This window comes from Salvelinus namaycush, chromosome 8 (assembly GCF_016432855.1).
Source record: "Salvelinus namaycush isolate Seneca chromosome 8, SaNama_1.0, whole genome shotgun sequence".
In the NCBI taxonomy this organism is placed as follows: domain Eukaryota; kingdom Metazoa; phylum Chordata; class Actinopteri; order Salmoniformes; family Salmonidae; genus Salvelinus; species Salvelinus namaycush.
Genome location: NC_052314.1, coordinates 24,682,159 through 24,744,927, shown reverse-complemented (window position 1 = coordinate 24,744,927; position 62,769 = coordinate 24,682,159). Strand labels below are relative to the sequence as shown.

At 41.7% G+C, this 62,769-nt stretch overlaps 2 protein-coding genes across 3 annotated transcripts; one reads left to right on the top strand and one right to left on the bottom strand.

The window, feature by feature from the left end:
* The first annotated feature begins 6,228 nt into the window (after nucleotides 1-6,228).
* LOC120052074 (zinc finger matrin-type protein 3-like) lies at nucleotides 6,229-11,191 on the top strand. Its single transcript, XM_038998933.1, has 5 exons — nucleotides 6,229-6,594; nucleotides 8,731-8,876; nucleotides 9,188-9,334; nucleotides 9,667-9,767; nucleotides 10,983-11,191. Exons 1-5 carry the CDS (start codon nucleotides 6,229-6,231, stop codon nucleotides 11,189-11,191), a joined length of 969 nt encoding a protein of 322 aa, XP_038854861.1.
* Nucleotides 11,192-21,600: 10,409 nt separating this feature from the next.
* On the bottom strand, nucleotides 21,601-41,825 carry LOC120052533 (calcium-activated potassium channel subunit beta-2-like). 2 transcript variants are annotated; one of them, XM_038999504.1, is made up of 5 exons: nucleotides 41,660-41,825; nucleotides 34,566-34,685; nucleotides 33,707-33,877; nucleotides 32,461-32,656; nucleotides 21,601-24,325 (listed from the first exon to the last, which is right to left on the bottom strand). In XM_038999504.1, exons 1-5 carry the CDS (start codon nucleotides 41,725-41,727, stop codon nucleotides 24,041-24,043), a joined length of 840 nt encoding a protein of 279 aa, XP_038855432.1. In that variant the 5' UTR covers nucleotides 41,728-41,825; the 3' UTR covers nucleotides 21,601-24,040. The 2 variants fall into 2 exon arrangements, with proteins under 2 accessions (XP_038855432.1, XP_038855434.1); XM_038999506.1 differs by lacking the exon at nucleotides 41,660-41,825 and adding an exon at nucleotides 41,454-41,653.
* Between the last annotated feature and the right edge of the window lie 20,944 nt (nucleotides 41,826-62,769).

The following is a 62,769-nucleotide window of genomic DNA, read 5'->3' as shown; positions in this document are numbered from 1 at the left end:
GCAGGGGGGGCCTCCTCCTCCGATACCCCTCGGCGCGGCCCCTCCCAACTCCATCGGGATGGAAGCCGGGGTGCTGGGTGGTGGAACGCACAGGACCCTCTCCAAACGCCCGCGGGCAGCCAGCAGATTGTCCAGTCGGATGGACATGTCAATTAGCTCATCAAGGGAAAGAGCGGTGTCCCGACACGCTAGCTCCCTGCGGACGTCCTCCCGGAGACTACACCGGTAGTGGTCAATAAGGGCCCTGTCGTTCCACCCTGATCCCGTGGCCAAGGTCCGGAACTCCAGCGCGTAATCCTGGGCGCTCCTCTTCTCCTGCCTGGGATGGAATAGTCTTTCACCCGCCGCTTAGCCCTCTGGGGGGTGGTCAAACACGGCACGAAAACGGCGGGTGTCCCCACGAAAACACTGGGTGTACAAACAAATGCCCCATACACGGGGGACGAAAAAACAGTCCAAATACACTCTACGAACGAAATAAACAATACGTTCGTCTACTCCCGATACCAAGGTACAACTGAAAAAAAAAATCCTGTAGGCATGTGCATGTTGGTCCAAAATAGCCTATAATTCCAGCATCCTCAAAATGACTTGACATTAACCATGTTTCCATCCAACCTTTTTATGCGAGTAAAGTACGTCAGATAAAAAATGTCACGACATCACGGGAAAGCATGCAGTTTAATAGGCTACAGATGAAATAAGATGAACTTCACAGGGTGGTGAAAGTGCATGGTGATGAGCTTGATGCTCCTTTCAATAAATATTGATGGTCTTATTCTGGTGACATGATGATCGATGTTTGGCTGCAGTTTGACAAATAAAAATGATCTTGCGCTTTTGTCCATAATACTCTCATTAGGTGTCCATAATACTCTCATTAGGTATCCAAAATACCCCAAATTCCCCCACTGTATCTGCAAACTGTTGGCTAGAGCGCATGTGCCACATACCTAATCAACTTTTTTTGTGTCAAACCATCTGTAGGCCTGGAGTTGAAAATACGATGAAAATCGATTCATTTGTATTTTTTATTTGGTATGGGAATTTAGCCGCACACGTTGTTTTCATGTGCACTACATATTTATGCGTAGACTTTTATCTGCAACAAGTCAATTTGATGGAAACACAACTCTGATGGGAAAATGCACATATTGTTTTTTTTGGCAGATTCTAGACTATTCACATGAAAATCTGTCGCCAATTGGATGGAAATCTATCTATAGACAGCCTAAAGACTGGCAAATTGCTAGTCTAGTGTCACTTTGATGATGCCTGCACATCATGGTTCACCAGCAGCCCCAAAACAAGCTTGTAAGTACTGTACTTAAACTCTGCCCTCATACTCATCTGGAGGTCGAGCATTTTAAAAAAAATCTATAATGTGTCTGTATCTACAGTATGTAAATATATCATGTAAAAAATAGGGACCACAATGGAAATAAATCCCTGATTTATTGTGCAATCCCGGTCACTTAAAAATGTACTGTGTGTGTATATTTGTATTTTTTTTAAATTGACATATAAAATAAATGAATCCAAACTGTGCAGCTGGCCATTTGATGAATGGAAAGAGACATCTGTTACAAAACACCAAACAGTTGAATGACATTCAGAGATTGTCAAACCAAGCCTTCGAAATGGGTAAACCTACAAAGATTGGCTGGTATGCATTATCTGTGTGTCGAGATTGACATAGTTTATTGTGGTGTTGAAAACGCAAACGATGATACTGAAGTGCCCGAAGTAGGTATGCTTTGTTTATTGGTTGCGCGGTGCATTGGCACAGAAACATGTTGGTGGAAAAATTAATTAGTTGCATATATTTTATATAATAAGAAATATGGTATCAAAATGTAGAAAATCTGAATTCCCAGCTGATCATTGTCTGCAGCCGGCTGTGAGCATAGTGTAAAGAAACAGGCAGGGAGAGTACGCATGTCGGTGGTGGTCCGCGAAACCTCAACCAAAGATTTTTATAACTGAAAGATAGACCATAGCCTGTCGTTTTCAATGGGAACAAATAAATCATAGTGGGCAGAACAAGCAAGGAGGTGGGCAGAGCTAAGTGTAACGGATGTGAAATGGCTAGCTAGTTAGCGGGTACGCGCTAGTAGCGTTTCAATCAGTTACGTCACTTGCTCTGAAACCTATTAGTAGTGTTGCCCCTTGCTCTGCAAGGGCCGTGGCCTTTGTGGAGCGATGGGTAACGATGCTTCGTGGGCGACCGTTGTTGATGTGTGCAGAGGGTCCCTGGTTCGCGCCCGTGTCGGGGCGAGGGGACGGTTTAAAGTTATACTGTTACACAAGCACGAGCTAGCGAGATCCTATTTTCCTGTTCTAGAACACATCTGCATATTTCCGTTAGGGAACGCCTGCACTGTGAAGTGCGCGTGTGCAATAACTCAATTCACCTTTGCACTTCTAAACAACAGGATTTGTAAAAACTTTGGCAAAAGGCAAAGTCTACAAAACTTAGTCAACTCTGTTCAAAACAGATTCTAGCTTTGGGAACCGCAAACCGTATTGAGATCAAATGTTTTATCAATGAGAAAATTAGCAGAATGCCTGCCGAAATCCATCTGCTTTCATCTTTTCCAACTGTTGGCCACTGGGCTTCTTCACTACTAAATTTTGTAGTGAGTCGAAATGCCAAGCGGATGCTTCACATTTATACATCCTGTCAAGTATCTGTCTATTTTTTCTATATGTGCATCAACCATCCAGCCCATAGCCCTGCGCCGTGGCATCGAACATGCCACAAAAACATGTTTAAGTAGCTAAATCAATATCCACGTTTATAAACACAGGGTCGCTACTGTTATTGATATTTGTGGTCGTAAACATTATTTAGAGTTAAGTCTATGAGGAGGGGTGCACATTTATTTTACAGTACAAGGAGGGTTATGTGAAAATATTTTTCACGTTGAGGGATGCATTTTTCATGACACCTCGAACTGTCGAGCTAGTCGAGTTCATAATTTCCCTGGATTATTCAAGATCATATCCCCTACCACCCTAATACTGCGTATAAAGAGTTATCACTGGATTTTCAAGACCAAGTCCTATACTACCCTAATACTGAGTATAAAGAGTTATCAGTATGGTATTTTATTTACACCAAAATGTCATTCAAATCCTCCAGTTCTGATCAACTGTGTTCGGTGTGATATCATATCGGTAAATGTAGTGTGTTGACGCTGGGGTGACCATGATTTCCGAGTGTCGGATAGCTTGAATGCAGTAAATGGACTGTACCAACAAGAGCACAACACGCTCATAAAGCATATTTTTCAAAGACTCACCTTTACCAAATGTTTTAAATATGTGGTTACCATGTTTGGGGTTTATTATGATAGGCTTTACTAAAATGTAGCCCAATGTAAAAAGAATAGTGTATAACTGAAAACACACCCCTCCTCTTCCCCGGTGAAAGTAGCTTGCTGGGTTCTCACGTCTGAACTGGTTCGAAGTTGGCCAGGATGCAATGATGGCGTTACATGTCAAGAATAGAGATGCTGCTTATTATCAAAGTGCCGATTATTACAGAAATTCGGTGCCTTTAAACTATCGGAATAACAGACATTATTTCGCCCGGTTACCAGGTAGGAAAAGGGTCGCATTCATTGCTGTCAGTAGCCGTGACACTGCGAATGGATGGATGCATGCAGCCTCAGCTACAATGTAACCAGTGCAATTTGCTGATTGAAGAGGGTGTAAACATGTTGGTATTATACTGTATGTTGAACTAGCCTAGTGTACAGCTATAAAACATTTTTTTGTCGAGGTTGAGCCTTCCCATTAATTTGAAGAGATTAGACCAACAGTCATGTTGAAATTAAATATGTAATCAGAGGTATAATAGGTTGCTGATCAATTCAACCCAAAATATATATGTCAACCTAAATGAGTTGATTTGCTGTATCCACAGCACCCTCTCTGTTCCTCATTCTCCTTCAGTGCAGGTGTGATGCGGTGGATTGGTGTTTCATGTAAAATCAGCTAAAGTAATAGTGGTCAGACCGGTGGGTGTAGAATGACATGATGGTCCCCTTCTTTAGGGGGAGGACCATGTTTTTGACAGTCTCGGTTCCCAATTCTTGAAATCTGTCTACTCTTGTCATGGCACAAGCTCATTGCCACACCATGGTGTAGTGTACATTATTCACATGATGATAATGGTGTTGATAAGGATTATTATGAATAACAGCTTGGGTCTGGACTTGAGTTTACCTTGTTATCCAGAAATATTCTCTTAAGTGATTAAACCTGTTATATAGCATATTTTGCAACATCATCTTTCCAGACCTAATTGTATTCAATAGGTCTACTCAGTCTGCTGTAATCAAATGAAATGGCATTGTCCACTAAAATAGGTTGAGAGAGCTGAGTCTTGCAGGTCACATCCCTGGAGATGTTATAAATGCTTGATAAGCAACTTCATTTTGTACTTTACCCTGATTTCATATAGCTTTATTGGTAAACATTAGTATTGACAGATTTGATCATTTAGTCTTGTTTTATGACAGCCTCCAAGCTGCCCCCTAATCTTAGCCTATAGTCTTCTTATCAACTATCCCTCACTTGAACTGGCAATAATGAGCCCTTTCAGACTGCTAACTCAATAGCCTAACTGCTGTGTTGCCATCTCTAACTAGGCTAACTAATGGGTACATTTAAGCTGCAATTAATCTGTTTTATCTGCATGACTGAGTGTTAACAAAATACCATAGGTCTCAGGGTCTTTCAACACATCTCCATGCTAAAACCATGTCTATCTTGAGACTTTGCAAGGCATTGCACATTTAGCAAATCAAATCAAAGCAAATGTTATTGGTCACATACACTTGGTTAGCAGACGTTAATGCGAGTGTAGCGAAATGCTTGTCAGAATAAGAGGACTGTAATTCTCTAATTAAAATATGAAGTTCTTATGAGTTATCTTCAACCTTTCTCCATTCAAAGACTAGTCATGCACTTGATTCCACTGCATGAGGCATACACTTTTCACTCCATCATTGATGTGGCAGAGGTGACAGTATAAAAGGCATGAAATAACTATAAGTATGTGACAAACACCTCTCACTGTGAAGGGCTATTCAACTTTTGAAGGTTCTTTGTTATTTTCTTCTTCTGCACAGATACCAAATGATAGAATTAGAACCCTCTCCTTTAAAACCACAAAATACTTTTCTTATTAAGCTACTTCACTCTAACTCAGAGACCCAAGGCCATCCCTCATGATACATGGCCAATGACTCTATACTCATTAATATTTGCATTTTACTTGAGATCCCAATGTTAAGTCTCAGGAGGAGTGTTTTATACCCAAGATTCTAAAATATTACTTTTACTTTGACCTTGGGCTATGACAATGTAGGTTCCTGACTATTTTGGGGATTAGGCTATATTCTCCAATGAGCATGTGATTCAGGTTTGTCTCCTTGTTACTCTGCATGGGGAAAGAAAAGCAGTTTACAGTATACTGCACTACAACGCTAAGCAGATTAGCAGTTTTGTTTCTACTTCATTGCAAAACCCAGAAAACATGTATATAAAGTGAGCTATTTTCTTGGATAATTTTTTTCACACATATTTGAGAATTTTCAGGTGTTTGGATGACATTATGTCATTTATCAGAATAACATTGATGTACACAGTGGGCCTAGTATTGCTGGGAAAATAATTTAGTTTGTTATCGGAAAGTTCCGTTTCAAGCATGCCATTCACTTGGTGTCACTGCATGGCTGCTGGAATCAAAAACATCCCACACTGTTATTGGGTCTCCAATCTGAGTTGATGCAGCAGAAACATCAGACATGAGCACAGCCACTGACCCATCCCCCACATCAACCCTCATGCAGAAAAAATGTGGCCACACATGATTGCCTGAAATGTATCCAGTCAAGCAGGCAATAGTCTGTTTGAATCAGCACCAGATCAAGAGATGATTGAGGAACTTATTTTCGCAAGGAGCAGAGCCCATGCTTGACTGCAGGGGAAGCGTAATTTTCACAATGACCACTGGACTGTGAAACCCACCATTGTTCTATTTGTTATTGTCAGTTTCACTAGGGAGAAATGAACACAGTTGATGACTGTAGTTCTTGCTTCCTCCCAATGTTATACAGCCATTACATGGCTATAATAAGTGTAGAATCCAGTCTAATACATACTTTGCCATCATTGCATTGGCCCTCAGGACCAGAGTCTATGCTGACGCCTTCAATGAGCCTTTTTGGCCAGCAACAGCCGTTGTTCCAGCCAATGCCTTCTACACATACCCTTGGACCCCCTCCACAGACCCTCAGGCCCTCTACACCAGTGGTAGTGGCCCCGGACCCCCTCCTTTTCCCCCTCTACAGCCCTCTGTCTGCCAAACCACCCGCTCACCTCCAGCTGATGCAGGGCCTCCCTTGCCCCGTCCCACCTCCAACTGCCCAGATGGCCCTCAGCACCAAGCCCCAGGAGGAAGAGGCTCAGATCGGGGCCACAGACCAGGACGCTACCTTGGATGAGCTGTGTAAGCCTCTGTACTGCAAACTGTGCAACGTCACCCTCAACTCTGCCCAGCAGGCACAGGCCCACTACCAGGTGAGCTGATTTACTGTACATGTAGCTTGTACCCTAATCTCGTCCACCAGCAGGCTCTCTCTCTTTCTATATGTGGTAGCAATTGAGCCTGGGGACAAGCTTACTTGTAGGCCTACCCCAACACATATATTTTGATGGCAGAAAATGTTTCTCATGCATGTCAACTACATTGAGTGTACAAAGCATTAGGAACACCTGCTCTTTCCATGACATTGACTGACCAGGTGAATCCAGGTGAAAGTTATGATCCCTTATTGATGTCACTTAAATCCACTTCAATCAGTGTAGATGATACAATTGAGACATGGATTGTCTATGTCTGCCTTTCAGAGGGTGAATGGGCAAGATAAAATATTTAAGTGCCTTTTAACGGGGTATGATAGAAGGTGCCAAGCGCACCGGTTTGAGTGGGTCAAGAACTGCAAAGCTGCTGGGTTTTTCACACTCAACAGTTTCCCGTGTGTATCAAGAATGGTCCACCACCCACAAGACATCCAGCCAACTTTACACAACTGTGAAAGCATTGGAGTCAACATGGGCCAGCATCCCTGTGGAACGCTTTCAACAACTTGTAGAATCCATGCCCTGACAAATTGAGTCTGTTCTGAGGGCAAAGGGGGGTGCAACTCAATATTAGGAAGGTGTTCCTATTGTTTTGTACACTTAGTGTATTGCTCTTGGTGAGTCTCTGATCCACCTCTACGCAGACGACACCATTCTGTATACTTCTGGCCCTTCTTTGGACACTGTGTTAACAAACCTCCAGACGAGCTTCAATGCCATACAACTCTCCTTCCGTGGCCTCCAACTGCTCTTAAATACAAGTAAAACTAAATGCATGCTCTTCAACCGATCACTGCCTGCACCTGCCCGCCCGTCCAGCATCACTACTCTGGACGGTTCTGACTTAGAATATGTGGACAACTACAAATACCTAGGTGTCTGGTTAGACTGTAAACTCTCCTTCCAGACTCACATCAAACATCTCCAATCCAAAGTTAAATCTAGAATTGGCTTCCTATTTCGCAACAAAGCATCCTTCACTCATGCTGCCAAACATACCCTCATAAAACTGACCATCCTACCGATCCTCGACTTCGGCGATGTCATTTACAAAATAGCCTCCAATACCCTACTCAATAAATTGGATGCAGTCTATCACAGTGCCATCCGTTTTGTCACCAAAGCCCCATATACTACCCACCACTGCGACCTGTACGCTCTCATTGGCTGGCCCTCGCTTCATACTCGTCGCCAAACCCACTGGCTCCAGGTCATCTACAAGACCCTGCTAGGTAAAGTCCCCCCTTATCTCAGCTCGCTGGTCACCATAGCAGCACCCATCTGTAGCACGCGCTCCAACAGGTATATCTCTCTGGTCACCCTCAAAGCCAATTCCTCCTTTGGCCGCCTCTCCTTCCAGTTCTCTGCTGCCAATGACTGGAACGCACTACAAAAATCTCTGAAACTGGAAACACTTATCTCCCTCACTAGCTTTAAGCACCAGCTGTCAGAGCAACTCACAGATTACTGCACCTGTACATAGCCCATCTATAATTTAGCCCAAACAACTACCTCTTCCCCTACTGTATTTATTTATTTATTTTGCTCCTTTGCACCCCATTATTTCTATTTCTACTTTGCACATTCTTCCACTGCAAATCTACCATTCCAGTGTTTTACTTGATAATTGTATTTACTTCGCCACCATGGCCTTTTTTTGCCTTTACCTCCCTTATCTCACCTCATTTGCTCACTTTGTATATAGACTTATTTTTCTACTGTATTATTGACTGTATGTTTGTTTTACTCCATGTGTAACTCTGTGTTGTTGTATGTGTCGAACTGCTTTGCTTTATCTTGGCCAGGTTGCAATTGTAAATGAGAACTTGTTCTCAACTTGCCTACCTGGTTAAATAAAGGTGAAATAAAAAAAAATAAAAAATAAATGTTTGTTTATTGGAAATGTCAGTCATCACTGTTATCCCCTCATAAATGTAAGTAGAACATGAAATGCTTAACCCTTGCGCTCACTGATGATGCAATGATTTGCTATATGACACTATGACAATGACAGTGCGATGAGTGGACTGAACTGTGGCTGTGGGATTGAATCATACATTGTCTCTTCTCCAGGGTAAAAACCACAGTAAGAAGCTGAGAAATTTTTATGCAGGCAGCCAGCAGCTGCCTGCCATCAGGATTCCGGAGGTAATAGAACCAGTTTCCCAGCAACCCCTCACGACTCCACCAACTGAGAGTGCAACTCCAAAACAGGTAACGCTTGGCGTTGGCACAAGGAATGTGTTATTGTTCAGCAAAGTATAATACTGTATGAGCAAGTACAAGGCCTGTGAATTTTCAGCACATGCACTGTTTGGATCTCTGTTGTTGATCTAGAAAACTGCAATCAAATAGAATCTCCTCATTAGAAACATCCATGATGGTTTGTAGACAACTGTCAGCACTGAAGTTTTTAACTCTTTTGATATGTAGCGTTGGAACTGGCAAGAGTGTCATTTTGGCTGAAAGAGCCCTTTGTATAAACTCACTCATTGTTTTTTGTTCAGCCGGTGTCATTTATCGGTGCCAGCAGGGTGATCTTAGCCACGGAGAACGACTACTGCAAGCTGTGTGACGCCTCGTTCAGCTCACCTGCCGTGGCTCAGGCACACTACCAGGGCAAGAACCATGCCAAGAGACTGCGGCTGGCTGAGGCCCAGCAGAGCAGTAGCATCATGTGAGTGGGTGTTTCTACTGCCTCCCCACCTACCACCAGGAAGACAAACAACAGATGCAATGTGCACATGGCTATTAAACCAACCATACTTCACACATAAATCCTGCTCCTTCAGCCATGCCCTGTTATATGAAATGCAATCCAGATTATGTTTCAATGCTTCCATTTAAAGAAAAATGCAATAGCATTTGAAAGATGCATTCCATTATGTTGTCCATCATAGTGGCTATTATTGTTAGATTGTTAGCTATTTAAGGATTGTTAGGTTTATAAACTGCACATGAGTTACTTTAAAGACTTGCTCTCAGTAACGTGATCTATCAATTTTTCAGAGAGTCGACTGAGTGTGTCCAGAGGCGTCCGAAGAAAGAGGGGAGCGAGTACAAGTTGATCAAGAACCGCAGGACCTCACAGGTGCCCCCTGCCATGCCAGGTACAGCACACTGAACCAAAGACATACCAGTAATAAAGTATGACCAAACAGCAAATAACTTTTAACAATATGTAAGGAAAAATGTGTTGTTGTTCCACAATTTTGATGTACAGATCAGATGTAAGTAAAGTAAGTAAGCCTTGTCAGAGGTGGCCCATAACGACCAGATGAATTCAGGGAAATTCATAGTCTTCAAAAGGTACAGTATATGTTTGAGGGTAGATGTGGTTGCCGATTTCCTTTTCATTGATACCAGTGAAGCCTTTGACAGCTGGTGAATGAGACTGATATGCATGTGAATATGTATGAAATGTAAATATCACATGTCCAGGCAGCCAGCAGGTGGAGGCTATTGTTTTTTGCTCCATGGTCGTAGCAGCAGTGAATACCCCTCTCTCATCACCACCTTTGCCAGGGAAATGTCGTAGGAAAGTTGAGGGGGTGGCCGAGGCTGAGGCTGGTTAGTCACTGTGAACTCACTAAGCACAGGCCCAGCGCTTTGGATATGTGAACCAGTACAGCAACCGACGGCCGCTCTGCTGATCCACAGACACAGCCTGCTCAGGTGGCAGGTGTCCATCAGACAGAGCCCTCACAGTCCACTGTTCATCCCCGTACCACTCTCCGAAGAGTTGTGATATGCATATTAATACACAATTGTACATGTGTGAAATAGGACAAATATAAACGCCCACCAATTGTTTTTAATTATTATTATTATCCACCCCCAACCCCCCACCCCCCCACTCCACATACCCTGCACCATGGCCTTCTCCCCCTGGATCATAGGACACAACTGCACCCACTCCCTTCCCTTCCCTCAGGGCTCAGAGACTTTGCTGATTTCATTCCAGAAATAGAACTGTGTAACAGTCTCTCGCAGAGAAATGTGCTTTGTCTGTCAGAGTTACTCTGCAAGGGCCCGTGATGGTTGCCTCCAGCCATACACACAGATACAGCAGAGCATCTATTTTCTGACCAACATACAGTACATCTCCCTTCTTCTAATGAGGGACACATGTGTATTTCTTCTTGTAACATTCATATGGCCATGGCAGTGGAAAGCTCATCCTATGGACAGCCAGCCTTCTATCCCCATGCAGTGCCTGGCATCTATCTGCCACTCCCATCTTTTCACACTGTTTTCACTGGTGAGCAGCAGCTCAACACTCACTCTCCATCATTATGGTGTGTATGTCTTGATGTGTGACCCAGCCCCCTACTACAACCCACGGCCCAGGCAGAGGATCCCCAGAGACCTGGCCATGTGTGTGACGCCCAGCGGCCAGTTCTACTGCTCCATGTGCAATTCTGGGGCCAGCGAGGAGGCCGACTTCCGCCTTCACCTGGAGAGCAAGCAGCACAAGAGCAAGGTGTCGGAGCAGCGCTACCGCAGCGAGATGGAGAATCTGGGCTACACTTAGGAGGGCAGCGCCGCAGCACGGGAAGGAGAGGGGAATGGGGGGGATTCACACTGAATTTTGCCAATAGTATAGAAGGATTGGGGTATTGGGGAAGTTTATCTCACAATCGGTTTCCTTTCCCCAGTTTAAACCTTGTTATTACTTGAGTTTGAGTAGCTGAACATTGCTATGGGTAGTAGAGGAAAGCAAAGTTCTATTACAGGCTTCTACCAGACCAGGTGAATGTACTGTGATTGCGATGACAATTATTAAGCGATAGGTATTTTTTCAATTGTAAAAATCTGACTGACTGTTCTCTTTCCTCATGTGTGTTTACATGGGTTTGGTATGACTCCAAGCATCTTGGACATGCCAGTCAACTCAACCTCTGGTCCTGGTCCCTTATTATTTTGGGATGCTATAAAAGCCAGCTGCTGTAAGCCCTTGACTTCCCTATGGGAGGTGTGCTTTTCGAAGAGCAGAGTAACTCAGGAGAATATAGAGCAGGCCAGAGCAGGACTAGCTTTAATTGGGGGGATTTAGGGTTATTTCCACATGACCTCTACTCTGTTTAATTTAGAGAAAAGGGAATTTAGACTGTTCAAAGCCCAATTTGTTCAGAGGAGGAACACAACGCTTGAGTTCTTATTCCCATATATCTACCCCTTAATTCAATGCATGTGTACAAGTAAATCTAGGCATTCATTGTCTGGTTCTTTTTTTTTCAGTCACAGAAAAATGATCGCTCGTTAACAGTGTATTCTCTCTGGCTCTCAGATGATGTGTTTTTCTGTGTCATAAATGCTCTTGTAACCTATTTTAAAATGGCCTTTTTTGTAGTTCTAGTCAGACCATGGTTTATTTGTTTTAATTTAACATTGCCTTTTGATTTATAAGATTTACTGTGTATTGTTTTCTCTTTATGAGTGTTTGTTTTTTATAGACAATTAGCCAGAGAAAATATCTACTGTTATCTAATGTAGGGGGGAGCTTCATGTGCAACATCACTTTATTTGTATACACTTGATTATACTTTAATATTTCACTGTATAAATTATGTTTGTGCAATGTACATGTGTGCATGATATTATCAGAATATACATATATTTAAGTACTCATAATATGCTACTAGTGGGAGTGGAGGAACTAGGCCAGTTCGCGAGAGATAGAGAAGGGACCATTATATTGGGCACAAGGTAGTGTATGGGAAGGAGTGGGTGGAGTTTCATACTGATTGATTGATTGAATTTGTTAGATAATTAAAAGTAGCAGGCTTCTCCAGCCGGAGACAACATTACACGATTACAGGATTTGCTTTAATTATTGTTATTTGTTAAAGTTCTATTGATGTGTCTCGATCTGATTTGTATCAAATGTTTACAGAGAGTGGTCTAAAGGGAAGTCGATCACATTTAATGTTGGATCCATTCACATGTTGCCCGTTCCTTAAACCTAATTTGTCTTGTATTGCGATGGCCTACTGGAACTCTCCCAGCAATCTTATCATCTCAGCTTTTTCAAGCTGTTTTAATACATATTCAGTGCCTCTCAACATTAATTTTGTGATGGACTGCACCCAGGGCTATGATTTTCTTGGGAGTTGAAACCACTCATTAAATGGGATACATTGATTATGTTACACATTAAGTGATCTATATTGTTCAGATTAACCATCCAGAGCAAATAAGCTATTTCTATCTGAAACTAGCACAGCAGTGGAATTAACCACTTTCATAATGATATGTAACATACCCCTTAAAAGGGGAGTGTCTATCTCACAGAGTATACAGTGTGGGTCTGAGTGCAATTCGTTAGTCCAATGTTAGTAGTCATCTCATTCAATGCCCTATTTCTGTTTAAGTAAGTGGAGTTGTGTTTGACTGCTGCTACACATCCATCCATGCTAGTTTTATGGCTGTGGCTGTGCAGTCTCTGAGCCATTCCTTGCTGGGAGTAGTGTAGTGCTGTAGCAGCACATCTGTTTGGCGCTCTATCAGGGAGTGTGACCTGGCATGGGAACAGGCCATACCCCAGGGAGATCCACACAGGCACAACAAACACTATCCAATGGACCTATCTGTGTACTCAGGCCATTGTTGATTTCCTACTCTCCTCTCCTCCAACAAGATATCATTGTCCGCTATGCGTGGCTGAGTTTGTGTCTGAGTTTGGCTCTCTATCTGTTGTTCAGAAATATAATTTCTCAAAGACAGATGGATTTATAAATGTCGAATGAAGTGAACTATATCTAGGGATAAGGGATGAAAATAAGGGATAGCTGCAGTGCCTTTCTAATGTCACACAATCACATTTGATCTCATGGCTGCCTTCGGCACAAACATGATTCTCAAGAACAATCAACTCCATTTCCATTGGTGGCAGAAATATTGCCTCTGGTGCAATATTGCAAATGTGGGATCCAAAGATCCCAATTAAATTGAATTGACTTCCCTTTAGAGAAAATAATTCTATAATGTCTTGAATGTACGTATATTTGAAGAATAACAGAATGACAACAGTTGTTTTTGAAACAATTGGAACACCTATTTTGGTCACGGTACAATATTGACTAACTATTTAATAAAAAAATGTTATACATGTTATTTGTCTGGATGTATTGAGTTGAGAAACTGGGTTGGGGATTGGGAGTTGCATGGGGCGAGTGGTAGTGTGTGTGTGAGTGAGAGAGAATGTGTGTATAGACACATTGTATGACAGGGTCAGCTGACAAACTTGTGTTTCCCGTTAATATGGTGGTCTACAGATTATGCCCCGAGACATAAATACTGCTCTAATACTTAGCGTTGATCAAAATAAAGCATCTCTCTAGTGAAATGTTAATCTTGATTAGTATACAGTATGTATGGCAAAATATGACCCTAAAATATCTTTGTTTTTTATCCCCCTTTACTGCTCAGATAAACTATGGCAAATGTTATGTTTTCTGAATGGATGACTGAAAGGAGTTTAGGATTATTTTATAGGAGACATTGCTTTCTAAATGTTGTGTAGTTCTAAAATATGATGAATCAGTTGTTTTGGGATCGTAATGGTAATCGATTTTTTACCTTGTAACTACTTTGCTCTATTCTGATTGGTTTGTCAATTGTTGGAGGATAACAGGAAGTAATTATGTTATATGTTATGTTATATGCATGGTAGCAAGTTAGGAGAATTTACACAGCAGTTTAGGATAATTAACATAGCAGGTTATGAGACTGAGGTTAAAGTTAGGAAAAGGGCAAGGCTTAACAAAAATGCTATCCTAAACTGCTACGAAAATCACTTTGTATTGAAGTGGTGTGAAAAGAGTGTGACCCAGCTGCTGTAACCTGCTGTAACCCTTCATATATACACTCCCCTACTTATTTGAACAATGATGCTAAAACGTAGAAATTAATGGTAAATAATGCATTGCGTCATTTTGTAGTCACTTTTATTGTAATTAATAATACAAAATGTTTCTGAACACATCTACCTTAATGTTGATGCTACCATGATTACGGATAATCCTGAATGAATCGTGTCTAATGATGAGTGCTTAATTTACAAACTTACAAAAATCATGCCCCATTTTTCGGGGGGTATGATGTTTATGCCTCTGTAACTTTCTCATTCATCCTTATTTATGATTCAGTCATGATTATCCGTAATCATGGTAGCATCCACATTAAGGTAGAAGTGTTCAGAAATAAAAATGTGCTGTTTTATAGCTAATCTCATGCTATTTTACACATTCTGCCATGAGGCTGAGAGATAACTTTGCTTTTTTAGAGATCAGGGATTCTTGAAAGTGGGGACAAACCATGTAAAGGAACAACCCCCCACCGCCCTAAAAATAAAAAATATTAATCTAACTGGATTTATGTCAACTTTGTTGACACACCATAAAAGCAATTAAATGTTTACAATTATTGTCCAACAAGTGTTTAAAGGCCTTGATTGTTTAATTCTAACATTATATTATTCAAATATTTAATACAACTCTCCAAACTGTTTTTTGTTTTGTTTAAAAGCATTAATGCTCCAGGGCAAATTTTGTTAGCATTTTGGCATGTTTTTTCTAGATTTAGAACTTAAAACATTTATAAAGCAAACATTAGCCTAGCACAGCAAATACTTCAATTGTTTAAGCATATGTTTTTAGAACAGTGATAAAAAAAAAGAATATTGAACAAAAATGATCTATTTTAATTGGGTTAGCCATCAGTGACGGAGTTGACAAGCCACTGGTGGAGTTGACAACAGATTCTCAAAACAGGCATTTTTTTTGTAAAATATGGAAAATAATTAATTTGAAAATCCCCAATTAAATCATAACCATACCATCAGATCTTTCAGCACTCTGACGGAGTTGACGTTATACAAAAATCTGACTGAGTTTATGTTTTAGGTAGATGCCAATATAAAGCACATTGCGTTGCATTCCATGTCTGAAATGTGCTGTATAAATAAAGCTTGATTTGATTTGACAAAAAAATACATTTTCTGCTTCATTCTAGTGGAATACACAGTAGCAATTTTGTTTTTCCTCAGTTGCTTTATGACTCTTAAACCTAACTAAATGTATCTTAATCTATCAGACAGGTGGAGTTGACAGTTTTGGTTGTGACCATTGTGATTCCAATATTGTTTGTTTAAATTTACAGACTATGAGTGGTCTTGTTGCACTACATGTAACGAGGACATGAATAAGTGGTCCTTATGGTATAGCTGACCCTTCTCATTCCTGATTAATTTAGGATTTTAGACAAATCTGACGGAGTTGACCAAATCTCCGGACAAATCTTTTAGGAAACACAGTTTTCAGAGAAATATTCTTTACAGTCACAGAGGGTTATTGCAAGAAACTATACTGAACAAAAATGTAAACGCAACTTGTAAAGTGTTGGTCCCATGTTTCATGAGCTGAAATAAAAGATCCCAGAAATGTTCCATGCGCACAAAAAAAGCGTATTTCTCTCAAATTTTGTACATAAATTTGTTTACATCCCTGTTAGTGAGTATATCTCCTTTGCCAATATAATTCATCCACCTGAGAGGCGTGGCATATCAAGAAGCTGATTAAACAGCATGATCATTACACAGGTGCACCATGTGCTGGGGACAAAAAAAGGCCACTCTAAAATGTGCAGTTTTGTCACACAACACAATGCCACAGATGTCTCAAGTTTTGAGGGAGTGTTCAATTGTCATGCTGACTGCAGGAATGTCCACCAGAGCTGTTGCCAGAGAATTGAATGTATTTTCTCTACCAAAAGCCACCTCCAACATCGTTTTATAGAATTTGGCAGTACGTCCAACCGGCCTCACAACCACAGACCATGTGTAACCACGCCAGACCAGGACCTCCACATCCGGCTTCTTCACCTGCGGGATCGTCTGAGACCAGCCAACCGGACAGCTGATGAAACTGTGGGTTTGCACAACCGAACAATTTCTGCACTAAATGTCAGAAACCGTCTCAGGGAAGCTCAGCTGCGTGCTCTTAGTCATCACCAAGGTTTGAAATGACTGCAGTTATTTATTTATATTTTTTAACCCCTTTTTCTCCCCAATTTTGTGGTATCCAATTGGTAGTAGTTACAGTTTTGTCTCATCATTGCATCTCCTGTACAGACTCGGGAGAGGCGAAGGTTGAGAGCCGTGAGTCCTCCGAAACACTACCCAACCAAGCCACACTGCTTCTTGACAGAATGCCCACTTAACCCGGAAGCCAGCCACACCAATGTGTCGGAGGAAACACCGTACACCTGGCGACTGTGTCAGCGTGCACTGCGCCTGGCCTGCTATAGGAGTCGGTAGTGCGCGATGGGACAAGGACATCCCTGCCAGCCGAACCCTCCCCTAATCCAGACGATGCTGGGCCAATTGTGCGCAGCCCCATAGGTCTCCTGGTCGCGGCCGGCTGCGACAGAGCTTGGACTCAAAGCCAGAATCGCCTTAGACTACTGCACCACTCGGGAGGCCCCCGACATGACTGCAGTTTGGCGTCATAACCGACTTCAGTGGGCAAATGCTCATCTTCGATGGCCACACTGCAGTCCCAGGAAATCAGGTTGGTATGTGTATAATTCCACCATATGCTGGTGTATTTGTATAGGCTAATAGCATACTCATAATAGGAAACCACTGATGAATGACTCCTGAAAGGCAACAGTAACTGACAGGATCTAAATTTAATTTTACCTTTATTTAACCTTTATTTAACTAGGCAAGTCAGTTAAGAACAAATTATTTTTCACAATGGCAACCTACCCCGCACGACGCTGGGCCAATTGTGCGCCGCCCTATGGGACTACCAATCACGGCCTGATGTGATGCAGCCTGGATTCAAACCAGGGACTGCAGTGACACCTCTTGCACTGAGATGCAGTAACTAAATGGATAACCTTAGTTTCAGATACCTGGAGTTCACAGGCAGCATCCTAGTACTGTAAGATTCTCTCTTGTTCTCGCTTGTTGAAAAATGGCAGATTTGTTTCTGAACATTGCTTTTGAAGTCTCCTGAGAGTTGAAATGTTTCTGAAAGGGAGACTAAAAAGCCTTGATAGATGTTAGGGTATTTTCCTACTGAAGCCAATAGTGACCTCAGGAACCTGACAGAGACACAAAATGGACCACAGATGTTTTATACCTGTCTGGGGAAAATATTTATGATTTTACCCAAACTTAAAGGTGCCAATTGAGGAGAGCAACCCTTTTGTGATATTGTCAGTGCAACATAAAAAGGAAATACATCAATTGAATGTATTTTTCGGACATTAGGACTACTGTCCTAAATGTATGGGCAGGAGTCACAACCAAACCACCTACAGTATTATTTGATATATATATATATCTATATATATATCAAGGGATCTAGCTCTCGGAACTGTTATGGCTCAGAAGTAAAGCTGACTCCTGGTCAGCAGAGGGTGCCAAAGGGTCACATTTAGTCTACACTGGTCACTTGACAACACAAGAGTAATCACAGTCACAGACCTGCAAACAGCTAATGGTGATAGGTGTGACCTCTGGACTAGTTGTCCTCCATAATGAAATCGGAGCGGCGACTGTGTCTCTGTCTCTGTTTGTACGTTTGCACGTACGTATGTTAGATGTCACACGTGATATCTCAGACAGCATTAGCTCGATTTTGACAAAACTTAGGTGAAGGATGCATCTTGCCATAGAGATCCGGCATTTACAAAATTACACTGATTGGCCCAAGGGGGGCGCTATAGTAATCAACTGTACGTAAGTTAGCCACACGCGATATCTTAACCACTGGCCCGATTTTGACAAAACTTGGGTGAATGATGAGTCTTGCCATAGAGATCTGTCATTTACAAAATTACACTGATTGGTCCAAGGGGGGCGCTGCATCTTTCATGGGGAACTACATACATCTTTACTGTTGCCTTTTTTGATCATGGTTAGTGATACACCTAGCAGTCATACGAGACATCACTTACTTACCAAGCTGTCACCAAGCTCTCTCTCTTGCAAGACTGATTGGATAGGTTGTGTGGAGGGCTGTGTCCTTTTTCTTTCGCTTTTCTCTTTCTTATTTCTATTTTCATGTGGAAGGTTAAACATTGTTATTGTCCCCCACAATGAAATCGGAGGGGTGCTATGGATCTGTCCATAGAGATCCTGCATTTAGCTGTGGACTCCGCAGGTAGCCTAGCAGAAAAGAGCATAGGGCCAGTAACCAAAAGGTCGCTGGTTTGAATCCATGAGCCGACTAGGTGAAAAATATGTTGATGTGCCCTTGAGCAAGGCACTTAACTCTAATTGCTCCTGTAAGTTGCTCTGGATATAAGAGTGTCTGTTAAATGACTAAAATGTAGAATGACTCTCTGTTGGTCACCAAGGGAAAGGGGCAAATTGGGTTCTGTAAAAAATATACCCTCATTAAGAGCTGGAACCAGCAGGTACTAAGTGCTCTGTATCCAAGTGACATGTGGGGGGTATTGTATCTGAGCTTGGAGAGTGCCATATTTGAGAGATGAGGAGACTTGTTTTCATAATAATTCTGTTCTCTCGTGTGAAGTACCATAAGAAATGCTATCCACCCATGTCAAATTCCCCCCTGGCCTCTTAGGGAATAGCACTCTGGATTTTAAACAGGTCCCTCTAGATAAGGAAAAAAGCTATGTTCCCATGGTAATACAGAGGAAGTGTACATTTTTAAGCAAGTCTCGCACTGGCTTAAGTTCTTCTGCTGCTGGGGAGGAAGGAGAGGAAGCACTGAGTTTCCTCAAGCCTCCTAGAGCTATGCTGTTTACATTGGTTAAGGTGAGCAGGCTGGTTCAATTGACACAATGACCACTGCTCAGTTTTTGTTCTCCATAGTTGTGAAATACCCTCCCTTGACCCCATGTCCCTTCGGCGTCCTCCTTCCACCACTGTTTTCAGATACAGTATGATAGTAAAGTATTCATTACTCATTCATTGTTTGAATACCAAAATTTTGCCAAAAAGGCAATTTGGGACTACTTATTGGAGACTTTTATGTTACTCCATATTCATAGTGAGATATAAGACATGTTAAATATAGTGCCAAATATATCAATAGCATCCTCTGACTCTCACTCTCTTCTGAGCTACTATGTAATTGACAGAGCTATGTTGAGTACAATTTAATGGAAATATCTTTATTTTGTAAAGTAGATATCTTCCTGTCATTTACTTTTTGATCAATAGTATAAAATGTGGTCTATGTGACTGCATTGGTTTGAATAGTGTCTCATTTCACACTATAATCCCCACAGCAGTCTGGGTGTCAGCAGCACTGGCTACCTTGTGACTAATAGTGTCCCGTCTCTAATGGAATGGGGAAAGAATGAAATTACATGGCCATTGTACCATTCTCTCACTCGCACAAGAAGTGGGAACGTATCACCATCTGCATCAGCCAGGGCATTTATCCCCTGTCAATGACAAACACCCACACTTTCTCAAACCACCAAGCACTCGGACTGCACTTCCCTTTTTAAATCATTCCTATTAAAATCACTACATTGGAAATTGTACACTGGAAATTGTTCAATGAAAGGAAGATTTCCGAGGACCTATTTGTGAGGGATTTCTGTCGCCAGAGCTGGGTCCACCACCTGTGGAAAGCACGTACAGGCCCAGTGACTGATTACTCTCCAACTACAGATTCATCACAGCCAGTCAGGATACTTTAAATAAGGTGCCCTTTGAAGACACTATTCAGGTACCATTCCCAGCAAATCCATCTCTCCGGGATGGTAAAATCAACTGGTCTGTCTGGAAATACTGTTGAGCTGAGGAGAGAGTAAATTAAGAGTTTATTTCCAAAATGCTACAGTACAGTGCTTGACTTGGGCAGGAGCTTAACAGAGCTGAGTACCAGCACCTCAAATGTTCTACTGCTTGTGGTCCTCTTATAGAATATTAGCTCAAAAGTATTGCGGAGCTTCAAAATGAGTACAGGAACCTATTTCAGTCCAAGTCAAGTACTGCTACAGTATATTCACACATTTTTTGCATTTGTGTTTTTTAAAATCATAAATGGTTGCTTATGGGTACCTTCATGTGTTTGTAAAATGTTATTGTTATCAGATTTTTATGAATAGATTTTAGATGTGCATGAAATTGTGTTTTTTGCAAAACGCTATATATCCATTGTTTAGCTGGAATGGAATGCTCGTATCTTGTATATTTGACTGTGATACAGTATGTGGTTGTCTAACCTAGCTATCTTAAGATGAATGCACTTACTATAAGTCACGCTGTATAAGAGCATCTGCTAAATTACAAATGTAATAGTTTTACATACAAATCTCATATTATTGTATAGAATTATTTCGTATTTTTTAAATATATTGATGTCACAAATGTGTACAGTTCTTTATTAAAAATGTAATTATTTGTTACATTTCACTGTGTAAATCCTAGCAGTACTACTTATTTCTCTGAGTGAGGCGGATATATAGCATTTTGCAAAGAAAACATGATTATTTGTCTCTCTAAAATGAAACCATCAAGTGATATATTTTAAACAACTACATGTCTGTCATTGAACAACCCCAAACTATGACTAGATAGTAAAAAAACACCTCAATCTCTTTTACAATTTCTTTAAACAACAAAAGCTAATGGAAATGGATATATAGCATTTTGGAATGAAACTCTTCAAATCCCAAGGACCGTGCTGTACAGTAGACTGTAGGGTTAATGGAGGACAGACATGAGTTGTTCACCCACACACTCTATCAATCATAAAGTAAGGCAGTATACCAATACATTTGACTTGGTTTCACAGTTAACAGACTACTCTTATACTAAGGCTCAGTTTTTTGGTGGATTTCTTGAACCTTTTAACTACTTTGACCAACCCAATGATCACTAAAAATGAACCAGGGATGTTCTGTAATTGCGGAGTTTGTCTTTAAATGTATGAATGCAAGACAAAATTGCATTTACAATTGGTTTGTATCAATTGATAAGTAAGCAACAGTCAATAATGTAACAATTATAGTCAGGGATAAACTGCTGATGACCACATATGATGACAGTGACAGCAAAATAATATTAACAAACAGTAATAATAGTGATCATGGAACCAATAATGAAATATTGTCAATATTTACCCCGTTTGGTCTGAATGTGTGCAATCATCATTCTGTAAATATTTGTGGTAAAACGTGCCATGACTCATTTCCATCATGGATTTGTGCTTCTTCTCAAATAAATGTGTGCTCCAGGGCCTGGTTGCATAAAATATCTTATGTGTTTCCCTTAAGGCTTTCCCTTATTAAGTAATCATTTCCACTTACCTAAGGGAATTCTATAAGGGCGTTGCATAGAGCACCTCAATCATTGCCCTTAGGTAAAGGCATACTGAAGGGGGTTTACTGTAGTTTGAAGGCATGTACGGCAGTAATCGTCTCTGGTTACCATGGAGATGACCTGATTCATTGTCTGAACGTGATCTCTTGTCAAATATCAAATTTATTTTGGGAGATCGCAAAATAGAACTTCTACATTCAACAGAGGAGAAACACATTGATTCAGAAGATAAAACACGTTTCTTGCTGTTACCTTTTTCTCAACTTGTTTCTATTACTTTCTAGCACCTCAAGTTAACGCACTTAGTATGTAGCTAGCGGGCTAGCCAGATAGCTTTATAGCCATGGATTGTGCACCTTCCATTGTTTAGCTATGTAGCTATACACCTAACTTGCTGGTTGATATTTTCCTTTTGCAACCAGGGCAACTGACTTAAAGGTAAGGAATTTACTTAAGATGTTTTATATAAAACATCTTAAGAGTTTCCTTTAAGGGTTTACCTTAAGGAATACTTTTCCCTTGCCTAAGGGAATTGTTTAAGGGCGTTGCATAGCGCCCCTCAAATATTGTATTAGTTAAGGGCATACTTAAAGGGGTTCTATGGTAGTTTGAAGGCATGTATGGCAGAAAGAGTATCTTGTTACCATGGAGACAGCCTGATTCACGGAATAAATGCCTGGTCAAAGAGATGCTTTGATTTTGTGAGAAAGCAAAATATAACCTCTACAATCAAGACAGGATAACCAAATTGCTTCAGAAGATAATAAACCGAGTTTCTTGTAGATACTTTTTTCTCAACTTGTTTTTATTGCTTTATAGTACGTCAAGCCACAGTAGTTTACAGAGTAGCTATAGCTAACTAGCCAGCTATCTTTGTATCCATGGATTGTGCACCTTCCATTGTTTAGCTAAGTAGCTAGCTGGTTGATGTTTTCCTTTTGTCACCAGAGCAAATGAAAGCAACATTCACCTCCACAAATGCTGTTTACATTGATATCCATAGTGAATGAAACACTTAAAGGACCTCACTGGAACCCTTAACTTTTTCACTAAATTTAAGGGGGAAATTCACCTTAAAATGTTTTGCGCTACTGATTTAAGTTAAGGAAACTTTAAAGGAAAAGATGAGGGGGAAATTAACCTAAGGTGTTTTATGCAGCCATGCCCAGGCACTGAAAATGCAGTTTGCCTCAGTATATCTACCCATTTCAGAGAAGGTCCTGTAGAATTCCTGTCTGAAATGCTGAGCAATCTATCACAGTCTTAGGGCCAGAAATGAAGGCATTTTGTATTGAACAGTTGCCCTGGGAAGTTGCATTGTACTTCAATCTAAGCATCCTAGTGACTAAGACCTATTGTGATATGTAATTACTGCTACACCATATTGCAAGGAAGTGTTTATCCCAAACTATTAGCTTGGAATGGAGTCTTTACAGACCCAGGGTTAGAGCATAGATAGTCAACACCTCGTTTATGGGTGTCGCCCCCAGCCGCCTGTAGTTGTGTAACCCTCCACCCAATACCAGTAACACAAGGAGCCAAGTTTAGATCAGTATTTTGGACAATGCTTCGACATAGTTGTCTCGGTCAAACTCTCTTGGCGTCACTGCCTTGTCGTCACAGTGTGAATGGATCATCAATGCTGACTAGGGGTTCAAGGGCAGATTAGGTCCAGTGTTGGCCACTTCTTTCAAGCCATCACTTTGTATGATTGTGCCACTTATGGAGGTGCAGAAAAGAGATCCCAGGAAGAATCAGTGTGCCCCAAAGTCATTTGACTTTCACCTGCCATGACATAGCTGCCGGGAGCCCATATCAGTCCTATTGATTTCCTCAGAAGACCCAGAGGAATCATGTGGGGAATATAAGCCCCCAGATCCCCTGTTTCTCAGCTCTCATACACAAGTCTTTAGCGCAAATGGAATATAAAGAGCTTCCTTAAGGTTCCTAGGCTGCGTATGAAAACCAGGGCCTTGTGCTGCTACTGTAGCCTATCCCTTGGCCCCTGTAGCCTGGCCCCTGTCCCCTGGCCTTGTAGCCTGGCCCCTGTCCCTGGCCTTTCTCTCACCTTTTGATCCTGCCCACCTGTTCACACATGATGGACAGGTACTGGGTGAGCTTCACCATGATGATGATGATGGTTCCACCAATGAGGGTGCAGGTTGGCCAAAAGAGTGAGTGGAACACTGCCAATCGTCCATAGATGCGTGTCAGTAGAGCACTGTCTTGCTGTTCACCTGGGTCCATGTAACACAGCACCTGCTGCTGTGTTTTCAGACGCTCCAAGATTTTCATGACTACAGTGTGGATCGCATTGAAGTCCTTCTGGCATTTGGGCACATAGAAGCACTAAGAGAACAAAGACAGATTTATTATGAATACAGTGGGTTAACTGCGTGTCTTGGATGAGTTGAATTGAAATATAATCTCTAGAATTTGTTGACAGCTGCAAGTTTTTCACCTCTCACCTCAAGTAATGTATTGAGGTGGAGTCTGGAGTTAATTAGAACTCGAGGTCCTTCCGTTTCCAGTGTTTTTATGTGGGTGCATTGTGATAAACTATTTATTTATTTTTAGCGAATTAGGGTGGATTAAACCATATTGTTTTCTCATTGTTGCAAGGCAATTCCACGATAACAGAGTGATGCTGAGAATCAGATCACAATTAATAAAATGTTGTTTTATTTTATTTTTCACTTTAAAATGTATGTCAAACAAAAACCAATGATTGCAAAGTTAAACAAACAATACCTATGCACAAGGACAACTTTTAACAATTTTCACAGACAATTTTACAAAAACAAATGAACATGATGAGTTAGGCACACCACATCATTTCAATGTGGAAATGTGGGTAATATTTGGTTGAGACGTTGATCAATGAGATTTCAACCTTTATTCACCCACTCAAAAAGACAGCCAGAAGTTTGTTGAATTCCCAATGTGTTGTCACTGCTTTCAACCACCTAAACGCATAACCAAGTTCCAATAGAAAAACATTGATTTTGGTTTAGTTGTCATCTAAATGTGTTTTCAGCGCGCTTCCAACAATTTTAAAGCACAACAAAGTTCAAATGGTAATACATTGTCAGATATTTTGTGTTTATACAACAAGTTCATGTATTATCACTGTGCACGGTCACGCCCTGATCTGTTTCACCTGTCCTTGTGCTTGTCTCCACCCCCCCTTCAGGTGTCGCCCAACTTCCCCACTGAGTATTTATACCTGTGTTTTCTGTCTGTCTGTGCAAGTTCGTCATGTTTGTTCAAGTTTTTATTTTATTTTCCCCCCCACTTTTATTTAACCAGGTAGGCTAGTTATAGCAATTAAATAGCAATTAAACACTGGAGTGATAGATGTGCAGAAGATGAATGTGCAAGTAGAGATACTGGGGTGCAAAGCAGAATAAAAAATAAAATAAAAAAGTATGGGGATGAGGTAGTTGGATGGGCTATTTACAGATGGGCTATGTACAGGTGCAGTGATCTGTGATCTGCTCTGACAGCTGGTGCTTAAAGTTAGTGAGGGAGATATGAGTCTCCAGCTTCAGTGATTTTTGCAATTCGTACCAGTCATTGGCAGCAGAGAACTGGAAGAAAAGGCGACCAAAGGAGGAATTGGCTTTGGGGGTGACCAGTGAAATATACCTGCTGGAGCGCGTGCTACGGGTGGGTGCTGCTATGGTGACCAGTGAGCTGAGATAAGGCTGGGCTTTACCTAGAAAAATACTTATAGATGACATGGAGCCAGTGGGTTTGGCAACGAATATGAAGCGAGGGCCAGCCAACGAGAGCATACAGGTCGCAGTGGTGGGTAGTATATGGGGCAATGGTGACAAAACAGATGGCACTGTGATAGACTGCATCCAATTTGCTGAGTAGAGTGTTGGAGGCTATTTTGTAAATGACATCGCCGAAGTCGAGGATCGGTAGAATAGTCAGTTTTACGAGGGTATGTTTGGCAGCATGAGTGAAGGATGCTTTGTTGCGAAATCGGAAGCCGATTCTAGATTTAATTTTGGATTGGAGATGCTTATTGTGAGTCTGGAAGGAGAGTTTACAGTCTGACCAGACACCTAGGTATTTGTAGTTGTCCACATATTCTAAGTCAGAACCGTCCAGTGTAGTCTTGCTGTACGGGCGGGCAGGTGCGGGCAGCGATCGGTGGAAGAGCATGCATTTAGTTTTACTTGCATGTAAGAGCAGTTGGAGGCCATGGAAGGAGAGTTGTATGGCATTGAAGCTCGTCTGGAGGTTAGTTAACACAGTGTCCAAAGAAGGGCCAGAAGTATACAGAATGGTGTTGTCTGCGTAGAGGTGGATCAGAGAATCACCAGCAGCAAGAGCGACATCATTGATGTATACAGAATTGAACAATGTGGCACCCCATAGAGACTGCCAGAGGTCCGGACAACAGGCCCTCCGATTTGACACAGTGAACTCCGTGTGAGAAGTAGTTGGTGAACCAGGCAAGGCAGTCATTTGAGAAACCAAGGCTGTTGAGTCGGCCGATAAGAATGTGGTGATTGACAGAGTCGAAAGCCTTGGCCAGGTCGATGAATACAGCTGCACAGTAGTGTCTTTTATCGATGGCGGTTATGATATTGTTTAGGACCTTGAGCGTGGCTGAGGTGCACCCATGACCAGCTCGGAAACCAGATTGCATAGCAGAGAAGGTACAGTGGGATTCGAAATGGTCTGTGATCTATTTGTTAACTTGGCTTTCGAAGACCTTATAAAGGCAGGTTAGGATAGATATACAGTTGAAGTCGGAAGTTTACATACACCTTAGCCAAATACATTTAAACTCAGTTTTCACAATTCCTGACATTTAATTATAGTAAAAATTCCCTGTCTTAGGTCAGTTAGGATCACCACTTTATTTTAAGAAAGTGAAATGTCAGAAGAATAGTAGAGAGAATGATTTACTTCAGCTTTTATTTCTTTAACCAACATTCCCAGTAGGTCAGAAGTTTACATACATTCAATTAGTATTTGGTAGCATTGCCTTTAAATTGTTTAACTTGGTTCAAACGTTTTGTTTAGCCTTCCACAAGCTTCCCACAATAAGTTGGGTGAATTTTGGCCCATTCCTCCTTACAGAGCTTGTGTAACGGAGTCAGGTTTGTAGGCCTCCTTGCTTGCACACGCTTTTTCAGTTCTTTCCACAAATTTTCAATAGGATTGAGGTCAGGGCTTTGTGATGGCCACTCCAATACCTTGATTTTGTTGTCCTGAAGCCATTTTGCCACAACTTTGGAAGTATGCTTGGGGTCATTGTCCATTTGGAAGACCCATTTGCGACCAAGCTTTAACTTCCTGACTGATGTCTTGAGATGTTGCTTCAATATATCCACATAATTTCCCTCTTCATGATGCCGTCTATTTTGTGAAGTGCACCAGTCCGCAAAGCACCCCCACAACATGATGCTGCCACCCCCGTGCTTCACGGTTGGAATGGTGTTCTTCGACTTGCAAGCCTCCCCCTTTTTCCTCCAAACATAACGATGGTCATTATGACCAAACAGTTACATTTTTGTTTCCTCAGACCAGAGGACATCTCTCCAAAAAGTATGATCTTTGTCCCCATGTGCAGTTGCAAACCGTAGTCTGGCTTTTTAATGGAGGTTTTGAAGCAGTGGCTTCTTCCTTGCTGAGCAATCTTTCAGATTATGTCGATATAGGACTCATTTTACTGTGGATATAGATACTTTTGTACTTGTTTCCTCCAGCATCTTCACAAGGTCCTTTGCTGTTGTTCTGGGATTGATTTGCACTTTTCGCACCAAAGTATGTTCATCTGTAGGAGACAGAATGTGTCTCCTTCCTGAGCGGTATGATGGCTGCATGGTCCCATGGTGTTTATACTTGCATACTATTGTTTGTACAGATGAACGTGGTACCTTCAGGCGTTTGGAAATTGCTCCCAAGGATGAACCAGACTTGTGGAGGTCCACAATCTTTTTTCTGAGGTCTTGGCTGATTTCTTTTGACTTTTCCATGATGTTAAGCAAGAGGCACTGAGTTTGAAGGTAGGCCTTGAAATACATCCACAGGTACACCTCCAATTGACACAAATTATGTCAATTAGCCTTTCAGAAGCTTCTAAAGCCATGACATCATTTTCTGGAACTTTCCAAGCTGTTTAAAGGCACAGTCAACTTAGTGTATGTAAACTTCTGACCCACTGAAATTGTGATACAGTGAAATAATCTGTCTGTGAATAATTTTGGGAAAAATGACTTGTGTCATGCACAAAGTAGATGCCCTAACCGACTTGCCAAAACTATAGTTTGTTAACAAGAAATTTGTGGAGTGGTTGAAAAACTAGTTTTAATGACTCCAACCTAAGTGTATGTAAACTTCCGACTTCGTCTGTAGCAGTTTGGGTCTAGAGTGTCTCCCCCTTTGAAGAGGGGGATGACCACGGCAGCTTTCCAATATTTGGGGATCTCAGACTATATGAAAGAGTGGTTGAACATGCTAGTAATAGGGGTTGCAACAATTTCAGCTGATAATTTTTGAAAGATAGGTTGTCCAGATTGTCTAGCCCGGCTGATTTGTAGGGGTCCAGATTTTGCAGTTCTTTCAGAACATCAGCTATTTGGATTTGGGTGAAGGAGAAATGGGGGAGGCTTGGTGAAGTTGCTGTGGGCTGTTGACCGGGGTAGGGGTAGCCAGGTGGAAAGCATGGCCAGCCGTAGAAAAATGCTTACTGATATGATCAATTATCGTGGATTTATCGGTAGTGACAGTGTTTCCTAGCATCAGTGCAGTGGCAGCTGGGAGGAGGTGCTCTTATTCTCCATGGCCTTTATAGTGTCCCATAACTTTTTTGAGTTTGTGCTACAGGATGCAAATTTCTGTTTGAAAAAGCTAGCCTTTGCTTTCCTAACTGCCTGTGTATATTGGTTCCTAACTTCCCTGAAAAGTTGCATATCGTGGGGTCTATTTGATGCTAATGCAGTACGCCACAGGATGTTTTTGTGCTGGTCAAGGGCAGTCAGGTCTGGAGAGAACCAAGGGCTATATCTGTTCCTGGTTCTGCATTTTTTGAATGGGGCATGCTTATTTAAGATGGTGAGGTAAGCACTTTCATAGAATAACAATAACCAGGAATCTTCTACTGACGGAATGAGGTCAATATCCCTCCAGGATACCCGGGCCAGGTCGATTAGAAAGGCCTGCTCGCTGAAGTGTTTTAGGCAGCGTTTGACAGTGATGAGGGGTGGTCGTTTGACCGCAGACCCATTACGAACGCAGGCAATGAGGCAGTGATCACTGAGATCCTGGTTGAAGACAGCAGAGGTATATTTGGAGGGCAGGTTGGTTAGGATGATATCTATGAGGGTGCCCGTGTTTACGGATTTGGGGTTGTACCTGGTAGGTTCATTGATAATTTGTGTGAGATGAAGGGCATCAAACTTAGATTGTCAACCAGCGTTTTATCTCAGCGCCTGCTTTTCCCCAGTCTCTCTTTTTCCTCGTCCTCCTGGTTTTGACCCTTGCCTGTCCTTACTCCGAGCCTGCCTGCCGTCCTGTGCCTTTGCCCCTACTCTGGATTACCGACCTCTGGATGACCTGACCCTGGGCCTGCCTGCCGTCCTGTACCTTGGCCCCACTACTCTGGATTATCGACCCCTGCCAGCCTTGACCTGTCGTTTGCCTGCTCCTGTTGTTGCAATAAACATTGTTACTTCAACACAGTCTGCACTTGGGTCTTACCTGAAACCTGATAGTGCTCCATCTAATAGCACAACCAAATAACCTGGATAGCAGTTGAGATTACATTAAAACAGGGGTGTCAAACTAATTCTATATAGTGCCCAGTGTCTGCAATTATGAAGATCTCCACAGACCTGTGACCTTTGCATGCTATCTTGAACAAACATTTATATGATTACTTAATAAGAAGACATTTATAGTTACAGTAGGCTAACCTCAAAATGTAGCCATGGATGTGTTACTCATTTTAAGGTTGAATAAATATTGTTACATTAGTTTGTAAGACAAAGTATATTGCTTCAGTTTAAGGTTATTACAAAATAAATAATGAATTGTATTTGGTTGACAACTCAACCAAATATCAACATTTGGAGGATATCTAATGCCTGGATAGTTTCAACTGAGCCACTGGCTTAATCCTATTCTGTAACTTTTATTTTTGGTTTAGTTGGAGACAGTGTCACCAGCAAGCACCACTACACCATCACACCTCCTCCATGCTCCAAAAATCTAAAATCTGTACTCATCAGACCAAAGGACAGATTTCCTACCGGTCTAATGTACATTGCTCGTTTTTCTTTGCCCAAGCCAGTCTCTTTTTCTTATTGGTGTCCTTTAGTAGTGGTTTCTTTGCAGCAATTCGACCATGAAGGCCTGATTGACAGTCTCCTCTGAACAGTTGATGTTGAGATGTGTCTGTTACTTGAAGCATTTATTTGGGCTGCAATCTGAGGTGCAGTTAACTCTAATGAACTTATCCTCTGCAGCAGAGGTAACTCTGGGTCTTCCCTTCTTGTGGCGGTCCTCATGAGAGCCAGTTTCATCATAGCGCTTGGTGGTTTTTGTGACTACATTTGAAGAATTTTTCAAAGTTCTTCAAATGTTCTGGATTGACTGATCTTCATGTCTTAAAGTAATGGTGGACTGTCTTGTCTCTTTGCTTATTCAAGCTGTTCTTGCCATAATATGGACTTTGTATTTTACCAAATAGGGCTATCTTCTGTATACCATCCCTACCTTGTCACAACACAACTGATTGGCTCAAACGCATCTACAATGTAGAAAATAGTAAAGATCAAGAAAACCGCTTGAATGAGTAGGTGTGTCCAAACTTTTGACTGGTACTGTGTGTCTCATCTTTCCTTAGAGTGGTCATAATACCTTGTAGGCCAAACCGTTCAGACGCTACAGACGATTTTGTGTGAATTTCGGGATGTATCATGGTCTGACAAACACTGCTCTAGCTCTGTCACCTTTTACTGCAGATGTGGAAGTACGATATAAGCGAATGTGGTTGATTGAGACGCATCCAATGCAAAACCAGATATCTCTATTTTAAACTGACGGATGAATATGGGGATTTTTTTATTATGCTAATTAGATTTCCACGGGGGCGCGGACATCGACCTTAGGGGGTTATAACTTTGATTTTTGTTTGAGATGGAGACGTGAATCCAACATATTAATGATTTACCTGAAGATTACATTTGAAATCAACCAAAATTCAGAAACCCTAGGCCGATATGTGTTGTCTATTTTTAGTTGAACCCTAGGTTGAATTGAAACAATAGTTGATGATGACTTTGCAAATGCTACACAGTGTATTCGGAAGTATTCAGACCGATTGCAAAAATGTCTAAAAAACAGTTTTTGCTTTGTCATTATGGGGTATTGTGCATAGATTGATGAGGGAAAAAAACGATTTCATCCATTTTAGAAAAAGGCTGTAACGTAACAAAATGTGACAAAAGTCAAGGTGTCTGAATACTTTCCAAATGCACTGTATAGGCCTAAATAGTATCATTGATGATATACATGACTTATAAAGTATGGTAACATTTTATTTGCTTTGGTAAGCCTACCCTTTGGAATGACTTCGATAGCATCACAGTGAATATATTTATTTATTAAGAGATCTTTCAACAATCATTCTCATGGTAGCACATCGGTATTAGTCAGTGACAAATATCAAAGCTAAGCAGGACTGGGCATAGTTAATACCCAGGATGGGATACCAAATGAATAGCTGTAGATAGATCACTTCACCAGTAAGAGGTGCTCCCCAACTATAATTGTTTTTCTGATAGTGGATATAAAGTTTCAAAGGTACAAATTCAACATATTTTATGCCAGGTTTGAAAATTGATCACAGTGATGACATAATCCTGTGCTTTAAATTTCAGCCTCAAAACAAGATTTGCTAACTTAAAAAAAAATCTAATGTATTTTCCATGTAAATCCACGTCACAATACGCTGACAAATTACGTTGAAACAACATTTATTCAACCAATTTGTGCCTAGTGGGGATGCAAAGTTTGGTAACAGAATGACGGTTTGTGCTGTTGGTGCCGCCATTCTGTTACCAAACTTCGCATCTGCACTGCTCTTCAAGTAAATGTGTTTTTTACAATTTTCTGTGGAAATGATTAAAAGTAGTCCTTGTGCATAGAGTTGTATGGTTTGTTTAACTTTGCAATCATTGTTTTTTGTTAGACATTTTAAAGTAAAAAATCTGAGTCTCAGCATCACTCTGTTAGCGTGAAACTGCCCTACATTAAATTAATTACATGGTAAATGCATATTTCATAGTTGTGCTTATATACTGTTTTGTATTGAATCATTTGATTGCACATTGCTACCACATAATTTGTTAGTAAAGATCAGTAAAACCAGGTGTATATTACTGTAGCTGAAGCAAGATAATGAAATATAGGGTTACTGTTGGACATGTTACATTTAGGCATGTCCTCTGTCTCACCTCTGGGTTGGTGTCCTGTGCCTCCTCATTGTGGGAGAGTCGGACAACCTTTCCGGATGTGTTGAGACTGACAAACACCTGTAGGCATGGGTACTTGGAGCTTTTCCAGCACTCAGAGCCGCAGCTGTAGGTACAGTTAATCTCCGCCACGATGGTGGAGTTGAGCACAGTGCAGCTGGATTCCTCCGTCCACACACTACATGGCATGGGGGTGGGGAGGGTAGGGTAGGGAGCAAAATTAAAGAGTTACTGACCTGTGTATAGCTCTACCCCGGTGCCCTCTAACATATTGCTGTCTGGATGCCACACAAGTAAGTTCAACATCAACAACAACTGTATCCAACAACACAACACCCATGATTAACAATGAATTAAATGAAAAGGAGAAGTTGTAGGAATTTTCAGGATACTGCATGATATGAAGCAGACTGAATCAGTTGAGTAGTAGAAATGGGAGAAAAGATCGACAACACTAGCAAATAGCAGATTATAGTGACTATCTCCAGCTGAATTCCAAAGTCTGTCCACTTTACCGGTGTATCTTAACCTCTTGAATAGCTCAGCATGCTTTATAGTCTACATACTGATATTTGGAAATTAATCTTAGATCTAGGAAAAAGTAATATTCTGAATAACTTGCTTTTCACTTTCTCTTTAAGGATAAATGTTGCACTACTTTTTCACTGAATCCAAATAGAAAAGGAACGACTTGAGGTGGAAAAAAAAAAAAATTTGCAGCACACTCTGTGGCTTGGAATGACGTTGGTGCCTTGCAGTGTAATTGGTGCTGTATTGTGATAGGCTATTGTGTACGGAAGTTTGTCCCCTGTGTCCCCTGCTTTCATGCTGTAACAGTTACAGTGAGCTCATAGCGCAAATGCTACTCATAAGCCTCAGCTGGCATCTTAAATGCCTCTGACTGCAATTTATGTCCACAACTAAAGTATAGAGGGACCACACCATTTGGAATGCACAGTTTTAGCTACCGAGTGGTAGCTCCCGGGAGGGGCTAATATAGGGGGATTGTATAGTTTGCCATGCACTTTAAAGACAGCTTGGCTAACTGGTGTGTTTCAGTGACAGTTCAGACAGCATTTGAGCCATTATCCTAGACTAGCCAAAGTAATATACACATGGTGACATGATGAAGATCTAACAGCAGGTTTTTCTTTGACATGCATGTGGCTACATGAAGAAAACAAACTTCAGGACATTGTGATTGACTTGGTGAGTGAGAGCAAATTACCTGTCTGAGTAGGAGCGCACCATGGTAATGCCCAGCACAAAGTACATCATCACAGAGAAGAGGATCATGCTGAGTCCCAGGAGAATAGCTCTGTCCTCCCCAGCCTTCAGCGCTGTCACTGTCTTCCTCTTGTCTAGCACGTCATACTCCCGGACCTTCTGATAAATAGTCCTGATTCATACATTACCAACACACACACAACAGGGTTGCATCATGAGGTCATCTGGCTTGACCAAATGGCATTAGTCAAATCAATACATAATTAATAGCCTTTTAAGGGTCAATATGAATTTAATTCTCTTCTCTTGGGCATGGACATGCAAAGCTTGAAATAAATTATTTTTTACATTTTGCACACTGATCATGTGATTTACTTTCCATCACGAATAATGCGAAAACGTCATATCTAATATTACTGTTGACTGGTAGACCAGTAGATAATGAGATATTCGTTTTTATTTTCAGGGGTGGAGTTTTTCCAAATACAAACTGACAGATTTATTCACAATTATTGTAGCTTAAAGCTGGTTGCACAAATGTGATTCTCATTGATGTAAAAAAGCTGAAAAGCTTTTACAAACCAACAAAAAATAATCAGACATTGTAGAATTAAGCACATCCCAATCTTAGTAAAGCTTGTTACAGATGTAAGTATAATGACATTAACTAGATTTCTGATTTTTTTTTAAATATATAAAACTCAGTGTCAGATTTACCAAGCATTTGTTACGGTGACAAATTCATGTCTTAAGTTTGTCTGTTGTTCCCTTTCAAAAACACAATTACAAACTTTTCAGAAGTGCATCATAGATCTGCCCCATGATTCTTGGTGCTGTGTAAAGTATAAAGGGTACCATACCTTCTCTCACTTCCTGATCCCTGAGCTCCTTTGCTTCCTGCCCATAGGAACATCCTCTCTGAGGACTCTCTGTGCCCACCACCACTCACAGAGGGCGTCACACAGGGCTGCTGAGACCACCTGCCAGGGACAGACACAAACACTCAGTGACCCATGTGCCCCTCAGTCTCCACACACCTATCCTGGAAGTGCCACCCCCTCAGAGCCTGGTCAGGATAATCCACAGCCAGGTGAGAAGAGTTTTCTCACTGAATGACTTCATCAACCCTATTCATCTTCTGCAGAAAGAAAAAGCAACGTATTCCACAGAGTTTAGAGCCACTCGCCATCCACTAGGATAGTCACCAAGGTGAATCATCTTTTGAATGTTTGAAGAGCTGGAGTTCACAGAGGCAAAGAGGGAGCAGCAGCAGCACGCATCCACCTGAGGCACACGAACAGCACTCATGGCACACACGCTTTCCTGTGTGCTTCAAGCCCACTCGTCTGGCACTTAATTTCCTGCCTGTTCATTTGTTATTGACTATTCATAGTCTGAGCAACGGCGACGGGCTGGTGGAATGATGAGGTTTCCAGGCGCAGAGGACTTGCGAAAGCATTGATCCCTTCCGACTATTCAGCAGTAAGAGGTGAGAGGCATTCAAAGCCTCCCTCCTCCCCTGAACCTCCTCCCCAACCTCTCTCTGTTGATTGGTCTTAATGGAGAGCCTCCTAGCAATGTAGTTGCATTGGAGTTTTCAGGGAAAATGAATAACTGCTCGGAGTAGTAAGGAAAGTAGTGGGATTGCCCAAACCCTTTTTGTTCATATTAGGAGATTTAAACACAAACATCCACTCTCATTATGTAGATAAGGTTCACAGAGAAGGTTTTGATTGTGTGTGTGTGTCTTTGCTCATCAATAGATTATTGTGTTTCTATCTCCTGCCTTAGTAAAGACTCTGAGATTAATAAATAGGCTATGATGTTGTGCTCCTATCGCACAGGAATAGTCTACCCATACTGTGAAATATTTTGAATACTTACTTTCGAGCATGCTTGGCTATTGAATGAGTGATGATACATTTGCTGGTTGCTCTCAATAAAATATATATATATATATATATTTTTTTACATTTTATCCCATTTTCTCCCCAATTTTCGTGGTATCCAATCGCTAGTAATTACTATCTTGTCTCATCGCTACAACTCCCGTACGGGCTCGGGAGAGACGAAGGTCGAAAGCCATGCGTCCTCCAAAGCACAACCCAACCAAGCCGCACTGCTTCTTAACACAGCGCGCCTCCAACCCGGAAGCCAGCCACACCAATGTGTCGGAGGAAACACCGTGTACCTGGCCCCCTTGGTTAGCGCGCACTGCGCCCGGCCCGCCACAGGAGTCGCTGGAGCGCGATGAGACAAGGATATCCCTACCGGCCAAACCCTCCCTAACCCGGACGACGCTATGCCAATTGTGCGTCGCCCCACGGACCTCCCGGTCGCGGCCGGCTGCGACAGAGCCTGGGCGCGAACCCAGAGACTCTGGTGGCGAATAAAATATATTTTCTGGCAAACCTTCCAAAGAGCCTATTGGTATGGAGGTGGCGTCTAATTTTACTTGGAGACTTGGTAACGCAAAGATGCGACCAAGTTCTGTAATTCTCCAACTTTGGACCTTGGGTTTTTCTTTGCCTCCTGAACTATTTTCCTCACTGTGCATGGGGGCAAGTTTACCACTGTTCCAGTGTTTTTAAACTTCTTAATTGTTGCCCTAATAGTGGTAAGTGCCCACTGGGTACAAACTGGTTAAATCAACGTTGTTTCAACGTAATTGGTCAACGTATTGTGACGTAGAATCTAGGTGGAAAATACATTGGATTTGAAAAAAGTAATCAACTGTTGTTTTTTAAAATTTCAACCACAGGGTTATATCATTATGGTAACCAATTTTCAACATAGACAAACCTTGTATTTAAGATGTTGAATTCCTGCCTTTGAAACAAAGTCAGATCTTCAAAGTAATATCCACTATGAGAAAAGAAACTACAGGCTAGGCAGCACCTCTTATTGGAGCGTTGGTCATCTATCTACAGCTATCGTTTTGGTCACCCATCCAGGGTTTTAACCAAGCCCAGCCCTGCTTAGTTTTGATATTGTCACTGACTATTACCAATGTGACGGTTGAGATATCTCCACTTAATAGATTCACTGTTGCTATCAAAGTCATTCCAAAGGGTAGGTTTAAATAACAGAGCAAATGAAACGTAAGCATACATACCTTTTCAATCATATATCATAGTGATGTGGGGAGGGGGACTAAATCAAACTGTATTTAAAGTTTGATTTGATTTAGTCCAATTCTTGAACTTGTTTGGTTGAAATGGAGACGTGAATCCAACATATCAATTATTCATTTGTAGACAAACTGGAATTAAAGCCAGAGTCAGTGGCACAGATGGAACTATCCAAGCAGAAGATAAATCTTCTTCATATGTTGATATTTGATTGCATTGAGAAACAATATTCAATATCAGTTTTGCAATATAGTAAATAACCTATTAACTTGTTGGCAAGTTAACAAATGCTATGTTGGATTTACTTCACAACCAAAAATACAAGTGACAGAGTATAATTAAGCAAGTGGCTCAGATGGAACTATCCAAGCAGTAAATACATCTCCTTTAAATGTTGATATTTGGTTGCGTTGTCAACCAAACACAACCAAACTCAATATTACCTTTGTAATATAGTAAATAGCCTACAGTTAAGGATATCTTACAAACGAATGTAACAGTATTTATTCATCCTTAAAATGAGTAACACGTCATGGCCACATTTTGAGGTTACTGTAACAATAAATATATTCTTATGTAATCATAGAAAGCCTGCATGTTCAAGGTCGCAGGTCTATGAAAATCTTCACAAATGCTATGATGTTCTGCAAGGCATTTATGACTTGCACCATGTACTTTAATGTAATCTCAACTGCAATCCAGGTAATTTTGGTTGTGCTATTAGATGAAGCACAGGGATTACAGATTAAAACTTGTATAAATAAACAAAATATCACACATTGAATTTCTAACCTTCAAACCAAGCAGTACATGTAACCGTACTCTCTCTACATTCAATAGGGTTCTCTCTAAATAAACACTGTTATTTGATGGCTCCACACACTAGTCAGGGGATGCCTGGAAGCAGATTGAGGGGGCATACCTTTTTGTCACTGTGTCTTTAGCCAAGCGACGTGCTAATGCTGCCTTTTGGAGCCCTGACACATTGAAACGAGAACAGATTATTGCACTGTTCTCACCTAACTACCTGCCGGATGTCTGATGTGGCACATAGGAGAATCTATTTAGCAGCGTGTTTATTAGGGACAGTCCTGCATATGAGCTCTGTCTTTATGAAAGGACAATTGTTGACAAGTTCATCAAGAGGGGTAGTTATACTGTACATGAGACCAACACTATGTGCACAGTACACTACACACTGTAACTAGAATGCACCTTATATGCCTGTTGTTGAGTCAGAGCAAATGTAGAAAACAATGCATCCCATTTAAAAGGGCAACCTGTTGCCTCCTCGTATAGTAGCAGGATGATTAGCTATGTTGCATCACTAGTGTCCATAGTGTCCCATTAGCAGACATGGCTTCATTAGCCCTGTGATTTGCTCACCTCTCATATTTAACACATAATTACATGCCTAATCTTGCATGAAATTGCGCTAATGACATTACCAAAGGTAAACTCCAAAGGAGAACATTGTTGATGAGATTAAAACATAGAGATAAAGCTGTGTTGTATCGTATTATTACATTTGTGCCTTCACTTAGATGCTGACAGTATTTCTGGCTACTGTGAAATAGCTGCATCTCTGTTCACAGCAGACCAATTAGATGAATCAGAGCGATCACAGACTGATGCCTTATCTTGAGTCTGTGCCTAGTGTCATGAAGTATTGACAGAAAAGTCAGGAGTCTGGGGTATAACGATAAATGACATGAGGGGATTCACTGGAATGTGCTTGCTCATTGTGTTGTCTGTCTCACTAAAGTCTGCCTTTGCACATATGAAATGTGTTTAGCCGTCTATTGAAGACTGTCTACAGAGATGTATTAATTCAAAGAACCTGTGCCACTAGTACTACATTGAATTTAGATGCTTGTTGTCTGTCACACTCTCTTGCAAGTTTTACACAATAATAAAGCAAACCTTGTCCTGTCTGCACGTATTCATCTACTGTCATCATCAGGCAATTATTATGATCTGTTAATGGGAGCATTCTTTCAGGTCTATTGCTTTAATTAGAATGTCATTATGTAAACTTTATCCACTGCCGGAGGCTAATGGCTGCAGAGTGAACAGGAGCATCCAACAGCTCTGCTGTCTGGGACATATAGGCAGACACAGGTGTCTCCACACACAGGACCATGGTGAGCTCTCATGTTTTACAATCCTGATTTAAGAGAACTACCAGGAGGCATCTGCCAGACCGCATCATCAATGACTCAGGGGGGTGTCACAGTAAAACAGGACAGTGCTCCAAGACAGCGTACGGTGCTGACATGCAGGCAGCAGCATATGCCAACCATTCCACTGTGTTAAGCCTTAAGGCCATGTGGAAAAACCATGTTGTTCATTCAGAAAATATGTCAAGGTCAGCTGGGTGAAACTCCTCCAAAGCTTTCTGAGCAACACTCCCTGGACACCAGCGTGCTACACACAGTGACTTTCAGGTTTGTCCCTAAATGAATATCATTAAAAACCTCCCCCAGACACATCTTCTGTTCAACACCTACGTATTTCCCTTTGCACTTTCCTTTCTTTTAGCTAAATGGAGACAAACATATATTCCACAGTGTCCTCATCAGAACTCAAATAGTGCCTCCAAAGTGCATGAGTAATGCAGTGACTTTAAAGTGTAGGCTACCAGCAGGCAGACTTGTACTATTTAAGCAAAATAACCAAAACATGGGGAACTCTTAGAATGTTTTATGGCTATCAATAAAGTTGTTCTCTGGGAAATGTAGAGAGTTTTCTACATTCCCCATCCCTCTCGCTCATCTTTATGCATTGCCAGCCAGTTGCTTACATCTAAAAGCCCTGTGTCCACTTGCAGTTCTTTCCAGCATTGCCAAGGCAGTGCATCTCCAAAATTACAACTAAAGTGGTTTGCCTTTAATTAAGCATTAGCTACCAAAAAGAGGGACTTTAATGAGCTCATAAAAACAAATCCACAATGCTTAAATGTGTTAAGCGTCAACCTGGTTCCACCTGAGCACTAAACTACTGTAGCTCTGCTTGCCTGAGTGGCCATTTTGGGCTGAGGCTTCTGTCTCAATGTTAAATAGTTTCTTACAGTAATGGCTTGAATCCAGTATGGGATTGTTCCTCTCAAAAAGCCAGTTTATTTCAAATTTGTCAAAGTATTGTAAGAAATGGGAGAGAGTACCCTACTAAGGTGCATAGTGCCAGAAGATCTTTGACACCTCCTGTCCGGGGAAAGAGGGCTGGCTTCGGCAACATAAGACATTAAGACATTCCTTGGATTTCAAAAACACAAAATGTACGTCAATCACTCCCAAATACCACCATGATCCTATGTGATAGTAACAGAGTCAGTGAGGAGGGCGAAGGGGTTGGAATTCTACATCATTGGATGGAGAGCAGTGGGTGTGTTTAAAAGGCAGGTGCTGTACTATTTGTGGTCTGTAAATAGAGGCTAAGGACTTGGTGCCGGGCCACTACAGCAATCCATTGGTCCAGGCTTCTCTCCAGAGCTGCTGAGAAGCCAAATTACAGGGACCCAGGCAGGGTGGGCAGAGCCTGTCCATGGAGGGGATGATTAGGGAATGATAACTGGGCACAGGGGTAACATTTAGCGCCCCAGTTAAGCTTTCAAACTGAGGACATTTATGTCATTGAATCAGTAGCACTTGGAACATGGTGTGTGTTTTATATTTGATATTTTTAGTTCTCGTGATTTAGAAATAGCAGGCTATGGCAGTGTCATTATGATTGTAATTGTGTTTTTGACCTTCCTCTGAGGCATCTTGAAAAGATCCTTCTATTCTTCCTGTCATTTTGATATCAATCATTCTCCATTGAAGACAAATCTGTGAGGGACAAAGTGGTTCTCTTGGACTGACTGTTCAATGTCATGTCTTATCCTAGTAGTGAGACAATAAACACAACTTAATAGCAGTGTGACATGAAGACTACAGTATGCGTCAAAAAGTAACAGTTCATGCTCCCATGACTTATCATAGGGAAAATACATAATTGTAAGAAATTCATAGTTGTTTTGGGAATTAAGTTTACTCACTCTACTTTTTGTAATAAGGCACACACTGAGTAAAGATCACATTGCAAGTGTTTATATCCAGACCGGATGCATTGTTAGCTTAAGACTAATTAGGACTCTGCTTTTTACCATGGAACAAATAAAAAAAATCTTCAGTTTTGGGGCATCATATAGTGTACATGTTCAACACATTTTCTTGAAATATTTGTGTCAAGCAGGACACTGTAAAAGTAGAAGGCAACAAACACATGCAGCTTATATAACCAGGACCAACAATACACAAGGCTTGTTGATTCTACAAAGAGATTATATTGTAGAATGTTCACTTCAAAAATAGAAATGTAGTGGATACACAGTAGCTTAACTTGTTTGTTTCAGTATTGATTCAAACATTCATCATCCATATCTCAATTTTATACCAAGTACACAATCACTCCCAATTTACAATCATGTTACGTCATGGTATGTCTTTTGGGACTGTTTGTAAGAACCTGGTTATAACTGGAATGGGAGTTAGCACGTTGGACTAAATATTGAACAAAGAAACCTTCCAACAGCATGTTCACTTTATTAATAAATGTGTCATGAAAGACATACTGTACCTGCTGAAGAAATGAGTGTGATCAATGTAAGCGAGGTCCTTGTAAATATTTGTCTGAGGGTGAGCATGCACTCAGGTGACTCAGGCTCTTCATGGTAAAGCCCTGTCTGTTTCCCTGAGCTTTCAGCCTTTTCTAACCATGCAGCAGAGGAGAAACCAGACTGAGAGTAGCCCTAACCCTAAGTATCAAAACAGCCTGAATCTCACCTTTGTTCCAAAGAGGTTGGGCATGCAGCAGAGTCAGGGATCAGTGTTTCTGGTGAGTCATCCAACATGGCCGCTCGCTACACTACCACTGGGACTTCCCATGCACTGTCTGCCAGGAGACTATTCGAAAGCGACAGGCAACAAGATTTACACACCACTCTTGTCAATCCAGTCTGAGCATTTGTCAATATTGTTGTGAGTGGAAAGAGGAGGCTTCCGGCAGCAGCCGTCAATTGGTTAATGTAAAACATGTGGTGTTCCTCAGGCCATGCCTCCAGGCAGGAATCCACCCAGCAGGCTTTTAATCACACTCATTCAGACCCATTCAAAGAGGCCCTGCTGCAGCAACATACCAACAAAGACCATGTATCACGACTGGCCAATAATACGTATCCTGAAAGTGTCATTTCCCTCACTATTTCAGCTACATTCTCAAGCACAACTGCCTCTGTCTCAACTGTTCTTGTCAACTGTTTTGCTATTGAGGCAAAGGTGTAATGAAAGATTTTATGTGACACTGACATTTTTTATATCCATTGGTGGAAAAAGTACTCAAATGTCATACTTGAGTAAAATAAAAGACACCTTAATAGAAAATGACTCAGGTAAAAGTGAAAGTCACCCAGTAAAATATTAGTTGAGTTAAGTCTAAAAGTATTTGGTTTTAAAAAGACTTAAGTATCAAACGTAAAAGTATTAATAATTTCAAATTCCTTACAATAAATTCAGCAAAAAAAGAAACGTCCCTTTTTCAGAACCCTGTCTTTCAAAGATTATTTGTATAAATCCAATATCTTCACAGATCTTCATTGTAAAGGGTTTAAACACTGCTTCCCATGCTTGTTCAATGAACCATAAACAATTAATGAACATGCATCTGTGGAATGGTCGTTAAGACACTAACAGTTTACAGACAGTTGGCAATTAAGATCACAGTTATGAAAACTTAGGACACTAAAGAGGCCTGTCTACTGACTCTGAAAAACACCAAAAGAAAGATGCCCAGGGTCCCTGCTCATCTGTGTGAACGTGCCTTAGGCATGCCTAAGGCCTGCAGATGTGGCCAGGGCAATAAATTGCAATGTCCATACTGTGAGACGCCTAAGACAGCGCTACAGGGAGACAGGACAGACTGCTGATCATTCTCGCAGTGGCAGACCACGTGTAACAACACCTGCACAGGATCGGAACATCCGAACATCACACCTGCACACCATCACAACAACTGTCCGAGTTACACCAGGAATGCACAATCCCTCCATCAGTTCTCAGACTGTCCGTAATAGGCTGAGAGAGGCTGGACTGAGGGCTTGTAGGCCTGTTGTAAGCCAGGTCCTCACCAGACATCACCGGCAACAACGTCACCTATGGGCACAAACCCACCGTTGCTGGACCAGACAGGACTGGCAAAAAGTGTTCTTCACCGATGAGTTGCGGTTTTGTTTCACGGGGGGTGATGGTCGGATTCGCGTATATCGTCGAAGGAATGAGCGTTACACCGAGGCCTGTACTCTGGAGCGGGATCGATTTGGAGGTGGAGGGTCCGTCATGGTCTGGGGCGGTGTGTCACAGCATCATCGGACTGAGCTTGTTGTTATTGCAGGAAATCTCAACGCTGTGCGTTACAGGGAAGACATCCTCATCCCTCATGTGGTACCCTTCCTGCAGGCTCATCCTGACATGACCCTGCAGCATGACAATGCCACCAGCCATACTGCTCGTTCTGTGCGTGATTTCCTGCAAGATAGGGATGTCAGTGTTCTGCCATGGCCAGTGAAGAGCCCGGATCTCAATCCCATTGAGCACGCCTGGGACCTGTTGGATCGGAGGGTGAGGGCTAGGGTCATTCCCCCCAGAAATGTCTGGGAACTTGCAGGTGCCTTGGTGGAAGAGTGGGGTAACATCTTACATCAAGAACTGGAAAATCTGGTGCAGTCCATGAGGAGGAGATGCACTGCAGTACTTAATGCAGCTGGTGGCCACACCAGATACTGACTGTTACTTTTGATTTTGACCTCCCCTTTGTTCAGGGACACATTATTCCATTTTTGTTCGTCACATGTCTGTGGAACTTGTTCAGTTAATGTCTCAGTTGTTTAATCTTGTTATGTTCATACAAATATTTACACATGTTAAGTTTGCTGAAAATTAACGCAGTTGACAGTGAGAGGACGTTTCTTTTTTTGCTGAGTTTGTTATGCAAACCAGACAGCAGAACTGTATTGTTTTTTTAACTTTATGGATAGCCAGGGGCACACTCCAACACTCAGACATTAATTTACAAGCAAAGCATTGGTGTTTAGTGAGTCCGCCAGATCAGAGGCAGTAGGGATGATCAGGGATGTTTTCTTGATAAGTGCGTGAATTTGACAATTTTTCCTGTCAAAATGTAACGAGTTCTGCTGGGTGTCAGGGAAAATGTATGGAGTAATAAGTACATTATTTTCTTTAGGAATGTAGTGAAGTAAAAGTAAAAGTTGTCAGAAATATAAATACATTGCCTTGCAAAAGTATTTACCCCCCTTGGCATTTCTTTCCTATTTTGTAGCATTACAACCTGTCATTTAAATTGATGTTTATTTGGATTTCATGTAATGGACATACACAAAATAGTCCAAATTGGTGAAGTGAAATGAAAAAAATAACTTATTTAAAAAGATTTTTAAAAAAAATACAAAACGTAAAAGTGGTACGTGCATATGTTTTCACCCCCTTTTCTGTGAAGCCCATAAATAAGATCTAGAATAATTACCTTCAGAAGTCACATAATTAGTTAAATAAAGTCCACCTGTGTGCAATCTAAGTGTCACATGATCTGTCACATGATCTCAGTATATATACACCTGTTCTGAAAGGCCCCAGAGTCTGCAACATCACTAAGCAAGAGGCACCATGAAAACCAAGGAGCTCTCCAGGGACAAAGTTGTGGAGAAGTACAGATCAGGGTTGGGTTATAAAAAAATATCAGAAACTTTGAACATTCCACGGAGCACCATTAAATCCATTATTAAAAAATGGAAAGAATATGGCACCACAACAAACCTGCCAAGAGAGGGCCACACACCAAACATCACAGACCAGGCAAGGAGGGTATTAATCAGAGAGGCAACAAAGAGACCAAAGATAACCCTGAAGGAGCTGCAAAGCTCCACAGCGGAGATTGGAATATCTGTCTATAGGACCACTTTAAGCCATACACTCCACAGAGCTGGGCTTTATGGAAGAGTGGCCAGAAAAAAGCCATTGCTTAAAAAAAATGAGCAAACACGTTTGGTGTTTGCCAAAAGGCATGTAAGAGACTCCCAAAACAAATGGAAGAAGATACTCTGGTTAGATGAGACTAAAATTTAGCTTTTTGGCCATCAAGGAAAACGCTATGTCTGGCGCAAACTCAACACCTCTCATCAACCCGAGAACACCATCCCCACAGTGAAGCATGGTGGTGGCAGCATTATGCTGTGGGTATGTTTTTACATCGGCGGGGAATGGGACACTGGTCAGAGTTGAAGGAATGATGAATGGCGCTAAATACAGAGAATTTCTTGAGGGTAACCTGTTTCAGTCTTCCAGAGATTTGAGACCTGGACGGAGGTTCACCTTCCAGCAGGACAATGACCCTAAGCATACTGATAGAGAAACACTTGAGTGGTTTAAGGGGAAACATTTAAATGTCTTGGAATGGCCTAGTCAAAGCCCAGACCTCAATCCAATTGAGAATATGTGATATGACTTGAAGATTGCTGTACACGAGCAGAACCCATCTAACTTGAAGGAGCTTGGGCAGTTTTGCCTTGAAGAATGGGTAAAAATCCCAGTGGCTAGATGTGCCAAGCTTATAGAGACATACCCCAAGAGCTTTGCAACTGTATATGCTGCAAAAGGTGTCTCTACAAAGTATTGGCTTTTGGGGGGGTAAATAGTTATAGAGGCTCAAGTTCTGTATTTTGGTTTTACTTCTTGTTTGTTTCACAATTAAAAAATATTTTACATCTTCAAAGTGGTAGGCATGTTGTGTAAACCAAATGATACAAACCCCCCAAAAATGTATTTTAATTCCAGGTTAAAAGGCAACAAAATAGGAAAAATGCCAATGAGGGTGAATACTTCCGCAAGCCACTGTAGTAAAGTAAAGTACAGATACCAAAAAAAACAATTTAAGTAGTGGATCGTGGACTATATAAAATGGAGGGCCAAACAGGCCTCCATTTACATCAATGGGACTGAAGTGGAGAAGGTCGAGAGTTTCAAGTCCCCTGGTGTCCACATCACCAACTATCATGGTCCAAACACACCAAGGCAGTTGTGAAGAGGGCACGACAGCACCTTTTCCCCCACAGGAGACTGAAAAGATTTGTTATGGGTCCCCAGATCCACAAAAAGTTCTACAACTGCACCATCGAGAGCATCCTGACCGGTTGCATTACCTCTACAGAGGATAGTGCGTACGGCCCAGTACATCACTGGGACCAAGCTTCCTGACATCCAGGACCTATATACTAGGAAGTGTCAGAGGAAGGCCCAAAAAATTGTCAAGACTCCAGTCACTTAAGCTATAGACTGTTCTCTCTGCTACTGCACAGCAAACGGTACCGGAGCGCCAAGTAAAGGACCAAAAGGCTCCTTAACAGCTTCTCCCCCCAAGCCATAAGACCGCTGAACAACTAAACTAATCAAATGGCCACCCGCACAATTTACATTGACCTGTAACCCCGCACATTGACTTGGTACTGGTACCCCCTGTATATAGCCTTGTTACTGTTATGCACTTTTCTTGTGTTACCTTTTTTTTTTTTTTACTTTAGTAAATATTTTATTAACTCTATTTCTTGAACTGCATTGGAAAGGGGGATACCTAGTCAGTTGTACAACTGAATGCCTTCAACTGAAATGTGTCTTCCACATTTAACCCAACCCCTCTGAATCAGAGAGGTGCGGGGGGCTGCCATAATCAACAGCCACGTCTTCAGGCGCCCAGGGAACAGTGGGTTAACTGCCTTGCTTGTCAGCTCAGGGATTTGATCCAGCAACCTTCGGTTACTGTCCCAATGAACTAAACACTAGGCTACCTGTTGGTTAAGGGCTTGTTTGCAAGCATTTAATGGTAAGGTCTACACCTGTTGTATTCAGCGCATGTGACAAATACTATTTGATTTGATTTAAAGTATTTCTACTTAAGTACTTTACACTACTGTTTACATCAAAATCAAATCAAATCAATCACATCACCCTAAAGCAAATAAGCAACTTGAATAATACGTTACTTGGATAGGTTTGGTTGCTTGAGTTCTGTAAATATCTTATTTTTGTTTTGCTTGTCAGAAGTTCTGAATGACTGACTCAGTTTGATTCAATGTAATTTGCAGAATATCTCTCAGGAATTAGCTAATTAGTCAAACAGTACTTAGGAAAGACTAAACACCGGTAGAACACAAACAAAACATCCCATCACCTTCTGTGCACAATAAGCTAAATACAGAATTGTTTATGTCAACAATCTCTTCTTTTATGACCATAAAAACCTTTTGAGCACCTTGTCCTGTCCCATCTCAAAACCACCACTGACGCCCTCCTTGACCCCATGCAGTTCGCCTAACGAGCAAATAGGTCTGTGGACTATGCCGTCAACATGGGCATTCACTACATCCTACAACCCCTCAAGAATCCAAGGACATAGATAAGGATATTGTTTATTTCACTTTAGTTCAACCGTCAACACAATCATTTTGGACCTGCTACAGCACAAACTCACCCAGCTGAATGTATTTGCCGGTGGATCACAGACTTCCTAACCAAGAGGACACAGCACGTTAAGCTGCATTTATACTCCTGCCAAGATAATCCATCCAACTGATAGGTGTGGCATATGAAGAAGCTGATTAAACAGCATGATCATTACATGGGTGCACCTTATGCTGGGGACAATAAAAGGCCACTCTAAAATGTGCAGTTTTGTCACACAACGCAATGCCACAGGTGTATCAAGTTTTGAAGGAGTGTGCAATTGGCATGCTGACTGCAGGAATGTCCACCAGAGATGTTGCCATAGAATTGAATGTTAATTTCTCTACCATAAGCCACCTCCAATGTCATTTTAGAGAATTTGGAAGTACGTATATCGGCCTCACATCCGCAGACCATGTGTAACCACGCCAGCCCAGGACCTCCACATCCGTCTTCTTTACCTGCGGGATCGTCTGAGACCAGCCACCTGGACAGTTGATGAAACTGTGTGTTTGCACAAACTTTCAGAAACCGTCTCAGGGAAGCTCATCTGTGTGCTCGTCGTCCTCACCAGGGTCTTGACCTGACTGCAGTTTGGAATCGTAACCAACTTCAGTGGGCAAATGTTCACCTTCGATGGCCAAGGGCATGCTGGAGAAATGTGCTCTTCAAGGATGAATCTCGGTTTCAACTGTACCGAGCAGATGGCAGAAAATAGTAACAATATTGATTATAGTGAAAATAAAGAAAAACCATTAAATGAGTAGGTGTGTCCAAACTTTTGACTGGTACTGTATGTATATATACAGTATATAGAAAATTAAATACAGAAATATCTAACTTACATAAGTAAAACACCAGTCTCAACGTCAACAGTGAAGAGGCGACTCCGGGATGCTGGCCTTCTAGGCAGAGTTCCTCTGTCCAGTGTCAGTGTTCTTTTGACAATCATAATCTTTTCTTTTTATTGGCCAGTCTGAGATATGGCTTTTTATTTGCAATTCTGCCTAGAAGGCCAGCATCCCGGAAACGCCTCTTCACTGTTGACGTTGAGACTGGTGTTTTGTGGGTACTATTTAATTAAGCTGCCAGTTGAGGACTTGTGACATGTCTGTTTCTCAAACTAGACACTCTAATGTACTTGTCCTTTTGCTCTTTCTATTCTGGTTAGAGGCAGTTTGCACTGTTCTGTGAAGGGAGTAGTACACAGCGTTGTACGAGATCTTCAGTTTCTTGGCAATTTCTCGCATGGAATAGCCTTCATTTCTCAAAACAAGAATAGACTGACGAGTTTCTGGCCATTTTGAGCCTATAATCGAACCCACAAATGCTGATGCTCCAGATAGTCAACTAGTCTAAAGTAGGCCAGTTTTATTGCTTCTTTAATCAGCACAAGTTTTCAGCTGTGCTATCATAATTGCAAAAGGGTTTTCTAATGATCAATTAGCCTTTTAAAATTGTAAACTTGGATTAGCTAACACAACGTGCCATTGGAACACAGGTGTGATGGTTGCTGATAATGGGCCTCTCACTAGAATAAAGACCTCCTCCATTCCTGCCATTATTGAAAGAGATCGTGATACCTCACATCTCAAAATAGGGCTACTTAATGTTAGATCCCTCACTTCAAAGGCAGTTATAGTCAATGAACTAATCACTGATCATAATCTTGATGTGATTGGCCTGACTGAAACATGGCTTAAGCCTGATGAATTTACTGTGTTAAATGAGGCCTCACCTCCTGGTTACTGTAATGACTCTCGTGGGTTGAAGAAGGAGACCAAGGTGCAGCGTGGTAGGTGTTCATGATTTTTAATAAAACTGAAAACCGCAACAAAATAACAAAGTAGAAAAAAACGAAAGCGAACAGTTACACTAGTGACCATATCCCCCTTGCATCCCGCAAAGGCGGAGGTGCTGCTAACATTTACGATAGCAAATTTCAATTTACAAAAAACCCCCCGATGTTTTCATCTTTTGAGCTTCTAGTCATGAAATCTATGCAGCCTACTCAATCACTTTTTATAGCTACTATTTACAGGCCTCCTGGGCCATATACAGCGTTCCTCACTGAGTTCCCTGAATTCCTATCGGACCTTGTAGTCATAGCAGATAATATTCACATTTTTGGTGATTTTAATATTCACATGGAAAAGTCCACAGACCCACTTCAAAAGGCTTTCGGAGCCATCATCGACTCAGTGGGTTTTGTCCAACATGTCTCTGGACCGACTCACTGTCACAGTCATATTCTGGACCTAGTTTTGTCCCATGGAATAAATGTTGTGGATCTTAATGTTTTTCCTCATAATCCTGGACTATCGGACCACCATTTTATTACGTTTGCAATCGCAACAAATAATCTGCTCAGACCCCAACCAAGGAGCATAAAGTCATGCTATAAATTCTCAGACAACCCAAAGATTCCTTGATGCCCTTCCAGAATCCCTCTGCCTACCCAAGGTTGTCAGAGGACAAAAATCAGTTAACCACCTAACAGAGGAACTCAATTTAACCTTGTGCAATACCCTAGATGCAGTTGCACCCCTAAAAACTAAAAACATTTGTCATAAGAAACTAGCTCCCTGGTATACATAAAATACCCGAGCTCTGAAGCAAGCTTCCAGAAAATTGGAGCGGAAATGGCGCCACACCAAACTGGAAGTCTTCCGACTAGCTTGGAAAGACAGTACCGTGCAGTATCGAAGAGCCCTCACTGCTGCTCGATCATCCTATTTTTCCAACTTAATTGAGGAAAATAAGAACAATCCCAAATGTATTTTTGATACTGTCGCAAAGCTAACTAAAAAGCAGAATTCCCCAAGAGAGGATGGCTTTCACTTCAGCAGTAATAGATTCATGGACTTCTTTGAGAAAAAGATCATGATCATTAGAAAGCAAATTATGGACTCCTCTTTAAATCTGCGTATTCCTCCAAAGCTCAGTTGTCCTGGGTCTGCACAACTCTGCCAGGACCTAGGATCAAGAGAGACACTTAAGTGTTTTAGTACTATATCTCTTGACACAATGATGAAAATAATCATGGCCTCTAAACCTTCAAGCTGCATACTGGACCCTATTCCAACTAAACTACTGAAAGAGCTGCTTCCTGTGCTTGGCCCTCCAATGTTGAACATAATAAACGGCTCTCTATCCACCGGATGTGTACCTAACTCACTAAAAGTGGCAGTAATAAAGCCTCTCTTGAAAAAGCCAAACCTTGACCCAGAAAATATAAAAAACTATCGGCCTATATCGAATCTTCCATTCCTCTCAAAAAAAAAAGAAAAATCTTTTGCACAGCAACTCACTGCCTTCCTGAAGACAAACAATGTATACGAAATGCTTCAGTCTGGTTTTAGACCCCATCATCGCACTGAGACTGCACTTGTGAAGGTGGTAACTTACCTTTTAATGGCGTCAGACCGAGGCTCTGCATCTGTCCTTGTGTTCCTAGACCTTAGTGCTGATTTTGATACCATCGATCACCACATTCTTTTTGAGAGATTGGAAACCCAAATTGGTCTACACGGACAAGTTCTGGCCTGGTTTAGATCTTATCTGTCGGAAAGATATCGGCTTGTCTCTGTGAATGGTTTGTCCTCTGACAAATCAACTGTAAATTTCGGTGTTCCTCAAGGTTCCGTTTTAGGACCACTATTGTTTTCACTATATATTTTACCTCTTGGGGATGTCATTCGAAAACATAATGTTAACTTTCACTGCTATGCGGATGGCACACAGCTGTACATTTCAATGAAACATGGTGAAGCCCCAAAATTGCCCTCGCTAGAAGCCTGTGTTTCAGACATAAGGAAGTGGATGGCTGCAAACTTTCTACTTTTAAACTCGGACAAAACAGAGATGCTTGTTCTAGGTCCCAAGAAACAAAGAGATCTTCTGTTGAATCTGACAATTAATCTTGATGGTTATACAGTCATCTCAAATAAAACTGTGAAGGACCTCGGCGTTATTCTGTACCCTGATCTCTCTTTTGACGAACATATCAAGACTGTTTCAAGGACAGCTTTTTTCCATCTATGTAACATTGCAAAAATCAGAAACTTTCTGTCAAAAAATGATGCAGAAAAATTAATCCATGCTTTTGTTACTTCTGGGTTAGACTACTGCAATGCTCTACTTTCTGGCTACCCGGATAAAGCACTAAAAAACTTCAGTTAGCGCTAAATACGGCTGTTAGAATCCTGACTAGAACCAAAAAATGTGATCATATTACTCCAGTGCTAGCCTCCCTACACTGGCTTCCTGTTAAGGCAAGGGCTGATTTCAAGGTTTTACTGCTAACTTACAAAGCATTACATGGGCTTGCTCCTAACTATCTTTCCGATTTGGTCCTGCCGTACATACCTACACGTACGCTATGGTCACAAGACGCAGGCCTCCTAATTGTCCCTAGAATTTCTAAGCAAACAGCTGGAGGCAGGGCTTTCTCCTATAGAGCTCCATTTTTATGGAATGGTCTGCCTACCCATGTGAGAGACGCAGACTCGGTCTCAACCTTTAAGTCTTCACTGAAGACTCATCTCTTCAGTGGGTCATATGATTGAGTGTAGTCTGGCCCAGGAGTGTGAAGGTGGACGGAAAGGCTCTGGAGCAACGAACCACCCTTGCTGTCTCTGCCTGGCCGGTTCCCCTCTCTCCACTGGGATTCTCTGCCTCTAACCCTATTACAGGGGCTGAGTCACTGGCTTACTGGTGCTATTCCATGCCGTCCCTAGAAGTGGTGCGTCACTTGAGTGGGTTGAGTCGCTGACGTGATCTTCCTGTCTGGGTTGGCGCCCCCCCTTGGGTTGTGCCGTGGCAGAGATCTTTGTGGGCTATACTCGGCCTTGTCTCAGGATGGTAAGTTGGTGGTTGAAGTTATCCCTCTAGTGGTGTGGGGGGCTGTGCTTTGGCAAAGTGGGTGGGGTTATATCCTGCCTGTTTGGCCCTGTCCGGGGGTATCATCGGATGGGGCCACAGTGTCTCCTGACCCCTCCTGTCTCAGCCTCCAGTATTTATGCTGCAGTAGTTTATGTGTCGGGGGGCTAGTGTCAGTCTGTTATATCTGGAGTACTTCTCCTGTCTTATCCGGTGTCCTGTGTGAATTTAAGTATGCTCTTTCTAATTCTCTCTTTCTTTCTCTCTCTCGGAGGACCTGAGCCCTAGGATCATGGATCAAGACTACCTGGCATGATGACTCCTTGCTGTCCCCAGTCCACCTGGCCGTGCTGCTGCTCCAGTTTCAACTGTTCTGCCTGCGGCTATGGAACCCTGACCTGTTCACCGGACTGGCTACCTGTCCCAGACCTGTTGTTTTCAACTCTCTAGAGACAGCAGGAGCGGGAGAGATACTTTCAATGATCGGCTATGAAAAGCCAACTGACATTTACTCCTGAGGTGCTGACTTGTTGCACCCTCAACAACTACTGTGATTATTATTATTGGACCATGCTGGTCATTTATGAACATTTGAACATCTTGGCCATGTTCTGTTATAATCTCCACCCAGCACAGCCAGAAGAGGACTGCCCACCCCTCATAGCCTGGTTCCTCTCTAGGTTTCTTCCTAGGTTTTGGCCTTTCTAGGGAGTTTTTCCTAGCCACTGTGCTTCTACACCTGCATTGCTTGCTGTTTGGGGTTTTAGGCTGGGTTTCTGTACAGCACTTTGAGATATCAGCTGATGTAAGAAGGGCTATATAAATAAATTTGATTTGATTTCTACGCCTATGTAGATATTCCATAAAGAATCTGCCGTTTCCAGCTACAATAGTCATATCCAACATTACCAATGTCTACACTGTATTTCTGATCAATTTGATGTTGTTTTAATGGACAATTTTTTTTGCATTTCTTTCAAAAACAAGGACATTTCTAAGTGACCCCAAACTTTTGAACGGTAGTGTACATTATTTTTTGGTGTGTACATTTGGCCTTGTGTTTTAGGTTATTGTCCTTCTGAAAGGTGAATTTGTCTCCCAGTGTCTGTGGGAAAGCAGAATGAACCAGGCTTTACTCCAAGATTTTGCCTGTGCTTAGCTCTATTCCGTTTATTTTTATCCTACAAAACTCCTTAGTCCTTGCTGATGACAAGCATACCTATAACATGATCCAGCCACCACCATAATTGAAAATATGAAGAGTGGTGCTCAGTGATGTGTTGTGTTGGATGACATCATTGACATCAGTCATTGGCTTCATCAATAAGTGCATCGATGACGTCGTCCCCACAGTGACCGTACGTACATACCCCAAACAGAAGCCATGGATTACAGGCAACATCTGCACTGAGCTAAAGGCTAGAGCTGCCGCTTTCAAGGAGCGGGACTCTAACCCGAACGCTTAAAAGAAATCCCGCTATGCCCTCTGACAAACCATCAAACAGGTGACGCGTCAATACAGGACTAAGATCGAATCGTACTACGTGTCAAGGCTTGCAAACCATTACAGACTACAAAGGGAAGCACAGCTGAGAGCTGCCCAGTGACACGAGCCTACCAGACGAGCTAAACAATTTCTATGCTCGCTTCGAGGCAAATAACACTGAAACATGCATGAGAGCACCAGCTGTTCTGGAAGACAGTGATCATGCTCTCTGTAGCCGATGTGAGTAAGACCTTTAAACAGGTCAACATTCACAAGGTCCCAGGACGTGTACTGCGAGCATTCGGTGACCAACTGGTAAGTGTCTTCACTGACATTTTCAACCTCTCCCTGTCCGAGTCTGTAATACCAACATATTTTAACCAGACCACCAGAGTCCCTGTGCCCAAGAACACTAAGGTAACCTGCCAAAATAACTACCGTTCCATAGCACTCACGTCTGTAGCCATGAAGTGCTTTGAAAGTCATGGATCACATCAACACCATTATCCCAGAAACCCTAGACCCACTCCAATTTGCATACTGCCCTAACAGATCCACAGATTATGCAATCTCTATTGCACTCCACACTGCCCTTTCCCACCTGGACAAAAGGAACACCTATGAGAGAATGCTATTCATTGACTACAGCTCAGCGTTCAACACCATAGTGCCCTAAAAGCTCATCAATAAGCTAAGGACCCTGGGACTAAACACTTCCCTCTGCAACTGGATCCTGGACTACATGACGAGCCACCCCCAGGTGGTAAGGGTAGGTAATAACACATCCGCCACGCTGATCCTCAACACAGGGGCCCCTCAGGGGTGCGTGCTCAGTCACCTCCTGTACTCCCTGTTCACTCATGACTGCACGGTCAGGCACGACTCCAACACCATCATTAAGATTGCTGATTACACAACAGTGGTAGGCCTGATCACCAACAACAATGAGGCAGCCTATAGGGAGGAGTTCAGAGACCTGGCCGTGTGGTGCCAAGACAACAACCTTTCCCTCAACGTGATCAAGACAAAGGAGATGATTGTGGACTACAGGAAAAGGAGGACCGAGCACGTCCCCATTCTCATCGACAGGGCTGTCGTGGAGCATGTTGAGAGCTTCAAGTTCCTTGTTGTCCACATCGCCAAGAAACTAACATGGTACAAGCACACCAAGACAGTCGTGAAGAGGGCACGACAAAACCTATTCCCCCTCAGGAGACTGAAAAGATTTGGCATGGGTCCTCAGATCCTCAAAAGGTTCTACAGTTGCACCATTGTGAGCATCCTGACTGGTTGCATCACTGCCTGGTATGGTAACTGCTCGGCCTCTGACCGCAAGGCACTACAGAGGGTAGTGCGAACGGCACAGTACATCACTGGGGCCAAGCTTCCTGCCATCAAGGACCTCTATACCAGGCGGAGTCAGTGGAAGGCCCATAAAATTGTCAAAGACTCCAGCCACCCTAGTCATAGACTGTTCTCTCTGCTACTGCACGGCAAGTTTTACCGGAGCGCCCAGTCTAGGTCCAAGAGGCTTCTAAACATCTTCTACCCCCAAGCCATAAGACTCCTGAACATCTAATCAAATGGCTACCCAGACTATTTGCATTGACCCCCCCCCCCCCCCCCCCCCTGCACATTTACTCTGTACCGGTACCCCCCTGTATATAGTCTCGCTATTGTTATTTTGCTGCAGCTCTTTAATTACTAGTTACTTTTATTTCTTATTCTTATTTTTTTTAACTGCATTGTTGGTTAGGAGCTCGTAAGTTGATTTTGATTTGATTTGATTTTGATTTATTTTTCACATTTTTCACAGTTTTCCTTCAGTGTCTTATTGCAACAGGATGCACGTTTTTGAATATTTTTACTCTGTACAGGCTTCCCTCTTTTCACTCTGGGATTTAGGTTAGTATTGTGGAGTAACTACAAAGTTGTTGTCATCTTCAGTTTTCTCCTGTCACAGCCATTAAACTCTGTAACTGTTTTAAAGTCACCATTGGCCTCATGGTCAAATCTCAGAGTGGTTTCCTTCCTATCCGGCAACTGAGTTAGGAAGAACGCCTGTATCATTGTTGTGACACCATTCAAAGTGAAATTAATAACTTCACCTTGCTTAAAGGGATATTAAACATATGATTGTGTGAACGAGTGGCGCAGCGGTCTAAGGCACTGCATTTCAGTTCTGGAGGCTTCATTACTGAACCTGTTTCAATTCCAGGCTGTATCACAACTTGCTGGGATTGGGAGTCCCATAGGGCAGCGCACAATTGTCCCAGTGTCGTCTGGGTTTTGCCGGGGTAGGCAAAACCGGGGTTTTGCCGGGGTAGTCATTGTAAATAATAATTTGTCCTTAATTGACTTGCCTAGTTAAATTATACTTAAAAAAAAAATCAGATAGTGGGATATTATAGGGTTTCATTGGTGACTGTTGTTATTTTAAATAGCCTTCATATTCACCTCTCTTAAAAAGATCACTGTGCCTTTCTCTAGTGTCACAGGGGAACGGCGGGCATGGCTCTGTGGTCAAACGCTTAAATGGTCTGCATGTTGGACAGGAATTCCCCTAATAGTAGCGCCAACAGACAGCAGAGCGGGCGGCAGCTGACTCTTAACAGTGCGAGGTGTATATTGTGGAGAATACACATATTTTTTTGCCAAAAGATTTGTCAAAAGTCATCCCTCGTCCCCATTATGTATCACAACAACAAATAACCCACCAGGACTTGTTCGCTCGGATAAAAAATAAAATAAGAGTTTCCCGACAAGACATTGAGCATCAGGTGGCAAACAGAGTGCACACTGAACAGGCTGGTGTTGTCATATGCTAAAACTGTGTGGCTATCGTAGTTGAAATGTTCATCATTTAAAACACCCCCCACGTTATGCCCATTAGAGAAAACCCATGATGTCATTGACTGTTTCTGGAGTGCTATTTCTGTCTGCTGGCTGTGCAGTTGGCACTTGGCACCTGGCTGTTTAGTCAGAATGGGCTTGAGACAGTATTCTTTCCTTTGTGTTATAAGTTAAATAGCATACCTTTAGGCTTTCTATTTGATTACTTGAAATGTACCGAATACTAACAGTGAAGACAGTATTGACAGCTGTATTGCATATCAGGAACATATGAAGCAGTCCTGCTATGTAGTTAAGTTAATTGGACTGCTGCCGTACAGGCATACAGATGTTTTCGGACTTTGTCCAGGAAGCTCTTGCATGTATTATTGATCATTATTCATTAAAAGTGATAACATCTCTAGATTTGTATCAAGAATCCCTAAGACAAGGGGAAAAAGAGGTCATTGTTTGACCATTACTGTATCCATTCACCAGAAGGCTTTCAAGCCATTTTTATATAATTTAGTCGTCACATGACTAGATATAATTGAGCTACAATACCAACCCCAGATGAACTAATCCATTCAGAATCATCAACAGAGCGGTTGTTGGCGTGCCAGCGTCTCCCGCGTACTACGTGTTAACGGGCTGGGCTGCTCTGGATGTCTGTGGTGAGCGTGCCAGCGTCTCCCGCGTACTACGTGTTAACGGGCTGGGCTGCTCTGGATGTCTGCGCAGACTGTGCGGTAATGCCTCGAACACACCAACAGCGTCATTACATTTTGGTACACCAGAAATAAGTAATTTCCAATGGAACGCAGCGTTTGCCTTGCAGCATTAAGTTGCAGAGGCAGTTGCAGTGCGTTCTGTGTGGTGCATATGTATACAAATGTAATACAATGATTTTAAATCATGGAAGAACACATGCAAAGTAAGCTGACCTTGGATTGGCCTTAGCTATGGTGCATACTGTATACAGCAATCCCAGTGCAAAACTTTCAGGAACCTTCAAAGAGTTCTCAAAGTCTAATTAGGGATGTAGAGGAATCCTAAATATGAGGGTGAAAGTGGAAAGTAGTAACGTTAGCTCCTTCATATCGCTAGGCTGTTAACATTTGGTATGGATGCACATAATGGCATTTAGACTTACTCTTTCTCTGCCCCCTTGCAAGCAATCAAACAAACTCACAAACGAAACAGAAAAAATGCCATTGCAAATTCATGCAAAAGAAGCAACAACAATAGTACATCATATACAACACTGAACTGACGGAAGGAAAGACCAGTTACATAACTCTCAGTGATTCAATTAAATCATAAACAATGTATCAAACAATGAGCTAAGATCTTCAATGAATGTACAATAACTATGTTTAGTAACAGTTAACAAGAGCATTTCCATCTATCTATCTAAGTCTCCCAAAGCAGTTGGAAACGGCAGTAGAAACAGTGTTTTGTTTTGGTGCTGAGACTTTGCCAGGTCCTACCTTTAGCTGTCTAGATTTTTTTACTTAAACTTCTCTTATTGATAATCCCATACCAAGTTGAGGAGATGAGAGACTGTTAGCAGTTGCTTGAACTTCTCTACAGATGTCCTGTTGGTTAAGCCAGTTTCTGAGGACTATTAGTGACATGGCCCCGCTAACTCCTTTTGTAAGCATGTGTGCTCAAAATGTTTGACATAACTTACAGTGCAATGTGAGTGATTGGCACAATGGACTGTCTACCCCTCACTCATACTTAAAATGAGTTTGTGTGTGTGTGTGAGTGTGAGAAAGAGATGCTGTGTCTTGTTTTTTTGTGTGGATTTCTGACAGAAGCAAAGTCATCTGAATAAGTCCATATCTTAGACTTCTAGTTTGGATTTTCAGTCAGTCATTTGTTTAATGTTAATAAACCCTTTTTCATGACAGAAAGTAAGAGGTCATACACCCAACGCATTATAAAAAAAAACATAACTAGAAAATGTTTTGTCACAAGCGTATTTAAGCAATCCCAAACGTTCTACCGTCCTGCTGTACCCACTGAATGTATGTAATGTAAGGTATATGGGCACAGTGACAGCAGCCATGTCTAATGAGGACCATGTCTCTACTCACTCCTCTATTACCATCTAGTGGTAGAAGTACACCAATGCACTCCTGAGTTACAATAGACAGTGTAATGCTCCAGAACACTGTTCCAGACATGTATCTGAACATCAACATGAACCCTGACTGAGTGGCTTTATGACAGGTGTATGTGATTGGACATTCACTTGTTTGGTCTACACTCCTAAAATCAGGCTTACAGATAGTAAAAGTCCCGAAATGAAATTGTCATTACATAAAAGTGATAGTGTAATATCTTCATTCCTTATCATGTTTGTCCTAATTGTTCATCTAATAGTACCCTCTTGTTGAGCACTGATCTAGAGTCATAGTACAGGACAGCTACGAGTAATCAGAGGTCCATCAGCAGGAGCCACAGTAATAATTTCTTCAAAGGCTAAATAAAAAAAGAAGACATAAGCTGACCCCACTCTCTCTCTGTGTCGCCTGGTGTAACTGCTTTGTTTCATTGCGTTGTACTCTGCTAGGGCCTGAAGTGTTTTTTTTCTCCAAGAAATGGAGGAAGTTCTTATGTTAGTGCAGTAAGGTCACTGGTAAGAGCCATGGTAACACATTGCATGTCAAGCCAAATTTGCTAGTGGGCATTTGCGAGTGGACTTTGACCAATTGTCTGTATAGTTAGTACAGTATCATCCTTTACTGTACTTTCACTGTCTGTTACCTCATGTCAAATAAATGATAAATGAACAGGCACGAGTGTTGCTGTCTGCATACAGATGAGGATATTATGAGTATATGAGTATATTATGCTTCTTTAATTGGGTCTATTTTATATACATTTGCATAATTTACTGATTATACATTTAAATATATACCGGTGGCCTCTTGTTTTACATATCTGTAAATCCTGTAAGGGCTACAGAAAACAGGTAACCACACTTCAGTGTCCTGATTTCATCAGTAGGAGGAGCAGTTAGACATATTCTGATATGAAAGGAACAAAAAAATGGAGTTGTATTCCTTTCTTCCACTAGAGGGTTGTACAGTATGGATTCATACGTCAGGAAGGTTACATTATGTTCTTACAGTGGCTGTTTCACCAGAAACGTATCTGGAAAATCATGTACAACACAAAATGTGAAGTTTAATACATTTATCAGTGAGACAAAGTCTGGCTTTCAGATTAAAATTGCTATCACATCACATGATACACAAGGTTACATTAGAGGCATTTTCACACTGCCATAATAACAGCATGATCTTTCATAAACATGGCACATTTAACACATAAAACCCCAGTGTATTTTGGTGTACAGTCCTATTGGTATTGGCTCTACACTTTTGGATTTGAGATCAAATGTTTTATATTTTATATTTATATTTTTTTGATGGTATTTTCAAATATACTGAACAAAAATAAACACAACATCCAACAATTTCAATGATTTTATGAGTTACAGTTCATATAAGGAAATCAGTCCATTTAAATATATTCATTAGGCCCTAATCTATGGATTTCACAAGACTGGGCAGGGGCACAGCCATGGGTGGGCCTGGGAGGGCATATGCCCACTCACATGGGAGACTGGCCCACCCACTGGGGAGCAGGGCCCAGCCAATCAGAATGAGTTTTTCCCAACAAAAGGGATTTATTCCAGACAGAAATACTCCTCAGCTTCATCAGCTGTCCGGGAGGCTGGTCTCTGACGGTCCTGCAGGTGAAGAAGCCGGATGTGGAGGTCCTTGGATGGTGTGGTTACACGTGGTCTGCAGTTGTGAAGCTGGTTGGATGTACTGCCAAATTCTCCAAAACAACGTTGGAAACGGCTTATGGTAGAGAAATTAACATTCAATTCTATGGCAACTGTTCTGGAGGGCATTCTTGCATTCAGCTCCCTCAACTTGAGACATCTGTGGCATTGTGTTGTGTTACAAAACTGCACATTTTAGATCTGCCTTTTATTGTCCTCAGTACAACGTGCACCTATGGAATGATCATGCTGTTTACTTAGCTAATTGATATACCACACCTGTCAGGTGCGGTATATCAACAGGGATGTAAACACCTGTCAGGTGCGGTATACTAACAGGGATGTAAACAAATATGTGCACAACATTTGAAAGAAAAAAGCTTTTTGTAAATATGGAAAATGTCTGGGATCATTTATTTCAGCTCATGAAACGTGGGACCAACACTTTACATGTTGCGTTTATATTCTTGTTCAGTATATATATCTGTTTTACCATTTAGAAATTAAAGCACTTTATGTATTTAAAGGATGGTTTAATGTCATATAGGTGCAGTGAAATGTGTTGTTTTACTGGAGAAAATTAGGGTTAGGTGCCTTGCTCAAGGGTACACGGGCAGATTTTTCACCTTGTCAGCTTGGGTATTCGAACAAGCGACCTTTCAGTTACTGGCCCAACACTTGGCTAACCGCTAGGCTACCTGCTGCCCCAGTACACCCATTTGAAGGTGCATAAGTATTTGGACAATTTCACTTAGTGTGAAATGTACATATATATCATACCCCCCAAAAAACTGCTAACCTCACTTGTTATGGGTAATGGTGAGCGGTTTTAGGGGTATGATCTTTGTGCCTCTGTAACTTTCTCACTGATCATTACTCAGCATTCATTCATGAGTATCCGTAATCATGGTAGCATCAACATTAACGTAGAAGTGTTCAGAAACATATTCTGTTCTTATTTACAATAAAAGTGACTCCAAAATGACACAATAAATGATTTACCATTAATTTCTATTGGGTACAACATAATCCGAAACACAACCAAAACAAACACCAAATGCGTCCAAGTTTGTAGAGTCACAAGCTTGATGGAGTCATTGCGTGCTAGGAATATGAGACCAAATACTACCCTTTTGATTACACTATAAGTGAATTTGTCAAAATACTTATGACACCTTCAAACGGGGGGACTACATACATACAGTGCTTTAATTTCTAAATGGCAAATAAATCAACTTAAATCAAATGTGACATTCTGTACTTTCGCCTCAAGTGAAACATTTGATGTCAAATCCAAAATTCTGGAGTACTGTATAGAGCCAAATTAAACGTTTTAGCTTCATTGTCCAAATAGATGCGGAGGGGGAGAGTATGTTCTTTTTAATTGATTTACAGTGTTGTCCCTCCCAGCACAGCCTACAGTTTTTCCCATTCTTCTGAACAGTTTGTGCTTCAGCTGCCTTCAATTTGGTGTCTGTTTCCATAAAAACTCCAGCAGTGACCTCTCTTTTTTATTTCCCCCCCTTGGGTTTGGTCTTCTATTTTCCAAAACCACACATTGAACATTGATTTCAAGGTGTTCCTTAGTTTTTAAATCAAGACCACTTAATGGGAATGGCTTCTCCTGTGGTCATACTCACATAAAAAGTCCCCAAACATTGGCACTGGAGGGATCAACAAAAAATATTAGAATGGTGAAATCACATATATCAATTGATTCCCAATTACGGAGACGATTTTAACACCATTAACCAGCGTAATGCAGCGTAATGCAAATTAACACAGGATTTTTTTATTTATTATATATTTTTTATTTTATTTAACCTTTATTTAACTAGGCAAGTCAGTTAAGGACAAATTATTATTTACAATGAAGGCCTATGAGACTCTCAATCACGGCTGGATATGATGTAGCCTGGATGCCGGAATGATCAGTAATGAGATGTAGGTAGTTGTGGGGGATCCATTGTAGTTGTGGTGTGTTGAGCTCAGGTTGGTGATAGGGAGAGGTACTGTAGTACAGACAATGTATGTCAGATTGGTGGAGTGGAGCATTGGAGGGAGACCCATGTGGCCTGGAACTGGAGCCCCCTCTTAGCCACCCATAAGACTGCTATTTACATGCCTGCCCTCACCCTCCTTCCAAAATGTCTGGAATCTAGAGACAGGCCAGCCATGATCATGCTCAGGGAATGTAAATTTCTTATTCATGTGAGCCGACCAACAAAGTGGCTCCACCATCAACGGTGGATCTCATGATGGAAAAGCGCATGAAAGAGTGAGAGTGGCAGAGGAAGAGAGAGGGAGAGTGTGTGAGCGAAAGAGAGGGGAGACGGATTACAGAGCAGAGATGTAGGTTGTTTAACTTTCTTCTTGGCAGTGCTT

Coding starts and splice junctions, on each gene's coding strand:
- LOC120052074 (XM_038998933.1), top strand. CDS start 6,229: ATGAGCCTTTTTGGCCAGCAACAGCCGTTGTTCCAGCCAATGCCTTCT. Junction 6,595..8,730: donor AGGCACAGGCCCACTACCAG/GTGAGCTGATTT, acceptor TCTCTTCTCCAG/GGTAAAAACCACAGTAAGAA. Junction 9,335..9,666: donor CAGCAGAGCAGTAGCATCAT/GTGAGTGGGTGT, acceptor TCAATTTTTCAG/AGAGTCGACTGAGTGTGTCC.
- LOC120052533 (XM_038999504.1), bottom strand. CDS start 41,727: ATGTTGGATGACTCACCAGAAACACTGATCCCTGACTCTGCTGCATGC. Junction 32,657..33,706: donor GTGCGCTCCTACTCAGACAG/GTAATTTGCTCT, acceptor CATGCCATGTAG/TGTGTGGACGGAGGAATCCA. Junction 24,326..32,460: donor CACAGGACACCAACCCAGAG/GTGAGACAGAGG, acceptor TTGTTCTCTTAG/TGCTTCTATGTGCCCAAATG.